We start from the raw sequence: 59177 nt of genomic DNA, 5'->3' as shown, positions 1-59177 counted from the left end.
TCTATATCATAAAAAAAAACAATAATAATTAAAGCATGAAAAAAATATGGGGTGATTGTATTGACAACCTCCCTATAAAAATATTAGTATATAAGATATGAAACCTTATTGTTATTTTCATTAAATATATGAAAGATTCAATAAATTAAACAATAAAAAAATAATTAAGAAATATCACTTAATTCCCCACACAAAATTTGCTGAGCGAACAAAGATTTCTTTCTTTATTCCATTCAAATCACTCTCATGTGGCGTTTCCACTGCACTTGATTCGCTCTCTATTCGTTGTTTGACCCTTAACTATGAAAAAACTACCTAATTCTTCACACAAAATTTCCTGAGCGAACACTCATATTTGTACGTTGTTCAAATCAAATCACTCTCAGAACAACGAAAAAATATGTCCCATCCCTAACAAATGAGAGCATTTATCGAAAAAATAAATTATGACACTTAAAAATTATAAATAGAAAAATTTAATGAAATTTTAAAAATTTTTGGGAAGACTGAAAATTATGTATGAAAACTACAATGTTGAATGGCGTATGTACATTCAAACGAAAGTAAATTTTGTTTTCTCTCTCATTCGAGGTACGCATTTGGTCCATTTTCAAAATGTTTCTATCGGCAGAAAAAATGTTTGACAAGTGTCTCTTCAGCAGAATTTAAAAATGGGAAAACACAAAAATATGTTCAAAATGTCAACATTTACACAAAAAGTTAGAGACGTGAATGAAAATTATAAAATTAATGTTATAATAAATCTTTGGGAGAAAAACAATAATTTCTTATATTCATATTAGTGAGAATTTCATGTATTTTCGTATACATTCCCTTTAAAATCAACAAACAATTTTTTTGAAAAAAGGAATTATTTTACTATGAATTACGAATCGTGCCGTATGAACGGGTTAATTCGTGTACCTAATTCTGAGAGCGAACAACGTTGTTCGGTTTCCAATGGAAACATGCTATCAGAACTACGATGAAATATGTGCCATCCCTAACAAATGAGAGCATTTATCGAAAAAATAAATTATGACATTTAAAAATTGAAAATAGAAAAATTTTATAAAATTTTAAAAATTTTTGGGATGACTGAAAATTATGAATGAAAACTACAATGTTGAATGGCGTATGTACATTCAAACGAAAGTAAATTTTGTTTTCTCTCTCATTCGAGGTACGCATTTAATCCACGAGTTAAAATTTCCACAAAAACTGCAAACAAAAGAGGCAATATTTTCAAAATATTTGTATCAGCAGAAAAAAAATTTGACAAGTGTCTCTCCAGCAGAATTTAAAAATAGAAAAATACAAAAATATGTTCAAAATTTCAGTATTTACACAAAAAGTTGAAAACATGAATGAAAATTGTAAAATTAATGATATCATTATTCTTTGGAAGAAAAACAATTATTTCTTCTATTCATATTAGTGAGAATTTTATGTATTTTTGTATAAATTCCCATTCAAATCAACAAACAAAATTTGTGAAAAATGGAATTATTTTACTATGAATTACGAATCGTGCCGTAAGAACGGATTAATTCGTGTGCCTAATTCTGATAGCGAACAACGTGATTGAAAGTGTAATACAAAAATTTTTGATTTTGTATGCAAATATCTTTAGATTGGTTATAGATACAGTCTTCTAACTTGGAATATGTCATGGAATTTGTTACAAAATTAAATTTACCTAATTATATTAAAATCGGTTCCGATTTTGATATAGTTCCCATATATTTTTCTGCCGATTTCATTTTTTGATGCCAAACACGATATGAATCTCTGATTTCAATGCAATTTGGAATTGGAATGTGAGACGGAATTTGGTCTACAAATAAATTTGTGAAATTATATTGATATCCATGGTAAAAGAACACAGGTAGAAGCATCATCGCTTGGGAACATAGATATGTCAGAATTTTTAAAATGTTTTTTCAAAAATAAGTAGAATTTTCTGTTTTCTTATACGACTCAAATAGGAGGTTGTAATGATATGCATTTTTCAACAATTTAAAAAAAAGAATATTTTTTCATTCAAAATTTTCAATTCCAAAATTGGTTTGATAGTTCATTGTCCTAGCAGCTTTGTCGATGCGACTACCTGTATTCTTCTACCATGTTGATATCGGTCCATATTTGGATATAGTTCCTATATACATTTTTCTGCCGATTTGGTGTACATGGATGCATATTAAATTTCAATGAAGTTTTGAATGTGTGACGGAAGTTGGTCTAAAATTGTAACAGGAAAAAAGTACAAGACAATTTAATTGGTACTACGATTATTACTGGGAAGGTTTATATGTATTGCTACCCCGAATCCCATTAATAGTAAAAAATGCGGTTCAACTTCAAAAGATTGGAGATTCCTGTACTTATGGCAATTAATAAATCCCGTGAACACGGACTAAATTAAGGACGTTAGTATTTTTATCTTACATTTTTCAGATTACAATAAATACGTTTTTTTTTAATTCTTGAATTAGTTTTTTAGAACCACTAAATATATATATATATATATATATATATATACATAGTTTCTTCCAATCATTGATTTTGAAAATATTTTGTTTTTATTTTTCAAAACAACAAATACATACACAAAATTGGCAGAAGTCGGGCACACTTAGAAAAAAATTTTAATCAGCTGGGAGTTCTACCTTACCTTTTTATTGGCCATATATCTGTTGACTATCAGAAATAGTGAAATAAATTGTCCGGTGAATATATAAGCATAGACTCATGAAACTATGGACGAAAAAATGCTCTGTGTTTATCTTCGAAAAAATTCGGATGAATTTTTAAAAATAAATGAAAATTAAGTAATGACATCGAAAAATACGGGAGTAATCAAGAGAAATTCTTGAAAAACGATGAAATGTGTTTTCGAAGTGGAGTGGGTCGACCGCGTTAATCAGCGTGTTGACTATGCAAAACATGATGAGAGTCACCTGGATAAAACGATAAAACTAACATTTTGTTGTCTATATTTTAACTAGTCTATGGGTAAACCATGGTAAAACTAAGAAGCTAAAGTCATTTCAAATAAGCATTCCCATCTCTGCATTTTCTGTAACTTACCTTGTCAAATTTAACTGCATAAAAACAGTTTCCCATCTCTGATTTGAATAATTTGGAAAAAATTTGTAATCATACGATCACTCTCAGAACAACGAAAAAATAAGTCCCATCCCTAACAAATGAGAGCATTTATCGAAAAAATAAATTATGACATTTAAAAATTAAAAATAGAAAAATTTGATGAAATTTTAAAAATTTTTGGGAAGGCTGAAAAGTATGAATGAAAACTACAATGTTGAATGGCGTATGTACATTCAAACGAAAGTAAATTTTGTTTTCTCTCTCATTCGAGGTACGCATTTGGTCCACGAGTTAAAATTTCTACAGAAAACTACAAACAAAAACGGCAATATTTTCAAAATATTTCTATCGGCAGAAAAAATGTTTGACAAGTGTCTCTCCAGCAGAATTTAAAAATGGAAAAAACACAAAAATATGTTCAAAATGTCCACATTTCCACAAACGTGAATGAAGATTGTAAAATTAATGATATAATAAATCTTTGGGAGAAAAACAATAATTTCTTCTATTCATATTAGTGAAAATTTCATGTATTTTCGTATAAATTCCTATTAAAATCAACAAACAAATTTTTGAAAAAAAAGAATTATTTTACTATGAATTACGAAACGTGCCGTATGAACGGGTTAATTCGTGTACCTAATTATGAGAGCGGACAACGTGATTGAAATTGCAATGAGAACATAGCGTAAGTCGAACAATCGACTATAAATAGTGGAGTACTCGGTTTTCACCCAAGTCCATAGTCGAGTTTGATAGCATTTGGAAAAACGATAGTAGCAGCTAGTTCCGCGCTCTTTAGTGAAGATGTTCAATTTTCTCATGTCTCATTCGTAAACAACAGAGTACCCCGAGTCTTTGCTTTCTGTTTATTTTTTTATCAGGTATTCCTTTGTGGCCTTCATATTCGCTTCGTTGGGACGTTTTTCATTTTTGTTTCCAACGCTCGCAACGAACTAGTTCCGGGCTCTTTTAGTGAAGATGTTCAATTTTCTCATGTCTCATTCATAAACAACAGAGTACCCCGAGTCTTTGCTTTCAGTTTATTTTTTTATCAAGTATTGCTTTTTGGTCTTTATATTCGCTTCGTTGGGACGTTTTTCATTTTTGTTTCCAACGCTCGCAACGAACTAGTTCCGGGCTATTTTAGTGAAGATGTTCAATTTTCTCATGTCTCATTCGTAAACGACAGAGTACCCGGGCGTTATGCATTACACTCATTCGTAAACAACAGAGTACCCCGAGTCTTTGCTTTCTGTTTATTTTTTATCAGTATTGCTTTTTGGCCTTTATATTCTTTATATTCTCTTCGTTGGGACGTGCTCCTTCAAACGACGTGCTCCAAGAAACGTATTGCTAAGCTAGAAAAAATTTCTTTTTTATAAATCCTTGAAGCTCTTAGGGTCACTCCTAATTTATAAAAAAGTTCTATATTTGTTTAAAGTTCTGTTGTGTTAATCCTTGATGAGATGGCACAGTCTATGTCAATGAAGCAAATTGGAGCGCGGCACATGAGTTGTGCCGTGGACATAATGGAATGGAGCAATAAAATGGATTTAATTGCTTACGGGACTGAAAAAGGTATATTCCATTCAAACAAAATTTCATATTTCATTGTCCACCCTTTGTAGGAGAAGTAATTATCCAGAGACTGAACTGGCAAAAGATAGTAACGTTTCCTTCACCTGGTGATGACATAAAAGTTAAGGGACTAAGTTGGCAACATGATGAAACAATAGTCGCAGTAGGTAGGTTCGCAACTTGGCTCATTCAGTTTAAATTGCAATATTCAGTTTTATTTTATTTTGAAAAGGGTACAGCAATGGCCAAGTTTCATTATTAGATGTTGAACGGGAAGAATGTGTTTCGAACCTGCGCTACGACGATGAAATAAAAAATATTTACTTTAGCAAACCTATTAATGCATCAGACTACCGTCAACCTTATCGAAACAGTACAGAAGTATGAACTGTGATGGCTTCCCTTTTTTAGGAAGTAATGAATGCACTTTAATGTTTACAGGTAACGCACGATTTCTTCCTACCGGCCTTACCACATCTAAACAGCCTGGGAGTGTCATCAAAAGTTCAAGAACACAAATCTTTTTCTAAAGGAACACCCAGTTTCTTGGTTGTACTTTTGAAAAATGGTCAAGTTCATCTGTTGCTTTTAGGCGCATTAAAGGCGGGTTGTATTGATTTATCGAAGCATGTCCTTTTTCCTGAAGAACTAGAAGTCTATGATGTTCGACTCAGTGGAAATTTCGATGCGATTTACGCTTTGGTGCGTCATGGACAGGAGTTAAATGTGTTACACTTCCAGAATCCTGTTTTTAAGGAATATATGTCACCAATGATGAAACTAGCCCAGTACTGTGCTAACATATTGGAAACGAAGAAGTAAGCATACGGAATAAAAATAGGTTAAATTTTTGACTAAGGTTGAAATTGGCTTGTCCATAGCTACCTAAATAATAGCCTGCAATGCATGCTTGAAGCATGGGAGACTGTTCTCTTGGAAATGGATAATAAACTTACAAATTATGCCAACAAACAAATGGAGGGATTTCTGTCTGCCGATTTTATGGAACTACTAGTGTTTGGTTATGCTACCAATGAAATAGAAGAATTCCTAACACAGTAAGCATTTCATGAGTTGCCAGAAGCTATAACAGTTATTATTCTTCATTCATTTTTAGAGACCTGACGGAGAAGGGGGTAAAAAAACTTCAAAATTCTGTGGAACTTAGTTACTCTACTATACAAAGTCTGGTCTCTAAACCATTACAAATGGCCTCGATAAATATGTTTTATTTTTTGAATACAATTAAAGGTTTAGCGAGGATATCTCATTTTTTTGAAGTATATTTTAAACATATTTGAAATACACTATAGAAGAATAATTCTTAAGTCTTAATTTTCTTTGGAACAGCCTCTGTTGGTTCAAACATCTACTGAATCTGCCGTTCGTCAGTGTGGTGCATTCATAATGAAAATTTTGGAAACACAACAAGTAATTGATCAATCTGTTAGTGACATGAAACTTTTCTTCTCCTGGCTCTGTGTGGTTATCGTGCGTCTGCATCAACAGGACGTTGCAGAAGATATGGCCCAGTTATCAATGGAGGATACAATATATTTAGCCGAGTACTTAAATAGTTTTGAAGATAGTGTTGTCGAAAACAGTAAGTCGATTTGAAATGTCAGCGTTGAAACAATTGCAATTAAGTTTTTTTTCAGGTGATGGTACCGTAACAAAGCGCAAATTTAACCTGGAAAAAGTGGGTCAATATTTAGAGGATAAACCTTTGCAACAGGTTTTAAAGACAGATATCCATCACATGTGGCAAAAACTACTCGATGAACATGAATGTCTGAGTGATTCCATTTTAGTCTATCCGCACGAAAAGAATTTATCATTAATCCAACAGAGAGACAAACTGTTCGCTTCTATTGATAAAGTCTTCGAAAAGCCAAACGAGAGCATAAGTTTAGGATTTAAACTGGACGGAACTTTTGTATGTCGACAATTGAGTGGCACTCCGGAAGATAACTACGAATTTGTAAAAATGTCATATATTGCATGTGAAACCAAAAAACTTGACCTCGTAGCAATTACCGTTGGCAGGCAAGAGTGTTTAATTTTGGGATTCGATAACAATTTTACACAAATGCAAATGTTCCGTTTACAAAGTCTACCCGGACCTTTTACAAAAGGATTGTCGAATGGTTTGGACAGTTTATCATTTGCTGATTTACAGTTTTACAACGATGATGTTATCTCCCTGTTGCTTGTTAGCCGAAGTGAAGAAAAGTCACAAAGTTATTTTGTACAATTCCCATTGGACCAAGTCAAATCAAACAGTTCATTACATACGTTGCCTCAAGAACATTTGAACATTAGTGACTTTTCGGCAGTACATAGTATTTTTGATACAATTGACAGTAGTTGTTTCAAGGGAATGGATAGCCTTTGCACGCATCTCTCAGTTTCCGGCTGTCGAAAGGTTCGTTAAGCATCCTAGTAAAAATGTTTAATCAAAAAAGTCTTAATTTTTTCCATAGGTGGCTTCACTTCTATCGGATAATCGAAAGAAAATGATAATATTCGAAATGGAGATTGAAGATGATGATGATGAAATTGAAATGTCACAAAACTCGATGCTGGATATTAGTAAAGAATCAGCTGTTTCGTAATAATTTGTCCAATATTTATTTTCCTTTTGATAAAAATAAAAACATTACGTTGAGCATGTAATCCAATGCAGCACCAAATCCGTACACCTGTTTTTTTTTATTATAAATGTTGTCGCAGTTGTATTATAGATTGAAATGGTCTATTCATCCGTCTCAGCAGTGAGAAATTAAGCTAGTGGAAATAACTGAAGTGTTATGGTGGCGACAGTTGCTTAAACTAGTACTTAAGTAAAACAAAGAAGTAACTTAATTTTGTTCATACATGTATGCGTCGTCCGAGTCTTCGTCGCTTGATAAATCTCGCCTTCTTCGTTCTTTACGTTTATTTCTCTTTTTGCCTTTCCCCGAAAACTCTTCAGCTAAATCCTCGGCAGTGACGGGTGATGATATTTCTTCGAGCCTTTCCTCAGCTTTCGGTTTAGTCTGTTCTTTTTCTCCGTCAGCTACATCATTTTCTATTCCTGTTTCAGACTCCTCGGATTTTTTCTGTGACTTAACCAACTCACACAGGTATTTGTAGCGAACCAAACATTCCTCCTTTGTTTTGCCGGGAACACTATTGGCAATTTTTTGCCATCTGTCACTACCCACAGTTTTTCTATATTTTACAATAGCTGCCTCCAAAGCTTTTTGCTGATCCTGTGTCCAATTTGTTTCTGGTATCACAATGCTTTTGTCTTGTTTGGTTTTTTCTTTTTTGACTATTTGTTGTGTTTCCTGGATAATGGTTTCAGCGACACTTTCAGTCTGGCCGGGCAATCGATACCCATTCTCTTTCATTTTCGCTGCCATAAATGTAACTTCCTGCACAGTTCTATTCATTGCTTCACTAATAACAACCCATCGATTGCTCATACCGGCTGGGTATTTTTTCACCAAACGTATGAGTTCCGTCAAATCTTCATCAGTCCAAAAGCCGCCACTCAGTGTTGTCTAAAAATAATGAATAGAGCACAAATTACAAGGACGAAATTACTAAACTAAATTATATGATATGTATGTCGTAGTTATGTTGTCCATAGTAACAATTATTCTAACAATAAAAAAACAGCGAAAAACTCCTCTCTTTTTTGTCTAACATATCCAATTCGGTTAGATTGTTTAAACTATCAGATTTTTGGTGGTTCTGGAATAGGGTAGATATTAAACATTTTTGACCCTTAATGTCAACAAATCCGCTTGGCTGTTATATAAAATTAATTCCTTACAACCGGTAGTATTCCTGGATTACAAAACATTAACAATTAATGCCGGTGTGAATACATATTGCAGAACAAGAAACCTTATCGTGTTTTACACAATATTTTATCAGTTTGTCGACTACCTAACATAAGGGCAACTCACGTACTTTTTGTGTGACTGGTTTCACTGCATCATTTTCTGTCAACTCTCTTGCCTGTATTTGCGAGTAACCCTTTAATTCTTCGTCAGTTTTCTCAGGAGCCTTCATATTTTGTTTGCGTTTTCGTAAATTTTCTTTTTGCTCCTTTCGCAGACGGACTAACTCTTCAGCTTCCCTTTCCTGATCCTCCAATCGCTTCGCCTCCTCTATTTCCCTTTAAGTGAAGAATGCTATTAAAATGTAAATGATTGAAGTATAATCCATTCATCTCACTGTCTTCTTTTCTCTAGCGCCATCTCCTTTAATTCATTAGCTTTATTAAAGGCTCCCTTTATTGTCTTGGGCAAATTCCATACAAACAAAGGTATTTGTACCGGTAATGTGTTCTGAAATGTAAAAGGATGAATGACAAACGCTTTTTACTACTAATGAAAGACTCACCTTTAAAGAAGGCGCTGGAATCTCGTTCAATATTGTATCCATATCAATGCTTTTGTTCTTTTTTTGCAGCTTTTTAAGTTTTGAACCTAGTACCTGTTCTGCCGTATATCTCTTTTCCAAGTAAGCAGCCCATGCAAAAAGATATTGGCCAATTGTAATGATGAGGAATAGAATTCCGGCTCCCTCGTAAAGACCAATTTTGCGCATACGACGGTAATAATATAGGGCGGACTTCCAGTTGGGTAATCCATCCTTTAACACCTTGTCATATTTTTCACGCTTTGTTGGCTCCTTTAAGACTTCGTATATCGAAACCAAATTTCGGAATTGAATATTCGCATCTTCAGAAGGGTTTTTGTCAGGATGTAGCTGTATTGAAAGACCACGGAAAGCCCTCTTGATTTCTTGGCTGGACGCATTCTAAAATTTAAAGAAATAAGCAAGTGTTCATATCTATGGACATTAAATTTACCTACTTGACCGATACCCATAAACTCGTAGAAGTTTGTTTTTATTTCCTCAACTAAATCAAATATTTCCAGCTCCTCGGTATCCCATCCAAGGACACCAGTTAGGCACAGGAGGCTCAGAAGAAAAACGGTAGAATGTGCCTTCATTGTGTCTCAAAGAACCGAAACCGAGTGCAACGTCATAGGGACAGGTAAGGCGACTTCCGATTAATAAAATAATCGACTTTTAGTACTCAAAGTTCTGAAACTCGTACTCGACTATGGACTTGGGTGAAAACCGAGTACTCGACTATTCACCGAGTACTCGACCAATACCAAAATTGAAAATTTTGAATGAAAAATTATTCAATTTTGTAAAAATTGTGAGTAACAACCTCCGATTGGTGTCGTATAAAAATAAACTTATATATTTTTTTATTTTTAAACAAAAATCAAATCGTTGCATCTATATGTATTCTTTTTCCATGGGTCCCGATTACTACCAAATTAAATGTCAAAATGCACTATTGTGATTGAAACCACATGACAAAAGACTACGAATGTTTTTATTGGTCAATTATCACGGTTAATTCGGCACCCATGGGGATACCCATGCTATAAGAATGGAGGTTTCGAATTGAAGTACTAACACTGTACTAAAATCAAAAGGTTTTTTAAAAGTTATTCGTGATGGATTTAAAGCGTGATAGTGTGATTTCTTTATATTTTGCTGGAAAACCACCATCGTGAATAAATCTTTTGTGTCTCCTACCATCGCTCGTTACCGTGATACTGGTAGCGTAGCCCGACGTCAAGGAAGTGAACGGAAGAAAACAGCAACATCAGCAGAAATGGTTCGAAAAGTAAAGAAACGACTTGATCAAAACTCGCGTCGCAGTGGCCGAAAAGCTGAATATTCCATTCGGCAAAGAAAGAAAACAGACTCAAAAGATCTATAGAGTTGCTTCGCTTGGCCGAAAGTGGTGAACTGGCTAATTTGGTTTTCTCTAATGAGAAAACATCAGTTGTCCAGCAGTTTGAAAGCAAACAAAATGATCGTGTTTACTTTCCAAAGAGGTCAGCTGAAAATGTGCACCTTCGGTTGGTCACCAGAACTCAAGCGCCGGTCATGGTGATGGTGTGGGCCACCGTAACAGTCTGGAGGGTGTATTAAAGCCTTGGGCACGCAAAAATTTTGGCCGCAGAACTTGGACATTCCAACAAGACTCAGTACCATGGCACTCAGCACGCACCACCCAAGAATGGTCACAAAATGAGGTTCTTCGCTTTATTTCCAGTGCACAATGGCCACCAAAATCTCCGGATACCAATCCGTTGTACTATTGTGTGAATTTTGGAAAGCAAGGTTGGCACTAAAAAGTACCAAAGTATCGATCACCTCAAGGAAATGCTTCGCCGGGAATGGGCCAAAATACCGCAGAGCAACTTTCGGGAAACGTGTGACGGTTTCATTGGCCGTTTAAAGGCCATAATTCGTGCCAAAGGTGACCAATTCGAACAAATTTAAACTTATTCTAAAATTTGATGCTTTTTCCGACATTTTTTGCAGATTTGTGTTGGTTACTATCGAAGGTGTTAAAGACTTGCATCAATAGACACATGCATATGTTAAAAACTAAGAATGTTTCCTTCAACCGATTTATTTTTAAATTATACAAAAAATATGCCACTCGTTTAGAGTCAATAGTTACAGAACTAATTTTAAATATTAATTAAAAATGATAGACGATTTCTTATTAAAAAAATGTTGCCATTACTAATTTGTTATATGAGACCAATTTTTTAATTCTTCCACGATTCTCACTAAACTTGTAATATGGACTTAACTTTTTTTAGTGCACGTTTGTGAGTTGATTAACGTTCATGTCCACAACACGATTATATTCCTTAGCGTTGTCAACACTGCGTAGCATTGTTTTTCTCTTCTTGCAGTGCTGTCTCTAGCCTTTGACATGGCAATGCCATCGCTGTAATTTCATCTCCTTTCTCTGAAAATGAAAAGAACAAAGAAAGAAAGGAGAGAAATCAAATATTGCTTTAGTCATTGTGTGTGAGACAACGAAGAAAAACTTTTTTACGATTATTCAATAAAAATATCCTAACTCAAAATTCGTGTTATTAGATTTGCGAACAATAACGACTGAAATAAAAAAATGTGAAAATAGCAAAATTGAAATTCGTTATTCACTATATCGACAATACAATTGCGTATGCTTGCAATTTTGCGACAAGGTGGTGGTTGTGCCTTCGATGGACATTAATATATCTATATATCAAAAAATGTTTGTTTTCAAAGATGATGACATCTCTTTGTTGAATGTGCAGAAAAAACTTAAAGAACGTCTCGGTATCTGATTAGAAGTTCAACAATAAATCCTGTTAAAAAGACGCATAAAATCTAATTTAATTCGTAAACATTTGCAACAAAGACAATTCGAAATAGTTTGCATACTTTTGGGCGTCGTTACTCAGCCACAAATACACGCAGGCGAGAGGAAAACAGCACATCATTGCCCTCTTAAGAGAATTTGCTCATACCTTTCCTATACAAAACATACACACACACCAGGCGTCTCTTGGACTGACAGCAGTTTTTTGCGCATTTAAATTCCTACAATTGTTACAAAGTGTAAGAGAAGGTCCTTTCTTGAGTTAAACAAACGGTTGCAGTAAATTACAATTAAAGAGCCAACCAAGCGACTGAGGGGCATTTATTAAAATTAAAACAAGAAAATAAGAACTCTCGGGTAACACAGCCGTATACATACGTACATACGTAGTGCATAAAATAATTAAAAACACAAACAAATTGTCCCACACTCTCGCCTCCACATATACACATACACGCGCGTTTGCACGTGGACAAGACCTGTACTACAGGCATACATACACACAAAATATAAATTGACTAAAAGCTGCGTTGTATGTGCTCGCTCGTTGTGCACATAAAGCACCATTCGAAAGCAAAGAAAACACAATAAAAATAAACAAATAAAAGTGAGAAATGTGAAAACACTAGATGTGTGTGTGCGTTTGATGTGTTTGTGTGCATAGGGATAAATGTTCGCAATTGCATTGTGTTTCAATTCCAAGGACAGCGAACGGACCATCGTCGTACTGCTATTGCTACGGCGAAGGCAGCATTGCTCTATGTCAGTGTCAGATATCTGAATGAAGTCGTTCCGCTGCTAATCATCATCCATCCAAGCAAACAACGTTGCATGCCTCAGAGCCGAGTGAGTGCAAATTCGTGAAAGGCGGACATTGGAACGCACATCAGCCATTATGGAAGACGTATGTATGTAGCCATAACAGTAGTAGTAGCAGCAGCAGCAGCAGCAGCCGTTGCAGCAATAACAACATCCACACATAAAGAAAACACCAGCTATCAAACAAAGCAATAAAAATACAAACGAATACAAACGACCAAAAACATAAAGGACATTATTTTTATTGTCACAGCATTGCTGCATTGAAAATGCTATTGTTTGTAGCTCTCATATTTGGCATTTCAATACAAATGTCTAAATTTGTAAGTATATAAGAGAAATGTACGCTATATGTGGGTATGTATGTATATGTAACAATATGTTGTTTACAAACAAATGCATTTATTGGGGTGTAACGTTTGGGAATGTCTTGCGTGAAATCGCCACCCAAATTGAATTGGCTGTGAATCGTCAGAGCAAAGCAGGCAGTGAGAGTTTTAGTTTTTGGATTTGATAATTGCGACTGCCAACTCAAAGATTTCACAACACAGTAGCGGCTTTTATTATGGTCTTTCCATAAGAGTGTTGGCAGCAAATTCAAACACTGTGCTCAGTAGGCACACTTATTGTGGTGGTATTGTGGTCGGTGAGTTATCAGGTTTAATCCAAAATTTAATTTAAGTCCTATTGATTTTCCATGGTGTTAAACACATCTGGCGATATATGTATATATATATATATATATATATATATATATATATATATATATATATATATATATATATATATATATATATATATATATATATATATATATATATATATATATATATATATATATTAAAATCAGTAGATATTTGGATATACTTTCCACATATATATTTCGTCTGATTCCATGCATTTATATATGTGTAGTGCAATTTTGTGTAAAACTTAATTTTCTAAATTATATTGAAATCGGTTCAGATAAATTGTATTGAACCAATTTCGTATATTTGATACACCAAATACACTATGTATCTCCAATTTCAATTAAATGTGGAAGGAGTGACGGAATTTGGTCCAAAAATATATTTAGCCAAATTATAGGTGATATGATTTGTCCCACAACGCGTTTTCATTGGTATTGGCTAACAGTACACAACACAACAATTTTATAACGGGGAAGTATGTTGCTACCCCGAATTCTCTAATAGCAATAGAAATGGCACTCAACTTCAAAAGATTGCAGTTTCTATAAAATTAATAAGTCGAAGGACAAACTCTTCCTGTATCTCTGATGGAGAAACTTTGCATGTATCTATCTAAACTAAATCTCTATCTTTATATACTAAAGCCCAAGAAAAGATAAATAAACTGTTTCTAAGATATGGAACATAAAACTGATTTTATGTTTCAAGGAACGCCAGAAAAAAAAAAATAAAAAACAAAAATATAAAATTATTTTTTATTTTTGTAAAATCTGTCACATGTCATACGTAGATATTTCAGCTATAAAAAAAAGGAAAAGGTCGAATTAGTCAGAAAAGGGATACCATATTGGTCATGGAAGGAGTAAAGATTGACTTAGGTCAATTTTGGCTTATTTATACCTATATATAACCCTAAAAGTATTGCGATGTGCAAATTTTAAAGAATATCAAAAATCTATTTCCAATTGTAGCGAATAATTGTTAATCAAAATGTTAACATTTGGGGGGAGGCACCAGAAAGAGTAGGCCGATAAATTCCATATTCACATCAGAAATATTTAAATAACCCAAGTTTATCAGAAGGAGTGGTTCGTTCTTCAAAATGATGACCCTTTGTGGGAGATGATTAAGTGGGCCGATATGGTCAATTTTTTTACATGACCTTGCATTGATAATAATTGCTTGCTACTAGTTTTGTAATTGTTTTGGATATCATAAAGCGAAAATCGGTTATCGTAGTATAAAGTTTTACATTCCTGCAGTTCTGGAACAAACCAAGTATTAGGATTTTTCAATGTTAGTACAAAATCGAATGATCCTTTTTTGTTCTATGAGGAAAATCATTTTTAATTTTGTTAGGTTCATAAAAACATATTACTATGTACCCAGTTCGGACTATATCGGAAACTCCCTTCGAGAGTTGTCGTGCGCACCAGCCAACGGAAGGTCTAAAACCGTTATTTCGATGAGACACATTTTGGCCGTAGCAAATTATATCTATCCCTTGTAGTCATATGGCTGAGGCTATAAAAATAGTTTGTTACAACAACTTTTTAACACTGCTGGAGAATTTTATTTCAAGTCTTTGCTTTGATTTTTTGTAGAAATTGTCAAAAAGAAATTGTTTTCTTTCAGAAAAAATAGAAATCACGTGAATTAAGGACAAATTTCCAGACCGAACTCTTAAGGTAATGATGAATTCATTAGGGAAATCGGTGATATGTATTATTTCAATAGCATTTCATTATCATTCATTATCATTAAAATGTAAGAATTCAACCGAAGTTCATCAACCTGAAGTATAATTTTCGATGAGGCGAAGCAGAAGCTCAAATAAGTGTAAAAGCGATTTGGTCTCAAGACAACAGGGGGCAGTGGCAGCCGGGAAGAATAAATGAAATAAAAGGGACAAAAATAGCAACTCTTTAGCTCTTTTTAATCTAAGTTAAGTTCTTGCACTTTTTGGAATTTCAATGGCTTTACGCTGAGCTTTCAATATTTGCCGAATGGAATATTACGTTATGTTCAGCTCTTTACTTTCAAACCATTTCTGCTGATTTTGCTCTTTTCTTCCGTCCACTTCCTGGCGCCGGGCTACGCTACCAGTATGGTGGTAACGAGCGATGGTACGAGACACAAAAGATTTATTCACATTTAAATGCTGAGTGCTTTAACGATAGTCACTTGTGGTTTTCCAGCCAAATATAAAGAAATCACACTATCACGCTTTAATTCCATCACGAATAACTTTTTTTCTGGAAAATTCTGTTGTACTCCTGTAAACAATATAATGAGCTGTCACTGGAATAATTTTAACAGCTTTCGAACGAGTGGCTTGGATATGACAGCAGTCTGAAGTTGGTTGCAGTTTCATCATCTCACCCGTTATGTTTTTTTACAAAGGAGGTCAACAAAATAACTTTTTAAAAATTTTAGTTATCGTTGGGAGGTGGCTTTCGGCCGGGCATTAAGAACTTTCACATGTAATCAGTAGTGGAATTCTCTAAGCCATTTTTTGAGTTACCGGTAAGTTAGCGGCGAAATCAAAGTAGTCTGTAAGACCACCTATAGATACCAATGATGTCAATTTTAACTTCTTTTTTATGTCAAAATTTTAAGTTTCAAAGTTACCGATTTTTGTAGGTCACTCAAAAAAAGAGTTAGAGAATCGCACTACAGGTCTGTAAGAGCTTCAAATTGATATCCATACTACCTTTAAGTAATGACATGAGTCATCGTTGGCATTTTCATAAAATAACAAAAGACTTTGAACTGAGTGAACTCAACTTCTTTGTTCTTTTATTCGTTATACGTAAACATTTATATAAGCTCTGTTCCAGAACTGCTTGAATGCAGAAGGTAAAAGTTTTTGCCACGATAATCGTTTTTTTCCTCTATGAGATCGAAGAAAATTTCAAAACTCGTAGATTTCTGCAGATCTAAAATTTTCTGTAACAGAGCAATAATTAACATGCATTACATTCACTTCCCCGGTGACGAAAATCATCCAACCCCTTCTATACAAAAATCCTCGTAGTTATAGTTATGTATGCGTATTTAGATTCCATTTTAAAGATGTAATATTTCTCATTTAAGGTTGCCGCTCGTTTCTGTGAAGGCGGACACATTTGTTCCTTACCTAGAGAATGCTGTACACAAGGTTGTTGCCCGCCGTATCAAAGTGGACCTCGTCAATTGCCACCACCATCGGAACATGTGCTTAACCTGTTTTTCATCAGCCACTGGTTCTTCTGGTGAGTTAACTTCTTTAATTTAAATTACAGTGCATCATTTTAATTTCTGCAAAGAAAAACCTATATCTCATATAAGGCATATTGAGCATCTGGTGAAGTCCAAAACTAGTGGATATCATTAATTAAAAGTTGTTAAATTTTAAGGGCCGCGGACTAGAAAAATATTGTAATTTCTTCATATTGTTGAAAACACTCATTTCCAAACATTGAACTTATTAAGTAAATTATGCCATTACTTATAAAACTGCCTACAAGCTCCTTATTTTAATATGAACATGTCGTAGGAAATAATAACTTACGAAATTGGCCCCAATTTCGAAAAATAATAATTCTATTTTTAAAACACTTGAGTTTGTGCGTTTGTGCTCAGTTTCATCACCTTTCAATTTCATATCCAACGCCATGACTAGCATAATATGTTATTTATCGATTTAACGGTCGACCTAACAGTATTCGTCTGTCGGTATGTCTGTCCGTTCGTCCGTCTGTCTGTCTGTCTGCCGAAGGGGTTATCTTATTTGGTTCAAACTTGGTATATCGTAATATTTTTGTCAAACGAGTTCGGAGATGGAATTATCGGTCCACTCTTTCTGGTACCTCCCCCACAAAAGGTCGAAATTTTCAAAAAATATATTTTTTGCACAGAAAGAGAAAGGATGATCCGAATTTACTCCAACTTTGCAAATCCTAATATTTGTGTCAGTGCTATGTCAGTCGAGAAAATGGACAATATCGGTCGACTCCATAAAGTACCTCCCCCACAAAGGGTTAACATTTTGAATAATTACAACTCCTATAAAATGAGATGTAAGAGTGCGATTGTCTTCAAATTTCACACATCCCAATATTTATGTTAACCCAAGGTCTGGTGTTAAGGTGGAACTAGTGTGACCAGATCTAAAATAGTGTTGCAGCTAAAACAGCATAAAAATAATGCTAAAAAATGCCAAACAAAAAAAATTAAAATGCCAAAAATAATGCAAAATATAAATACCTTTTTGTAAACCCTGCAACACTATGTGCTGGGGGTATTATAAGTTTGATTGAGCCAAAAATAATGTAACTCTTCGAAATTTTGGCTTCCCACATAGGAAAGTATATATTGATCTTCCACTCTCACTAAGCTGAGCCTATGTTAATTTGCAATCACGCTACAGGTCACAATTATAGACCAATCGACGCGGAATTTAGCATGGGGCTAGATCTTAGGACTGGGTAGAAGCTTTCCAATTTGGATGGTCATCGAATAATATCGGGTGAAATAGACCATAAGTATTGTGTTAAAAAAAAAAAAAAACAAATTTCTCAATCAACCGCAAATATTCTTAAACCCGGTGAAATTACAAATAGACGAAAAGGTCAATTCTGACCGTTTGGCAGATGCCGATAGTGAAGATATATATACGGATATATATAGCGACATATATTGGCTAGAATGCATACATCTCAAAAAAAGCTGGACTGATTTTGCCAAATCTTGTCAATTCAGAATGCCCTCTTGACAGGAAAGAAAAAAATCTAGACAAAAACGCATGAAAATATTCCAATAAAGATGATAATATTGATTTTGTGATACTTTCTTTTTTTCCATTTTGTCACATTTTTGTCGCATGCGATATTTTCATTATACCCTACACCACAAGGTGGTCAGGGTATTATGTCTTTGTGCATTTGTGCATTTGTTTGTAACAGGCAGAAGGAAACGAGATAGACCCATAGTTCCTTTTGATGATCTGCATAGAATCACATTCTGAGTCGATTTATGCATGTCCGCCAGTCCGTCTGTCTGTCCGTCCGTCTGTCCATGTATTTTTGTAAACAAAGTACAGGTCGCATTTATTGCCCGATCCAGATGACATTTTGCAAAGATCTTTTGTTTGGCATAAGGACGAACCCTATTGAAATTGGAGATAATCGGTCAAAATTTAGATAGCTCCCATATATATCTTCGTCCGATTTGCCTTTTATTGTGCACCAATCGTGTAATACCAGCCCGAATAGTATGGAATTTTGCATATACACCCAAATTAGGCCTGAAAATCTGTATGCCAAATTTGGTGAAGATCGGTTCAGATATAGCTATAGCTTCCATATAAATTATTCATCCGATTTGTTATATTTGTTGCCCACAGCCGTAATATGCACTCCGTAACAACGATATTCAGGGAAATATTGTGCACCAAATGGGCAATACAATTCCGAATTTAAAAGATACAAATGCTTCGGCATATTTAGTCCTTTGAACTTTAAATTGTAATTATAATCATAGCGTGTATTATTGAATTCTCCCATAAAAACTTTTAATTGTTATGTGGAGCTCTACTTAATTAGCAAAGTGGTGTAGGGTATCATAAAGTCGGCCCCGCCCGACTTTAAGGCTTTCTTTACTGGTTTTTACTTACAATATTGAATTTAACATTTTGTAATATTTTTCCTCCTTACAACACTATATAGTTAGGATATTACATACAGGGCACATTTATGTGCCGATCCTCACGAAATGTTGGATGGAGGTGGGGTAATGTCAGAATAGAAGTCTGATGTGTTTGGAGATGATCGCAAAATATTTGGGGTTCAAATGGACCAAAAACTGAAAGTTTTATGATACGTCATAATTATCGCCCGATCCTCAGGAAATTTTATGTGGGGGTTCGGTATTGGCCCTGCCAAGCATTTTGGATGGCATAACAGTTAGCGGAAAAGTGGGTCGCAATTTTTGTGGGAAAAATACCAAAATGTCTATTCCACCTAAATTTTGAAAGTGAATTCCAGGCTTCCACTTCTGATATTTTTAAAACAATTCATATAGAGAAAACTTAATTTATTGTTCTGAATAGCCATTGACATGACTCTCTTTTCCTTAGCTTTAAATTAGGGCAAATTCTATAAGAATATGCATTATTTCCTTCCAAACCATGAAATTTTATAGAGATGACAGGTTTTTGAAAAAAATGTTTAAAAACATCTGTTTTTAAATTTAATATGCTTTTATTAAAATGTTTTAAGTCCTGCTACTTGAAAATTAGAATTAACCGAATGATAATTAGAATTCATAGTGTATAATAACATTCTATTTCTAATTTCTTCTTTTATAAGGTTCATGCCACTGAAACCCCTTCCAACTTCTGCGTTACTAAAATGTAAAACTATACACTTCATAACAAAAGAAGACAATTCCTTGAACGGGTTCTCATTTAAAGCATTTTTAAATTCTTATATACATATTCAAAACTATATCGTTGAGTTTATGTTTGTCCATTCATATGTACTTAGATTTTGCCATTGCTTTCTAAAATAGTAATTTCGTTCAAAATGTTCATGTAATTTAATTTATTAAATTTAAAAAAAAATGGATTTATAAGAAAGTACTAAAATAGAAGAACACTAAACTAATAATTTCAAAAAGCTAAGAAAATGCTAAATTTAGCTGCAAAAATGCTAAAAAATGGCCACACTGGATGGGATATGTTCCACTCCTTCTGGTACCTCCCCCAAAACCAAACTACTTGTTGCACTGATTTTGAATAAATAATTAAAAACCGCAAAAACTGAATGAAAGGTCAAAATTTCAAAATCATGTTCTTTATATCTTTAAAGGTTTATTTCGCTACAAAAACAATAGATTTTGTCGATGCATACGTTGCAATAAGCATTTTGAAAACACCGGAATTTGAATATTTTCTGAAGACTTTTTTATGGTTGGAATGAATATACACATAAACAAATAAAGTTGACATATTAGGCCAAAAAGTAAAAAAAAAATAAAATTATATATTATATGTAGAAAACTTAATGTATACATGCAGTTTGGCTCCAGTTTTAAAGGGGTGTTGTATTTTACACTATTTTCTAGCGAATGCTTGAAATGTTGAGAGATTTGGACCTACGGCTAACGACTATACATTGAGAGGAATCAGTCTGGACGACATTGAGTTAACAACAGATGTTATAAGAAGGCTGTCCTTAAAATTCGTAACATTTTATGCGTAATATGTCCAAACTAAACATTTTTCGACATAGTCTTCTTTTACATCAAGGGCTAGTAACATACTATATCTAGATCTACACTGTATTTCGAAAAACAAACCAAATCTGGAAAAATATAATTTTTGCACAAATGCGATTCATACATGGTAGAAAAATATAGGTAGTCGCATCGCCACGGATGCTTGGACAATGAACTGTCAAACTAATTTTGGAATTGAAAATGTTGAATGGAACATTATATAAATTTGTAAAAATTGCTCAAAACGCGAATTACAATAACCTCCAAATGACGTGGTATAAGAAAACATATTAAAATGTTCTTATATTTGCAAAAAAAAACGTTTGAAATGTTTTGACATTTCAATGTTACCAAGCGTTGATGCATCTACCTGTATTCTTTTACCATTCGATTTAGCCTAAGAAAGTATAAGTGGTATGTAATTTCGAGTGTTATGAGAAGGAATATTAAAATTCAATTCACCGGTTAGAAACTGAGCTCTAAACATTAAACGTCTCTTTTCCAGTGTCGCTAGATCAATAAGTTTTAGGCGATCTTCGTGTACAAAATACTTTGTACATACTTTTGAGTGCGGTCGAGGCGTTGGGGAAATCTAGCTTCTGACCACTTGAATGAAATGACAAGCAGTCCTGCAATGTTCTCCATTCAATTTTAGAATAGACTAGCTGTCCCAGTCCTCGTTGCCGGCAGTATAGTTTTTAATGCATAGTTTTTAAATCATAACAATTCTCAGATCTGGCTTACATAAGTGGCACAATTTTTAGTATTAATGATGACTCGACTAAATAGATATAAATACGCATCGCGTATCAATACACGTTTATGTACCGGGCGATTTATATTGTTTCAAAAAACCTGATCCTATTTTTCAGCCCGAGGTTTTAATTTGAGAGTTGAAAATCCTAAATAATATAGCACATATATTAAAAAGTATACATCAAATGTTTACAATAGCTCCATGTAAGATGGTCTAGTGTGTTTAGGCACACATTTTAAGTCAAATCGATTCGAAAATATATTCAAAACCCTCGAAATAGGTAAAATCAGGAGGTACTTTTCTATGGACGCTCCGAGACATTGGCATTGAAAAAGCTAAGATGCCAAACAAGGGCAAAATCAATTGAAAAGTGTGACCAAGACCTTCATATAAGGGTTATACCAAAGCATGGTCCTATACAATATAAAATCTCTAATTACCAACATTTGAGGAATTTGAAAGGGGCTATCATAACACAATGTAGACCGACCTGATACATATTTTGTACAAATGATTCTTCATGTAATCCCTAGGACTGTTTCAAATTTAAAACTATCATAACTTTTGAGGAGCATAGAGCAAAATATTTAAGGCCCTTTTTGTATGGTTAAGCTAAATAAAATGGATCCTAAAAAGTTTGACCCGGAAATCCCCCTTTTGGGATTTTTATCTACTAACCGAAAAATTTCCCATCCCCAGTGTAATTACTGACGATAGCTCATAGTCCCCGTATAACGTTACCTGTAATTTAAGGTTACATTTAAGGGTTCTTAAGAAAATTCGAATCCTTTTCTTACCAAATTTTCAATTCGCTTCACCATTTAGTACAGTCCGCATATTACAGTGCCTCTTCATATTCGGTATTTCACTGATTTCAGTCCCAATGAATTTTGCATTTTGAGCTCTCATTGGATTGATTATTTCCATATCTAGTCAATTTGTTGGAGTTTTGGACTACAGAATCGATTGAAATCCTGGCAATATGACATTAATTTAACTATCATAACTAACGTTTCATCGTTTATAAAAGTTAAGTCTGTGAGCCTCTCCGTCACAATTTGCAATTACGATAGAGATCACCAAATTTAATATGCGTCTTTCAAACTTTGCACAGACTTTTATATTATCTTAGCATGATTGATGTTACAAAAGGTATACATTTACATATATCCCTCATATAGTATTATCTCCTAAAAATTCGCCGATCAAATGTGCTCTAATTTGGCCGATTTGAGGTATTTGACAAAATAAATAAAACAAAAGTGTTATGATGTATTTTCTATTCCCCAGTACCTCTTTATATTCGTTTTATCATCGTATTTAAAAAAATGCAAACCTCAGTTATCAGCATTATAAAGAAAAATATATCCGTTTCGTTTAGGTATAATAATACCACTGAAAATTCGTCCTTTTGCATGTTTTTGTTAAAATTTCTACCGAATGAACTGAAATTTGGCAATAAAATTTTTCAGTATTGTGAAATCAATATCGACTATAACTGTTTACTATTGGTTCTCCATTAGGCAAAGCCTTAATTTAAAAGTACGTTGAGATTTTAAGTGTTTTGATGCTTCGAGAAGTATTTTTTAAACAAAATTGAAAATTTTGGTATGGCAACCATATAACGGCAATGTGGAAAATATCCAAAAGGCATTCTGGAACAATTCTACACAATATTTCATATCAAAATAAAACAATCAAATTTTTAGTTCCGCGATTTTTTGGAGTCTTTTCTCAAAAATTTCTTTCATGAAAACGTTTCCACTGTAATTACAAAATCAACCGATTACATTAATTAACTTAACTTTTTAATTAACTTTTTCAATTTTTTTACACATAGATTTAAAGAAGTTGGTGTGGCCAGTTCCCCTGACCCCAAATAGATTACGTCGTATACTAACTGTAGAACATATATCTTCGAAAACAATTGGAATAATATTGGGCGGTGTCACTTTTTTTGCATAAAAACCTAACGGATATTAAAACAATATTATCCAAATTATTCCAGCAGTTCTCAACAGATTCAATCGCCAACGAACAACAATCGGTTTATATATATACAGATTAAAAAGTAGGCGTGGTCAGTTCCTCAGCCCCCAAATAAATAATTAGGGTTGGAGGAAAAGTCAACAGTATATCGTGTTACAATTTTCAAACTCATATCTTCATTTTTTAGCGATAAATGGAAATAGTTGGCGTAAAAGTAGGTGTGGTCAATATTTTTTTCTTTAAAAACCTAACTCGGGGTATGACGAACGTTTGTATAAAAAAAAAATGCAAATCGGTCCAACCGTTCTCAACTGATTCCATTACCAACGAACAATAATTGATTTTTAGATATATAGATAAGAATAATTGTGTGGTTGCGATTATGTTAAGTTAGATTAGTTTCAGTAGTACATACATTCAGTAGTATATTAAAAAACTAGAATTGAATCAACAGCCAAATTATTCGGTTGTATTTCTCTTCTCGTTTAAACATTTGGTGCTTTGAGCTGGATCGAGAACTGATTCAACAGCTAAACTATTCGGCCGTGTTTCTTTTCTCACTCTACATTGCTCCAGTCGAATCGAATAGAAAATAGAGTTGACAATCGAAGAGGGAGATTGGACTCTATTCACATCATTAACAAGTAAGCAAAGGCTACAGCCGAGCGGGGCCGACCGTTGAATACCCTACAACACTATAATAAACGATTAACATTTATTATTGGTGTTTGACTGAAACGCATCTATATGAGATACAGACATTTGACTATATTCTTCAACGAAATAAGCGTTACCGAAATAGTCAGAAGTGCGTCTTTCCTGTATTTGTGAATTCTCCAAAAAGTCACTGGAATGGACATTTTCGTATTTTGTCTACAAAAGTTGGTAAACTCCTTCACACATTGAATATTTTTGGATGGCCACCCAAAACTGCTTGGCTTTTGCAATGTCCGGTAACCCCCATTCAAATGTGCGTGAGGATCGAACTGCTGACAATTTTGCAGTTTTTTGGTCCATTTCAACCCCTAAATATATGGCGATCATCTCCAAAAAGAGTAGGCTTCTATTCTGACCCTCATCTTATCCCCATGCAAAATTTCGTAAGGATCGGGTCATAAATGCGATCTGTATATGATATGCTGATATCTTCACTACTTAGTTTTGTTAGCTGTAGAAATATTACGAAATATTTAATTCAAAATGAAAATATGCCAAAAATATGACAAAATTGAAAACATATGAGAAAATGTTACAAAACCAATATTTTCATCTTTAGAGAGACATTTTTATGCGATTTTTTTAGACGTTTTTTCTTTCCTGCCAAGAGGCCATTCTGAATTAATGAGAATCATCAGCCGTTCTCGACATATAAGAGATCTTTCAAGCATATCTTCTTCGATAGACGTATATATCGCACATATTTTGCTATATATCCGATTTGTTGGATGTTAACATCAATGTAAAGATCAGAAGTAACCTTGTCATGGCTTTGTGAGTTCGCCGGGATTTAAAATATTCGCGGTTTAATGAAAAATTGTTAATTTTATCAACAAAAAAGATATGGTCTATTTTATCCGCTAAATATTATCCGATGACCACCCAAATTGGTAGGCTTCCTCCCTAGGCCCTAAACTCTAACTACATGCGAAATTCCGTGTCGATTGGTCTATAATTGCGACCTGTATAGCTACTGCAAATTCCGACATTTTTTCAGTATTTGGTCCATTTCAAACCCTTAACATTTGGCAATCATCTCCAAAAGAAATAGGCTTCTATTCTGACCCTAACCCCACCTTCTTGCAAAATTTCGTTAGGATCGGGCCATAATTGCGACCTGTAGCGTGATTACAAATTAACATGGACAGACTGACGGACGGACGGACATACATAGCTAGATCGACTCAGCTCGGCGAGCTAGGAGGATCCATATATACTTTCCTATATGGGAAACCAATATTTCGAGGTGTTACATAAATTCTGGCCCAATCAAACTTATAATACCCCCAACACATAGAATTGACAATCCAAGAGGGAGATGGATTCTATTCTCATAAACACTTCGTATGGTGGAAGTGTTTCATTTACATCCCATCCTAATACTCTGAGATCGAATAAAAGGAATTGGGTTTGTACTGATTCCACTTTAGTAGAATATGTTTTATAAAAATATTCCACAATACACAACCGTATTCTAGAGGGAGCCGAACCAGACTAATAAATAAACGCTTAGTCATATAAGGATCGTCAAATTCTTTAGACTATAGTTTTATATAACCCAGCAGTGTCCTGGCTTTATTTACACATGAAGCAGTATGTAAACAAGAACGCAATTTGTTGTCTAAAATTACGCCAAGATCAACGAATGAATCTACATTGTCCAATTTGTAAGAGCCAATGAGGTAATAACTATTAAAAATTAACTAAACAAAGACAGTTTTTTACATTTCTTGAGATTAAGCGAAGCAATTTACAAGAGAGTAGAATGAGAAAGAAAACAATTTTCGATTCTCTGTTCCAGAACCTGCAAGAGTCCACTATTTTTGCATTTTTTTCGATATCAGAAAACTGAAATTGGTAATCATAGCAAAATCATATTATTCTTGAGAGGCAAGCGGATGACTACAAGTTCTGCAATAAAAATGTACACACCAATTCTGTTGTAGTCACACACAATTGACTTATACCCATTTTGACATTTGTCAAGATGTTGGAATGCAACTAATTGGAATTGGGTATAACAACACACATAGCATACTGACTTTTGCCCATGTATTCACCCTAATAAAAATATTTGTTTTCATTCTGTCTTCAGTGAACATCTCAAGGAGTTACAAACAAAATTACAAAATGAATATGTCCACAATTTCATAGAGGGGGCTTTAACGAACAACAATTGTATTTATAAATATGTGTATCAAGCCAAGTATGTGCATGTAAATATAGTGACACATACATCTGTGGACATTAAAATGGTTTCAATACTTATGACTCGTGGAAAAAACCCTAAAAACTTTTTGCATACAGTTACACATTTTTATACCCTCCACCAAAGTATCAAGGGTACATTAAGTTTGTTAATCCGTTTGTAGCACCTTCAAATATATATTTTAGATTGCATCGTTTCGTTAGTTTTCGTTCGCTGGTTGGCATATCATATCTAGGACCAAACATTAGGAAGATACCTCCCGATGTTCGAGAGATGGTAATACATTCTACATCCTGTGATAGAATATTGTCTATATAGATCCACGTTTTTATATAGCCTCCATATCACCGTACCTCATGGTGTTCAGTATTTCAAAGATATAAGCCACATGTTCAACGGCACTGTTTCAAATTTGATTGTTGATGTTCGCAATAGATATCAACCTATAGCCCCCATATAACAGCACCTCCCAATATGCGGTATTTTCAGGATTTTAAACAATTTTTGTAAGGGATTTGTTCAAAATACGGTACTTCCCGATATGGTAACGGTACTTCGCGATATCGGGAATATTCATGATTTTTGCCACATTTTCAATATAATTGTTTCAAATTCGCTTCTTGAAACTCACAATCTATACCAACCCCTGTTCTGCTACAAATTGTCTATATATCTTCATTTAACATTGCCCTTGAATTTGTAGCAAATTTTCCAACCGAGTTCGCTGGGATTTTCCGTTTAAAATGAAGCTTAATTTAAAGCTTTTCTTCATCCATTGGGATGGGTATTGAGTGTTCGCCCCGGTCGAACTTAACGTGTTTCTACTTGTTAACATTATCGATAATATAAGATAAAGTGTTGTTATGACTTCCCTGTATGAGGAAACATCCTTGCATATAACTGTCCATATAGGTCCAAGTTTTGATATAGTCCCCATATAACCGTACCTCCAGATATTCAGTATTTTGATCATTGGTGACATATTTTTCATCGCAATTTTTCAAATTTGGTATTTGGAGTCCATAATAGGTACTACCTCCTATGATAGACCATTTCCTGTACAGATCCACGCCTTCGTATAACTCTCATATGACGACGGTATTTTGATGATTTTAGATACATTCCGAAAAGACAATCCGAAATTTTTAACGGAAGAATTTTTATATTGTGCAAGTTTTTTTCCAAATGATGGATATTGAAAGTTTGGGCCGGACACACTTAGCCGCTTGTTGACGTGTTTTGGAATATCATCGATAAAAAAATCATTATAATTTATAAATTTTAATTACCCTCATCATATTAGCTGAACGTATTTCGGTAACATTCATATAAAAACTGTTGTTTAAATTGTGTGGTGTATCAGACCGAGGTCGAATTTTAGGTAATGCTTACTGCTTGAGTTCATATTTCTATGGCTTCTCGGACAACCTTAATTATGTTTTGCGATAATTTACTGCCATATTTTATAATTTAAAAGTGTACATAGACTTTAAAATACTAATAACATTTTGGATGTGCCAATGACAATGCTCAGTTCAGCAAGATCTTGTTGCCGCAAGATATGGACCATGGAAAAAATCGACCAATCACATGGCGAAACATCACTCATTAAAGACCCTATCTAGTAGCGCCGGTCAAAACTTTTCATGTCGCCAACAAATAATAACACAGAACAATGTGTACTCAAAATCATAATGGGTCAGTGGGTTCGGGGGGGCATTCGACAGAGCAGGGTTGCGACGAGGATTGTGTTTATACCTTCTCTTGATTCCATTTGACTAGTATTGGCAACTTGCGGTTGTTTCGACTGAATTCAGCTATAAATTAGATCCAGGCTGATTAGAAGGTTGAGGCACATTAAAGCAGGAACGGTGCATGGAACGGTCTGTACACCCTAGAGTTAAATAGTTTGACATTGTTTTTTTAAAATATTTGTCTTCCGATTCGCGAGCTTGAAAAGTTTGAAATTTAAAACTGTTCAATAGAATTGTCTAGCAATCGCTCTTATACACTGTATTGCTTACATTGAGTAAAATTTTAACTGGAGAGGAATTTCATAATCATAAACCGATGTAAAGCGATTTTTAACATTTTATATTTAACATATTTGTAGGAGACTTTTCAATGCGTCTAACAATTATTTAACCTTTTCCAAACGCTATATCATATGATGTACAATGCTGTGTACTAAGCATATATAAAATTTATACTATGACTTTTCTTACGGATAACAAATTGTGTGAAGCGCCTTAAAGTAGCTTTAAATTTGACTTGAACATTATGGCCGGTTATTACATCTTGCGGATAGATAAAAAAGCGATGTTGTCGGACACATAAATCGTTTTTCGTAATTACAAGTTTCATTTGAGCTTAAACTGTCCGATAAGCAAAAGGTCAGACCATCTTCCCTTTATCTTTTAACATAAAGTTTACTGAATTCATATTGCCATATTTTTATTGATAATATGACAACAACAGCAAAATTTATTTAATTCTTTTACAATCAAATCTATGACAGTTCTGGATTGCAGGAATGCTCTGGAAAAGGTTAAGACGTTTGTCAAACTCTCTTGGGTCCTTGGACACTGCAACATATCTGGCAATGAATCGGCTGATGAATTGGCCAGACGCGGATCTGCGTCAGAAGATCTAGAGATTGAGACCTCAGTGAAGCCACCTTTATGCCACTTCTTCCAAATACTGCATAAACATTACCTTGGGAGATTTTAACAGAACTGGCTAACATGTAAAGTCCTTCTCGTACTTTCTCCACAAAAATTTTCGACTTTCCTTAAATTTTGCACATTTCAATGGTTGGGAGATATAATTAGATATTCCAAGTTTGAACAGATTCACTGACATGTTTCGCTAGTTATGAGAGATATAAGTATTGAACATTGTGATCCTTTGTTGGGGGAGGTACCAGAAGGGGTAGGCCGATATCTATCATGTACACACCATATTTTCTGTTAAAAAAATATGTGTGGGATTGGAGGAGATTCGAATATTAATTTTGCATTTCATGAGCGTTTTGTTATTCAAAATTTCAACCTCTTTGCGGGGGAGGTACCAGAAGGAGTGGATCGATAAATACCATCTACACCCAGATCAGTTCATGACATAAATAAATATGCCGTTGAAATTTGTGCTTTGTGTAATAATAACAAGGTAACTGCAAGTGCTAACAGAAAGGTATTGACAGAAAAGTATCCAGGTCCATATCGTGGAAAAAAGCAACATCCCCTTCAAATTGCATATATATATATAAAGTATTCTACATTTTGCAATATACATAATGTAGTGTCGCTTTTCCTTTACCATGAAAATAGTTTCAGCGCCATTGGGGCTACTGCAATTATAAAAGTGTTTTTTTTTTTTCATTATTCAATAAAACATTCTCACGTTGTCCTGCAGTAATATTTTGTATTGAAAAATTCTATCAATATTATCAAGAAATTAAATCACAAAACGTCATATCGAATTTGACACTAGTATTACTATAGAGTCCAATCTGCTGGGGTTTGCTGCTACCTGTAATAATTATACCATGTTGTTTTTCTTTCAAATTGTTCTATAACAAGACTTGCTGATACCTTACATTTTAGGAAACCATAACCTGAATAATTTGAAAAAAAAAAAAAAAAAAACAGATAATAACGAATAATAATTTAAAAATTGATTTCTGTTTGCAAATTTCATTTTTGTGCAATAAAAATCCAATAAACAACCGAAAAGAATCCAATGAGTATTGGTTCGTCGTTGTCTCAGAATTGGCGCTTTCTCACTGTGGTTTTTGGCAATTCCAACTCTTGAACCCACGCCAATGTACGCCATCCTTTCGTTTGCCTTCACATTTGCAAACGCTCTAAGATATACTGTTACAATTCCATGGGTACTTGGCGCGAATGCTTTCTTGCCATGTATTTAGTTTAGGCTGAAATTCGGACGAGTGCAGACGACCATCAGGCTGGCTGGTCGTGCCGTGATGGGGTTTTTAATTGAGCATCAGAAATTCGAAGGAGAACAGTAAATAGATAACATTACATTGCAGATAGATGCGCGATTGATTTTTATTAGATTTTAATTACTTATGCATGACCGCACAGATACACAACCTCATATTCATATCTTGATGCATAAACACAAACATACACATACATTCCTACGTACAGACGAAAACAATGTTTCTAATTCATTGCATATATAATTGCAGGTGTGTTGTGGTAGCAATTATTTTAGCCATCCTCTGTGCCTACTCTCTGTGGAAAAAGCGTCGAACACTTTGCGGCTGGGGCTTCAATGAACACCATGCACAATCTGAAGGAGACTCGGCTGGCTCGTGTTACGCACCTCCGCAGTACAGCCGTTGTAATTCGTTCCATCATCCCCCGCCACCCTATACCGAGGTAAGTGCTCATAAATAGTCAAGGTGTTGCTGGAAGACAAACAAATGCTCGTTACTCGCATGCCCACCTGAATGCACTGCAGTTCAAAGGACCAGATCAAGTGTAGCCATTAGCAGGGAAATTATTCATTCGTAACAACAAAATAACTGAATAACATACATACCCTCATACATATGTACGTAGATGCATTTTCCAAAACGAATGTTGAAATATTGGAGGTGGTTGTGTTAACAACGCTTCAAAGCGTTGTCAAGTGGCGGTAGTTTGAAAAAATTTTGCATTTTTACCAAATCACAACAAATTGGATTCAGTTATTTATCGAATTCGAACGTCTTCGTATAATTACTTAAGTGTTTACAGCTATGTATACTTTATCAGGTCACTTATGACACAAATTGTGGCTGTCAAAAGTTTTGTTTGAGAGGAGCCCATCAAAAGTGAAATAAAAGAGAGGGCATATAAGCTTGGAAGGCCAGTCAGTCAATCTGACAACTAAGTTTGCTGTCAAATGACATATTGTGATTTGAAATTCAAATATTTAATTTGGCTCACAATTGTGCAAAAACTGCTAAGTTTATTATCAAATTGTTGTCAAATGTAGTCTTCTTTGCCGATCTCATGGTACAATAAAAAAGTACCAGCTGATTATAATTTTTTTCTAAGTGTGCCCGACTTTTGTGTAAAAAAAAAAAAAAACATTTTCAAAACCAATGATTGGAACACACGTACATTACGGCTCGCACATTAAAGCTTTTAACCAGTTTAGGCATAAAATTGAAATATTGAACAGTTTGGATCATATTTTTTAGAGAAAATCCGGGTATTTCATTCATTTTTCGCGCCATTTTAACTCATTTTAAAAATGAGGAAAATATGAAAAAAATGAAAACATCTTGTTGTATATAATTTTGAATGTGTCTGACAGGAAGCGGGCATTTCTGTAGTTGGCCGATCTTATATAGGCCTTGGTAGGACTGTTTATGTACGACAATACCGATCTGGGAAATAAATAGAGGTATCGAAAAAAATCATTCGAAATATGCATTTTAGCTTGATTAATTTAAAATTATCAAAACTAATGAAGGATACAGCAGCTTGGCATAGTTGCATGGAATACTAATGTCAAAATTATTCCATGCGATGAAACTAAGCAGCTTATGTATCCTCACCTTTAGATTTTGTGATTTAATATCCACAAAAATCCTCTATACCAAATTATACCCTCCAACATAGTGTGGAGCATGGTTCAATAAGAAAGGATGCTCAACTTCAAATAGACTTTTAAATATATAAAAGTTGGTTTTGTTTATTTTTTATTTTTTTTTTTTAACAAAATTCGTATATTGGGAGAGATCCTCGAACAAGAATGAAATGTTGGATTTAATCCACAACATTGAATCTAAAATAGTAGGAAAATACAATTTTATCCCAAAGTCGTACAATGAGTTGTATTTAGGGGGTAGCTTTGTTCTACCTTCTGTAATTGTGCAATTGTATATTAAGTTTGTCATTCCGTTTGTAACACCTCGAAATATACACTTTAGACCATATAAATTTTTATATATTGAAATCGGTTGACGTATGGATATAGCTCTTATATATATTTTGTTGGTTGATTTTACGTATTTGATGCACCAAACATAATTTGATGCGCCGAACATAAATTTTTGAATTTATATTGAAATCTGAAACAGATTTCGCCTATGTATTTGATGCATCAACACGCTATGTATGTCAAATTTCAAAGAAGTTTGGAATTTGTAATGGAGTTCTAACTAGACTAAAAGTAAAAAAACTACATAACAACATAATTGAGGCTACGAATATTATGGGGAAGTATGTAGTGCGAATCCCTCCAATAGCCACAAAAATGCAGTTTAACTTGTAAGATTGCAGTTTCCTATACAATTCACAATTGCTGTGACAATTTATAAATTCCAAGTCAAACTCTTCGTGTATGCGGACTAAATTTAGCATGTTCCTGCCGTTCTCATGGTCAGCTGTACGTGGAATGTTCACGTGACCCATCGATTTATATGTTTACACTCCTAAAGGAAAAAGTGTTGCGAGATTCGTACCTGCATCTGGTAACTAAAAGTATTTTTTTTTTTTTTTTGGAAATGAAAATAATTTATTTAAAATCTAATCTACAATCCGTCTCGACATAGCGGGGAATATGTTTTTTGACAATAAAAAAAAATATTTTTGTGCGAAATATAAACAAACAAAAAAAAAAAAAAAACTAGTCAGGTTAAAGGTCTCTTATGGATCGATTTCGATTTTGGTCTTGATTTCATCGTTATATTTGTGTCTTACAGAACCCCACAGATTAGAAACCCGTCTTCACCTTTTTGTATATAATAATTGGATTGGATTGGTGTTTGGATAGGAATTGAGTGACAATTAAGACAATGAGATGGTATAAAGCTCTTGCGCAACTGAGCGAGAAAAACCACAAAATAGAGTAAATCACAATTCCTTAATTTCGTTTTGAATTTGCAATTTTACAAATTTATATTTTTGAAATATTTAACAAATAATAAAGCAAATTCGAATTATGTTGACAGCAAATGTCGGTATCAGTTGGTCTTACTTGTCGACCTTATAATTGGGCCATGTTGTTACCCATGTAAGAACTAAAAATGTAAAGCCAAGCAATCATATGCTTACAATTTTTCCAAATTTATACATTTGACAACATCTCATTGTCAAAATCTATATTCATAAATCCTTTGTATAAACATAAAATTAGAGAGGGGAAATGTTTTTTTTATGCAATGAAATTTGGCAAGGTAAATTACAGAAAATGCAGATCTGGGAATGCTTATTTGAAAAGTGGTTACCTTTTTTTCATTGTACCATGCTCTTACCCAAGGTGTATTTACAAGAGGACACGGTAAGGCAAGCTGAAGTCAAAACACAAATTTTTCAAATTTAAAAAAAATGTAAAGTTTTTTTTTTGATCAAAATATACACGTACAATATTGAGATCTAAAATTGCTAAAATATTGTCTTGAGTTTTCTTCCATTTTGATGGATTCTACGCAGAACAATTTTTGACAGGAAAAGAATACTGAACTCGGAATTCGCCTCCTGTGTGACCATATTAACGTAACTGACAATATTACCCTATATTCTGCCATTAAAGGAGACATATGTTCTGTTCCAGATCCTACAAGAATGTAAAAAGTTTACAATGATAACCGTTATATCATTAATGAGGTTCTAGAACACTGCATATGATTGTTAAACATTCATTACATTTTTTTATGGGAATTGAAACATGTTTTAACCAAATGTCATAAAATTGTTTTGACACAACTACATTTTGCGAGTTCTCAGTATAAAAAAAGTAAAAAAAACTCTCTACATTAATTAAAAATGTATATTCCATAAATTTATACCATTAATCCATGCCTATGTATACAACATGTATACAGAGTATGCCCTGAAAAAGGAGACTAATTTGACTTCTACACAAAACAGTGGTAATCTTTTTTTTTTTTCTTATTCCCAGTTTTGATCACGACAATGTTCATATTAATAACGATAACTGAGCACATTTATTCAAAACAACTTTATGTCTTTCCAACAATGAACAACTCATAATTAAAAAAAAAAATAAAATAACATTCTTTATTATTTTTATTTCAGGTGACATCGAAACCAGATCTCTACCCGTTGGTGTTCACCTGCAATAGTGATAATGGTAAAAATGGTTCCAGCTATCTAATGGTACAATATTTTCGCAATTACATAGTGCGTCCGGCCGGATCCCTGTCGGCGGCCAGCACAGTAGATTCGCTTAGCTCTAGTTTTATATGCAACATTAACGAAGCAAATACGCTTGTACCGCCGCCGTATTCGAGGGCAGCCAGTCCTGAGATTGGTTTCAGTTCACACTTTCAGCAGCAGTATATGATGCCGCGCTCCGCATCCCAGCTGGTGTGCCAAAATGTCAATAATGGAAATTTTATAGGGGCCCCCGGCAATGCAACCGCAACTGCGGCCAGTGGGAATGGCCAATTTGAATTGAGCAATAGTTCTCAGATGTATAGTGGCCGTTCGACCAGCACACATTACGCCACCGTTACGGTCAATGCAACTGTGAACCGTATGGCCGCCAACAGTACGACTGGCGATCGCAGTCGGGAGAGAACTACCAATTTCAATGGAAATCAGCACGGTTTTGAGAGCAGCCTGTCCTACGATGATGCGACTGAGAACGACGAACGCACAAACGATAATATTAATGCCAATGTGATAAATTGTAGTAGTAGTAGCAACGACATACGCGTGTTGCCCAATAGCAGCGGATTCGCGCAATCGCAAAGTGATCAGCATTTCCGATACATAACGAACAGCAACAGCAGCATTAGTGATATTTTTGTAAACAACAGTTGTGCAGCGGGAATTGGAGGCGGAGGTTCGAGTAGAGTCAACAGGTCGGAGAATTCGTCTATAGTGGGCTCCGTGTCCGGCGCTGGTGCGGTCGTGCATCCCCAGACAGGCGGGACACCTGTGATCTACAGCAATGGATGTATAAAACCCATTCCACTGCATCGAGCCAGCACAAACCCTACCCAATTTCATGTGGACCCCTCATCGAACCGGGAGACAGTACTGTATCAGTCGAACAACTCAATAGGTGGTATTTCAATAACAGTTCCTACTGGAATCGAAGATTCGTCAGTTCTTTGCAATGACAACGAAATTAGAGACTTGCAACTCTTGAGAAGGAGCTTGGAAACTTGCTGTCAACTCCTGCAACAACAGCAAAAGCTTCCTTCGGGCAATTTCGCTTTGGGCGAATCTCCTCTCCGCATGAACGAGCTGGCCAAGAAGTACATAGACGAGGGTCTCCTACGTAGCTATGTGACCTCGGGAACATGTTCTGGCGTCAGTAGTCTAGCCAATATAGGCACGCCAAGTTCCCCGCCTCAAGCTACCAGCCCCACGGGCGAAGTAAAGGAGATTCTCGATCAAATTCGACAACTGCAAGAGGGCGTTACAAAATACGAGGAGGACTTAGCTTTCCGGGCTGTTGGTCGACCAATTCTACACCACACTTTGTCTTCACCGGCCCCGTCGGCAAATAGAAATGCGGCGCAAACTGCAAATGTTGGCGGAAAGCTTCAACGCATCTCCACCATGCCCGAACAACAATCATTAGCTGAAGCCGCCAAGGTAAACGTCTTAGTTAAGTCGTCGGTGGCAAATAACTCTCCCACTAACTCACTCACCTCAGTACCGTCAACCTCGTCAGTCCTGGTGGGGACGCAGCCATCCAGCAAACTCACGATTAGCAAAACATCGCTAAATGGCAGCGGTAGTTCAGCGGTCCCTAACAGTAGTTTTATCTTTTCTTCGTCATCGAAACGACCATCAACGCTCCAACATAGCAAAAAACGCTTCTATACATCGAAACCGCCCAACAAGGCCATGTACATTCCTATGATGGCCACGAATCAGGTACCATCGGGCAGCCGCTGTACCATCCTGAAGAGTCCCGTGACCAGCGTAGTAAATTCGAACTTCTTTACGAGCCGTGGCAACCGACAACGCAAAGGTTGGATCTCAAGATCTGCTCCAACAACTCCAGCAACACCGTTACCTCCCAGCTACATGGACGATGACAGTCCTCTGTTGAATGAACACGACGAGGATCAAGAGGCCGAGCAAAATGCGGAAATGGAAATTAATGCGTCTGTCAACCACGTCGAATAAGGCTCTTGAATAATAGCACACCATAAGGTCCAAAATGAATAATAATAGTCACACTTCTATGTTTTAAAATAAATTATTGTAGATGCATGGTTTTTAGATTCTCTTCACGTGCAGAATTATGAATATGAGCAAATTGGCTCTCCATTTGGCTACGTAGCTACATGAGCGACAAACTCAAAATACTCCAGATCACGGTCGACCAAAAAGAGAGAGAGAACAAATGAGTATCCAAAAAGTAACTTGATTACGAATGAACAAGTAAAAAAAGCAGTAAGTTCGGCCGGGCTGAACTTTGAATACCCTCCACATTTGGAAAGAATTTGGAAATTAAAAAAAAAAAAATCCCTTAAAAATTCCGATAAATCTTAAAAATACCTAATACATCCGTTATATTGGGGTCTATACCAAAGCGTGGACCTGCATAGAAAACTTTTGTCATAAGCCATTAAAATATTCAAATACGAAACTTGAAAAATAAGATCCGGTGAATAATGTAGCTAAAATCATCAAAATACAGAATGTAGGGAGGTACCGTTATATCAGGATATACGAAGACCTGAACCTGTATAGACAATTTTCTGTCACAAGCTGTAGTACCTATTAGGAACTTCAAATACGAAATTTCAAACAATTTCGGTCGTCGAAATGCCGAATATAGGAAGGTACTGACATATACGAAGACCTGGGCCTGCATAGACAATTTTCTGTCATAAGCTGTAGTTCCCATTACGAACTCTAAATACGAAGTTCTGCATATTGGGGGGGGGACCGTTATATGGAGGCTATACGGAAGCATAAGCAATTTTTTCTCATAGGCTGTAGTACACATAAAAATTCTAAATACGAAATTGTCAAAATATCGAATGTCGGGGATACCGTTGTATGTGGGCCATTGAAAAATATAGCTAAAATCATCAAAATACCGAATATAGGAAGGTACCGTTATATAGGGAATATACGATATCTTGGAACTATATATACAATGCTCTTCCATGGGGTAAACTACTCAGAAGGAAATCCTCTTGTGGATTTTCAGACAATTTAATTGAAAAGTTAGGCAACAATCATCAAAATACCGAAATAGGGGGGGGGGGGTGGTTGTACCCTTATATGTGGGCTTAACGATATCCTGGACCGATATAGCCCATCTCCGAGCTTGATCTGCCTGCAGATAAAATATTAATCTGTGCAACATTTTAGCACAGATCTGTACATGTTAATTTGCAATCACCTTACAGGTCGAAATTGTGGCCCGATCCTCAAGAAATAAATCGCTTCTTTACTTTTCGAACCATTTCTGCTGATGTTGCTGTTTTCTTCCGTCCACTTCTTTGAAGTCGGGCTACGCTACCAGTGTCACGGTAACGAGCGATAGTACGAGACACAAAAGATTTATTCACATTTAAATTCTGGTGCTTTAGCGATAGCCACTTGTGTTTTTCCAGACAAATATAAAGAAATCACACTATCACGCTTGAATTCCATCACGAATAACTTTTTTCTCGAAAATTCTCACCAAAATGCTTTTATACGCTTGTAAACAATAAGTGAGCTGTCACTGGAATAACAGATGTCGGACGAGTGGCTTAGAAATGACAGCAGTCTAAAGTTGGTTGCAGTTTTTTCATCTTACCCTGTATATGTAAAATAAATATATTAGTCATTCTGCTTAAAAGTCAAGAATCGCTGGACTGATTTTCACAATTCTCATAAATTCGGAATGGTATCTTGCCAGAAAAGGATAAGACCTAAGAAAATCGCGTAAAAATGTGCCAAAAAAAAGTGAATATTTTTCTTACACTTTTTCAATTTTTGTCATATTTTTACAATTTTAATTACACATCTTTTAAAGTTTTTCTACACTCCGCGACACTAGTTATTGAGGGTATTATACAGGTCGCAATTATCATCCGATCCTCAAGAGCCTATTGTATTTGAAGATGTACATTTAGGGGTTCAAATGGACCAAAAAAGGGCGCTTGCGACATATTGTAGTGTCGTAGGGTATTACATGGTCGGCCCCGTACGACAATAGCCTTTGCTTAATTGTTTATATTGTTTATACGTAATGCCCATCTGTGTTATTTTTACAGAAAATTAGATACTAAAATGGAGATACGACAAAGCTCACATAAAAATGCATGCAGGGGAGTGACTTGTAAAGTTATTCAAAACGATTCAACACAAAGTCCAAAACATTTGTTTTATGCTTGTCGTGTGCATTTGGGACGTATATGTGTGAACAGCCGAAGCACTTTGTCGACCGTGCTCTGGAATGAGCTCATCTGCTATAAGATTTCTTTTCAGGATGGAACGGTTTGATTGGTTTAGGATTAGGGGAAAGACTTACATAAAAAATTTTACTCGTGATCATATTTGGTGTGTTCCAGAACCTGCAATTTTCTTCGATATCATAAAGCAAAAATCGGTTATCTTGCAGTTCTGGAACAGACTTATGTGGCGTTTCCACTACACTTGATTCGCTCTCTATTCTTTGTTCGACCCTTAACTATGAAAAAAACTACCTAATTCTTCACACAAAATTTCCTGAGCGAACACTCATATTTGTACGTTGTTCAAATCAAATCACTCTCAGAACAACGAAAAAATATGTCCCATCCCTAACAAATGAGAGCATTTATCGAAAAAATAAATTATGACACTTAAAAATTATAAATAGAAAAATTTAATGAAATTTTAAAAATTTTTGGGAAGACTGAAAATTATGTATGAAAACTACAATGTTGAATGGCGTATGTACATTCAAACGAAAGTAAATTTTGTTTTCTCTCTCATTCGAGGTACGCATTTGGTCCACGAGTTAAAATTTCTACAGAAAACTGCAAACAAAATAGTCAATATTTTCAAAATGTTTCTATCGGCAGAAAAAATGTTTGACAAGTGTCTCTTCAGCAGAATTTAAAAATGGGAAAACACAAAAATATGTTCAAAATGTCAACATTTACACAAAAAGTTAGAGACGTGAATGAAAATTATAAAATTAATGTTATAATAAATCTTTGGGAGAAAAACAATAATTTCTTATATTCATATTAGTGAGAATTTCATGTATTTTCGTATACATTCCCTTTAAAATCAACAAACAATTTTTTTGAAAAAAGGAATTATTTTACTATGAATTACGAATCGTGCCGTATGAACGGGTTAATTCGTGTACCTAATTCTGAGAGCGAACAACGTTGTTCGGTTTCCAATGGAAACATGCTATCAGAACTACGATGAAATATGTGCCATCCCTAACAAATGAGAGCATTTATCGAAAAAATAAATTATGACATTTAAAAATTAAAACTAGAAAAATTTAATGAAATTTTAAAATTTTTTTGGGAAGACTGAAAATTATGAATGAAAACTACAATGTTGAATGGCGTATGTACATTCAAACGAAAGTACATTTTGTTTTCTCTTTCATTCGAGGTACACATTTTGTCCCCGAGTTGAAATTTCCACAGAAAACTGCAAACAAAGGAGCAATATTTTCAAAATGTTTGTATCGGCAGAAAAAAATTTTTGACAAGTGTCTCTCCAGCAGAATTTAAAATTAAAAAATACAAAAATATGTTCAAAATGTCAATATTTACACAAAAACTTGAAAACATGAATAAAAATTGTAAAATTAATGATATAATTATTATTTGGAAGAAAAACAATAATTTCTTCTATTCATATTAGTGAGAATTTCATGTATTTTTGTATAAATTCCCATTCAAATCAACAAACAAAATTTGTGAAAAAAGGAATTATTTTACTATGAATTACGAATCGTGCCGTATGAGCGGGTTAATTCGTGTACCTAATTCTGAGAGCGAACAACGTGATTGAAAGTGTAATGAGAACATAGCATTATTGTCTATAAAAATTTTATTTGATTAAATATAGTTTCTGGTTCAACGAAATTAGCTTTAATGTAATATTTGGAGCAGACAACGAAACGGAACGATTTTCGATGTTTTTTTCAATTTTTTGGTGGATTTATTGCGATATAGCTTTTGACAGCAAGATAACGTCTTGGTCTAAATTCGCCTCCTGGGTGAAATTATAGATAAGCTTTACATCGATGAGGGCAAGGTAAGGCAGAGCTACCATGGCATGGCAAATTTTATGCAATTTGTTTACAAAAAAAATATATATATTCAACCTCAGTGGCAACAATATTGATTCTTAAAAATTGAATCTACCTGTAGCGAGACAGAACTGTCACTATCGGCAGGACTTAGCGACTACTTTATTTTGGTTGCTAATTAGCCGAAAATTTTCGTTAGTTACCGAATTTTACCGATAACACAAAAAATTAGTTAAAGAATTACACTACTGGTGCGCCTTGTAACGACTGTATTATCCTCCCACCTCTGATTTGGAGTTTTCGTTCGTACAAGAATAGAATTGGTATACCATTTGAAAAACTCCTGCCCATTTTGAATTCACTTTAATTTAAAATTTGCTATTACGACGATCAACGTTTTTAAACGATATGAAGAGATGTATCGACTTTTTTTTAATCGAAGAAAGAAATCGTAATTGTTCAGACTAGTACTACATTGTTATAAACTGATTATTTATTCAAGAATTTGCCGAAATGTTTGCCAACTTATTGTGTTGGGAACCCCATAAGAGACTAAAACAAAAAAGAAACATTAAAAAAATTATATTATTAATGAAAAAAAGCCAAATATGTTGATACAGAATTTGCGAATGGCAGGTAGGATTTTAAAATTTGTAAGCAGATTTTTTGACCACGTAGTTGGTCAATAATAATTCCAATATTAACTTTTCCCAATGTCACTGCAATAAACAATGTATATTGTTATTTTAAAAATATGATAAACAAACTTAATTTTCATTTAACGTCCACATAAACCCCAAAATAGCAGGACGAAATTTTTGCCGCTCTTTATATTCTTTTTGGAGGTCATAAGTGCAGAAATAATGGATTTACTCATCCCGATTTCTAAAGCACGAATGTAAAGCAGTGCTGTAAACAAATCGGTTCAGTGGTTCATACCATGGCATAATTACAGAAAGTAGGACAAAGATATCTTCTAAGTACAATTTTATTCCTTTGGTCAAAATATTTACATAGATTGTGTGTGTATTCTTGGCTCAATAAGAAAGGTTGCTAAAATTCAAAGACTCTAGGAAAAATGCAAGTCTGTACCAGATAGGGGGACAATGTTGTTTTATCTCAGAATTAAACATTTTGTGGAGCATGGAAAATATGCATTTCTGTTGTATCTAAATTTGTATGCTATAAGGAACTAATCATGGTATAAGAATACAGACATCAACTCTTGGGAACATTCATATTTCTAAAATTTTGAATGATTTTAAAAAAATATGTAGGTTTATATATGTTTCTTATACAACGCCTATCAGAGGTTGTTAAGATATCCATTTTTAAACATTTTTTACAAATTTGAATAATTTTTCATTCAAAATGTTCTATTTCAAAATTGGTTTGACAGTTCATTGTCCCAGCAGCTGTGTGCATTCTTCTACCATGGAACTACTAAAAAATGCGTTGTTTACATTGCGACATAAATTTATAATTCATAATTCCGACCCCAACCATTTCTTCTTAATTGAATTAATTAAAAAATTAATTAATTAATTAAAACTAAATTGAAAAATTGGCAAATAATTATATTCCGCAGGTATATTTGCAATACTTTTTACTGTACCACACTACAATGAAAATTTATTTAAGCAATTGTGTAATTCTTTACCAGGACGTATACCAATTTCGGTCCAATAAAAAATCCAGCAATCCAGTAATTGTGTTGTGATTTAATTAAAAATTACCCAACAGATGATGGATAATGTATGGCATTCTAAGTAAATTAAAATTGGGTATCACATAACCTTTTATACTAAAATCTCCCACTGGAAAAGTCATCTTTATCTATAAATTAGACTATTGCCAATTCCCAGTATTAATGTAAAGTCATGTATATAGTTGCATGTATATTAGTTACATGTACTTATACGACATCCAGTGGATTCTGAATGTCAATCTATAAACGTATACGTCAAATGAAATCCATTTTAGGAATTGGCAGTTAAGATCCGTGTCGTAAGTACGGAAACACTTTTATGCTATGTGAATATGCCAAGTTTCAAATTTATTTTAGATTATTGCAAAACAAGATTTGTTTGAGCATAGCCTGATGAAATTAGGGTGGAAATAAATAAATCGCATATTTGGCCGGCTTAAGTAATCGGCTGGCTTCTTCGTAGATGAACAAATAAGTTTTAGGTTGACTTAGTTCAATTTTGGCCCTAGGCTTCTTCGTTCATTTCAGAAGAAGTCAGCCGATGACTTAAGCCAGCCAGATAAGCGCTTTATGTATTCCCACCTTTACCTGTGGCATAGTAGAACCAATCGATTCAATCTCATTTCGTATCTCACACAAGAGAATGCTTTAACTGTTAGTGTAAATAGTGATAGTTTTTTTTTTTTTTTTTTTTTTGTTTTGAAGCCACATCATTTATGTTTTCAAACATGATAGCATAATTCTTTGTATCATATACATACTTGTATGCATGTATGAATTTATACATTAGTGTAGCAGTTCTTTTCTTCATTACAGTATTAAACAAGTATTAAACGATATTCAATATTGAAAAAAAAACGATTTAAATGAAGACACACAAACACACGCAATACTTATAAACATTACCGACCATGGTAGAAGAATATAGGTAGATGCATCAACGCTTGGGAACATTGAAATATCAAAATTTTTAAAGTGTTTTGTCAAAAATTAGTAGATTTTTATATGTTTTCTAATACGATGCAAATCGGAGGTTGTAATGATATGTATTTTTCAACAATTTTTACAAATTTCAATAATTTTTCATTCAAGATTTTCAATTCCAAAATCAGTTTAACAGTTCATTTTCCCAGCAGCTGTGTCGATGCGACTACCTGTATTCTTCTACCATGTTATCGACACAATACAATACACGCTTCACTACTGAAATGGATTAACTCAGTTTGTATCATTTAATGTGATTTCAATTTCTATATTCAACTCTACAAAGTTCGCTTCAAAATGTGTGTTTTAGGAAACAAAACCGATTATTTTCACTGACGAGCTTGGAAATGAATTGAATTTGTTGGATTCAATGTTTTTGGAAAATATTGGTTCCTAATACCTCCAGATTTTTTGAATCTGTAAATTGATTAATTAAATTAGAATACAGATATGTTAGCAAAAGAAAAAAACACATTTACGGAACATTGTGGTGTAGGTCGACTACAGCCTTTGCCAACTGATTCCTTGTTAGAATTAGTCAATATTAAATGTCATATGATATAAATTGAGATAAACCAAGAAAACACATAAACAATGTAAAACAACAGTGCCTTCATCACAATAGAATGAAAAAATGACAACAAAACAAACACTTTCTATATAGTTTACACTAAAGTAAGAATAGATCCGACGGGTCAAAGAACGAATGGTTAATATGTACATGTTTGATAAACGACAAAAACAAATTGAGATGCAAATCGCTTGTGAATAATTAAGGAATTGTTAGAATACACAAATGTACACAGACATTCTGATAGATAGTACATATGCACATGATAATATTTTTCGAAGTAATACATTGACTATACACAGGTACATATGTATATGCCAACACCAAAATACAGAAGCCATTCAAGTTCACATTCTAGATTGTAATTGGAAAGATTTAATTGAGCCATAAATTAGCAAAATAAGGAAAGTTCATTTTATTGCTGTTAGAATTAAAATGTAAGCTACATCGATTACAATATAAATATTGCATATACAAACATATATTAAAGAGTAATATCAAGTGCAATCATCAAAATAGATCCCAGTTCAAAGCTTCAAAGCAAAAAGATGCCAATATTCTGCAGAAGGGCTTTTAAAAATATAGTCATTTTCAAAACACTGGGCTAAAAACCTTGTGACATGAGCCAGAAAAACAGACAGAAAGCACAGCAAGCTCTTCACAACACGATCTTCCCCATATTTAATTGGGCGCCATTTTCTTTTTATTGTGTTGTCGCTTATGCAAGGTAATTGAATCATATGTTGCCAAGCCCATTTGTCGATATTTAATTACCCAGCAAAAGATTTAAACGAAGTGGTTGAGTAGGAAGTGATAATTAAGTATTTTTCCGAGCAGTTAATTCAGAGACCCTCTGAAACAAAAACAAACACAACTCATTTTCAAAAGCTTCAATTCTTGAATTCTACTTTAAAGAATTTGCTAACAAAACCGTTAATTTTTATTAATATTATTTTGTTGTTACCCGATTTTATTTGTAACAGCGTAACCTAAAAAATGTTTTGTACGTCCCAAATACTCCAGGTCCATATCTTAAAACCTACCACCAATTAACGTTGTAAAAATTGATTCCAATACAAAAACAAAAAAAAAATCAATTGTCAGTGTTGAAAATGTTCAACTTTGAAATTTTGTACGCCCGTCGTATTTTGGAAGCACTTATATGAGTACATGTTTTTTACTTGTGTGGTGAAAAACATCAACTGGGTACGTCGAATTTTAGGTAACGCTTTAAATAATAACTTTAAATATATAAGCAAATCTGTAATCAAATCACATTTTTTTAATACAATAATACAAAAAAACTGAAACTTGCGCGTTTCAATAGTTGGTTGATCTATTACGATGCAAACCACTTACTGTAATCATGTGCCCGATTTCCTGTGAAGCAAATATTAAACAAAACAAAATAGAAATTATTTAAATGTTCATTGTGTGTATTAAGATTCTTTCGTCAAATTTCTCGAATTTTTAAATTAGAGTTATAATTTTATTGCGAAATTATAAATTATTCTAGCTAGATAATAAATAACCAAAATAATTTAATTCCATTAAGGTTTTAATTAAGAAATAAGAAATCAAACAATAAATAAATGCTAATATATGAAATAAAATGATCAAATGTGTGTTTTCTGTTGTTGTTGGAATCGAAACAATCTTATGGAACGTTTAAAGTTCATCAAATTTGGTAAAGCCAATGGATTTCAAATGCATATACGTCAAATAAATCTTTATAAATATTGTCAATCCAAAAAAAAAAAAACTCTAATGCAATGATACGATCTTAATTTTCTATTTAAATGAATAAAAAAAGCCGTAATAACTGACATATTTTATTTCTTTCGTTCAATAAAGATAAAAAAGACGTACAATTGCTAAACGTTTTTATGGTTCTAAAACAAGTATTTAAAATATACAGGGTGAGATGAAAAACTGCAACAAAGTCAAACGCCATAATTTGACTTTTTTTTTTTTTTAAATTTGATTGAATGAAAGCAAACATCTTCGGAAGTAGCATCGAATTTTAGAATAAGTTTAGATTTGTTCGAATTGGTCACCTTTGGCACGAATTATGGCCTTCAAACGGCCAATGAAACCGTCACATGCTGCCCGAATGTTGCTCTGTGGTATTTTGGCCCATTTCCGGCGAAGTGCTTGCTTGAGGTGATCGACATTTTGGTATTTTTTAGTGCCAACCTTGCTTTCCAAAATAATCCAGACACAATAGTCCAACGGATTGGTATCCGGAGACTTTGGTGGCCATTGTGCGCTGGAAATGAAGCGAGGATCCTCATTTTGTAAACACTCTTGGCTTCCGCGTGCTGAGTCGTATCGGAATGTCCAATGCATGTGTTATTCTGATGGTACGGTCTATTAGTACGAGCGGAGAGCGGCCATCGGCTGTTATGGCGGCCCACACCATCATCTTGGCCGGCGCTTGAGTTCTAGTGGCCAACCGAAGGTGCACATTTTCAGCTGACTTCTTTGTTTGTTTACAAACTGCTGGACAACGAATTTTTTCCATCGGAGAAAACCAAATTCAGCAGTTCACCACTTTCGGCCAAGCGAAGCAAATCTTTAGCTCTTTTGAGTCTATTTTCTTTCTGTTGCGGTGTAAATTCTTGATCTTTTTGGAATTTCAATTGCTTTAACCCAGCTCACGAGCTAGTTTTCGGCCACTGCAACATGGGTTTCCACCAAGTCGCTTCTTTACTTTTCGAACCATTTCTGCTTATGTTGCTGTTTTCTTCCGTCCACTTCCTTTACGAACTACGCTACCAGTATCGTGGTAACGAGCGATGGTACGAGACACAAAAGATTTATTCACGTTTAAATGCTGGATTGCTCTAACGATAGCCACTTGTGGTTTTCCAGACAAATATAAAGAAATCACACTATCACGCTTGAATTCCATCACGAATAACTTTTTTTCTGGACTATTCTCGCCAAAATGTTTTTGTACGCTTGTAAACAATATAATGAACTGTCACTGGAATAATTTTAACATCTGTCGGACGAGTCTGAAGTGTGGACAACAGTCTGAAGTGTGGTTGCAGTTTTTTCATCTCACCCTGTGTATTCAAATTCAATGCAACAAGTTGTTTTGTTTATTTGATAATAAAACCAAGTTGTTGCATTTGTTTTGATAGTAATTCTGACATTACGATCCATTCAGATAGGCGTTTTTAGTTACAAAATTTTACAACCTAGCCTACGTTTTCCATGCATGAAAGGGTTTTTCGACTGGCTTAAGTCATCGGCTAGCGTCTTCGTAAAAGAACAAAGGAGTTTTAGTTTGACTTACTTCGATTTTGACCATACGCTCCCTTGTTTTTTTTTACGAATAAGCAATGCTAAGTTTTATGTGTTCTCACCTTAACATTTTCTACTATGATTGATTTAAGGAGATATGGTAAGGTTAGATTAGGTCGAAAAAGAGGGGCGAACCAATTCGCCGCAAGCCCTGTTGGGCATACACTTAAGCCAGTATAGGCCTGTTGTGCACTCTAGTCAGAGGGGTTTTACCGAGGAAGACGTGCAGTTAAACAGTCTGTTATAATTGAAATTCTGTTGCCTTTATGAAATTCTTTAACTGTTTTATATCATTTACCATGATCCGACTTAGGTCTGGTATAGTGTCGCTCCCTAAGAATTGGGCCCTGATATTTGCAAACGCTGGGCATATACAGAGAAAATGTTCCAATGTTTCGTCATCTTCCCTGCACGCCCTGCATATGCTGTTATCTGTGCAACCTATCTTGTATAGATGAGTTTGTAGGCCCAGGTGCCCCGTAAGGATGCCTGTCACCTCACTGATCTCCTTCTTGCCTACCAATAAAAGATTCTTCGTTTTTATCTCATTTGAGTCAACCCACAGGATTTTGGTGGTTTTCCCTACGCCCTCTTCGTTCCATGAGGATATATGGGCGTTTTTTGCCCATGTCTTTAACATTAGACGTGACGCTTTTAGCTGTAGTGGATTGTCTAAGCTTACTGCTGCCAATTCCCTGCCTGTTCTAGCGAGAGAGTTTGCTATTTCGTTACCTCTAACTCCGTTATGACCTGGTACCCATATAATGCGAACTAAGCCGTGTTGAGAGTAGTTGTTGATTGAGTTTATACATTCCAATACAGTTCTTGAAGTTACTGTTTTGGATGTTATAGCGTTAATGGCTATCTTACTGTCCGTTAGGACGTTTACGATAGCCGGTCTCGTGTTTGCATTTAACCAGTTCAGACACTCTGTAATCGCCCGGACCTTCGCTTGTAGGATCGTATTGTGATCGGTCAGGCGGAAAGAGATTTTGGTATTCGTTTCTTCGATAAAAAGACCCAGTCCTACTCTCTCCCCCAACACTGAACCATCTGTGTAACAACAATTACCAGTCGGCATCTGTGATGGGAATCCATCGATCCACAAGTTTCTGTTTGGGATTAATGTTTCACAATAGGCAGATACAATAGATTCAGATATCCGGTTCGATACAAAGTTTTCTATTGATTCTCCCGTTGTTACCTGTAAGATTCTTTGATGGTATGTAGCGTGGCCTTTGCTTATTCACTCGTCCGTCGCCCTAAGCCTTAAGGCCGCGACGGTTGCTTCATACCGAATCTGAATGTCTATCGGGTGAAGAAATAGTAATGTCTCTTGTGCCCTAGTTGGTGTTGTCCTCATTGCCCCGCAGATGCTTAAGCAGCACATTCCTTGGACTTTCAGTAGTATTTTAGTATTACACTTTCTATCCATGGCTGTCCACCAGACTATTGAAGCGTAAGTTAGAATAGGTCTAATCACGCTTTTGAATAGTCAGTGTATCATGTTTGGATTGAAGCCCCGTTTAGAGCCTATAGCTCTTTTACACGTTGCCCAACATCTATGAGCTTTGTTTGCTCTTTCCTGGATGTGGTCCCTCCAATTAAGTTTTCTATCTAGAATCACACCCAGATATTTAACCTTATTGGAAATATTGATTGTCCTGTTCAGGAAAACCGGTTCCTCGAGAAGACCCAGAAAAAGGATCTGGTAAATAGATATATCTCAGTTTTTTTCGGGTAGACGTTGAGACCTCTCGGTCTAGCCCAGTTGTATGCAAGTTTCAGAGCCGACTCGGCCCTTCTGCACAGTAAGTTAGGGTTCTTTCCCCTCAGAAGTATTATAACATCGTCTGCATAGCAGACTGGTTCAAAACCTTCGTTGGTTAAAATCCTTAGGAGGGGTGATAATATCCCTCCCTGTGGAGTCCCTTGACCAACTTTGTCCCTTATGATAACGTGTAATAGCCCACAACTTATCCATCTATTCCTTAGCATATAGTTTATCTAGTCCCTTAGGCCCTTGTCGACCTGAAAACTATCTAAGGATTGGATTAGTGTCTCCGTGCTGACGTTGTTGAAAGCGCTTCGACGCAAACTTTAGGCACGCGTTGAAATAACGTCCACTTCCTTTTGGAGCAGAGCCGGGAAGACCATATCTGGTCCCGCTGTCTTAAACGGTTTGAAACTTTTGATGGCTTCTTTTACCATCGATTCGTCAATTTTTGGTGCTTCCTCCGTCACATTCCTTCTATCTTCCGATGTATCCACGTTTGTCGTGACGCTCGGTGGGAAGTGTGTTTTCATCAATAGCCCTAGGGTTTCTTCTATTGTTTCCATCTTGTTACCCATATCATCCACTATTGTCTCGGCTTGTGTATGGGTTTTTGAAAGAAACTTTTTTATTTTTGAGACATCATTCACGCTTTCAACCTGTTCACAGAAAAGCTTCCAGGAATTTCGTTTAGCTGTTCTGACTACTTTGTTGTATTCTTTAAGTTTATTATGGTAGCTGTCCCAGAATACTGCCAATTTTTTACGTCGACCTCTGTTGTAAAGCCTACGGACCTCCTTTCCTTTGTTACGAATATCCCCTGTCATCCAGGGGTTTTCATAGGCGGATTTCCTCTCTCGAAGTGGACAGAATTCCTCGAAAGACTTTACTAGGGTCTCAGTTAAGCTATTAACATCTCTGTCTATGTCATCTATGCTTAGGCATTCATTTTTACTCTGCCCTAGCCTTTATCTAACTAGTCTCCCATACTTCATCCAGTCAGTCTTGGATTTGTTCCGGAAACGTATTGGGTTCGGCGGCGGCCGTGTTAGTTCAAATCGTATATACCTGTGATCCGAGAAAGAGTGCTCTTCCGAGACTCTCCAATTCTGGATCTCGTTCATAAGATTCTCTGAACAAAAAGTGATGTCTAAAACCTCCTCCCTAATTTTGTTTACGAAGGTCGCTTTATTCCCAATGTTAAGAATTGTTAGGTCATTAGTATTTAGATAATTTAGTAGGGACTGGCCCCTTTTGTTAGTGTTAGTACTACCCCACGCAATGTGATGTGAGTTAGCATCGCTACCTACTAGTACTTCGTTACATGTTTGTTTTGTTTTACTCACCAGCCGCTGCAGTTCCGACGTGGGGGGTAATGTCGGCGCGTCGAACGGTAGGTTTACCGACGCCAGGTATATGTTGCCATTCCCCTGCCTCAGTACTGTTGCGTCCGATGATGACATCTCTGGGGAGAAAAGAAAGCATAAATTTTTGTGACATATTATACAAGTTCTCGGTCGAGACCCTGTGTTAGCATAAAACAGTTGATAGTTAATATGGTTTAGTCCAGAGACCTCGTTCTGAACTGTCCAGGGTTCCTGAATTAAACCAATGTGTATCTTACTTGTATTTAGTAATTTCATCAGAGCTATTGTTGCCGTCTCGCTCCGATGAAGATTGATCTAGATGACCTCAATCATTGGTCCTCCAGTAGGCGGGCTTCCTGAGAGTCGGTGATTTTATCGTCGGCTCCCTGTATTGTGTTGCTAGGGGGGTTTTCTTTCTCCTCCTCGCTGTCTCCCTTGGGTCCTTCGTCTCCGATGCTGACCTTGTTATTTTTGAAACGGACCGCGTTCGAGACGAAGAAAGCTATGCCCTTGGTCTTTGTCAGACTAGCCATGGAGAGATCGTCAATCCCTATCCTCCTTCTCTTCCCTGTGAAAGACTTCCCATCTCTTCACGTCCAAAGTCTTATTTTAGTTACCAAAGATCTCGAGCATGCGTTCCGTCCCGAGTCTGCTGCCGTATCCTCTGACGTACACCGTCGTTTTAGTTAGTTAGGCGAGGAATCTCGCTCCACCTCACCAACTTAAGGCTGCCGTTTTCCCAAGGGGGTTTTATCTTCTCGATAATCCCCTCTAAGGCGGCGGTGTTAGCAGGAGAAGCGAGATTAAAGAACATTTTATTATTCTTAATCTCACTGATCATGATAGGGATTGGATCTCCACCTTCCAAGATGAGATCCAGGATTTTGCTGTTGACCATTTCCTCTATCTCTTCTATATGGTCTTTTGATAGGTTGCCTGAACCTTTGTTGGTGTCGATTAATGCGTATTGCATTTCGTCCCTGTTGTGTTTCCTGGCGACTTTAGCATACGATGGCGGCTTCGTATCCGTTTCCCCGGCCCGTTTTCTCTTCTGATGAGCGAGGGATTTCTTTTCAGAAACCCCAGGCTTGACAGTCGATTTCACGGTCGGGCTCACCTTTACAGTGCTGGGGCTGGCCTTGTCACCCTCGGACAAAGGATTCCTGTTACAGTCTCCCTTGGGGGTTCCTTGCCTTGATTTACCCGAAGCATCCGTAGGTGGGAAGCTCTTTTTCGCCGGCTTCGCAGTATTCTGTTCCTCAGGGGACCTGATCCTCTTCCCTGTCTCCAACGGAGTGGGGGGAGTATTTTTGGTTCCCTTCGGAGCGTCCTGCTACTTTGCGTTTTTGCTGTTCCGTTGCCTCTTGAGCTTTCGCCGCTGAGCCCCAGACAGCATTTTAGCCTTAGTTGTGAGCTTCGCTAGGCTGTCGCTCACTTCTTCTTTCGTTCTGTGGCCTCCTCCTCATTTGGGATTCGCTGCTGTTGTCGGACTCAGAGTCTGTCGTTGAAGGTTGGGTTGAGGGTACGCTTCCCCTGAGTTCCTCAGCCTCTTCGTCTATCTTGTTGCCCGAGGGATGTGTGCTTGTAGCAGTACCTTCGACCGCAGATGCCAAGGCACCCACATCTACGGGAGAGTTTTGCTCACGATCGTTGGATGACGACAGGGTGTGACTCGTGGCTGGATCACAAACACCCGCCGGTACTGGGTTATTTAGGCCCAGCACCGTAACTTTTTCTTCTTCTAAAACTTCCTCCATGTTTGTTTTTTGTTTTAGGGGAACATCCCCGTAGTCAGTTTTTTGTCCGCGGGAAAAAATCCCTGGAACGGGTGATCGCACTGCTCCGCTCTATACCATTTCGCCACTAGGAGCCCTGTTACGAGCAAAACAGTGCGATCATCCACCCCCCTATCCGCCAGTGGGGACGCGCCTGGTAGGTGAACTGACAAACACCCTCAGGTAAGGAGATAGTCCTGACGTATTTAGGTAATATGGCCGTATAAATTGCTTGAATATGGTGGGAAGATGGGACTTTTGGACGCAATAGGTGTTTTCTGGTTATTTTTCCAACATGAATTGTCTAACAGCTTCTTTCTTGGAGACTAAGGCAGTTGTATTCTTTTTTGCAAGAAAAATCTAAAAGTAAAACGACGGAAAAAAACAAAAACTTGTTAGCAATCAACAGGTTTGTCAAAACAATTTGGCCGCCATAAAAAGAAATGGAACACATAAAAATTAAAATGAGCTGAAAACATATAATTAGGCTTGCGATTTCCATTGCTTGCGAAAATGAAAATCACCGGAAGGGGTAGAAGAAAAGAGGGAAGTGACTGCAAGAAATTTGTCCGGCTAGAATTTGAAATCCTGAGTGAAAGAATATCTCTCTCGAAGTGCTCTTCCAGTTACAATTTGCATCAATTGTAACAAATTTTTAGGGTAACCAGACACACCTAATACAATTATTATGGTACGAGGAGGCTTTTCGATATATTTCGGTAAGATTGGTAAAAATATACTTATTATCTATTGTTATCTATGTTCACCTTGATTACATTTTTTCTACAAAACTAACACCACAGTACCACGGGAGCAACCCATATTTGCCGTACGCCAATCGTGCCATTACTTTCATCTTTTGCATTAAACATCTCCAAGAAGAGTAATATTATGCTGTGTTTGTTAGTATACTTTTAGGCTGGATATATACGAAATTGCATATCCAAAAACATCGACAGATGGCGCTGTCATCTACTGATGATACGATCTCTGCTAGAAGTTCTCATATAAAAAAAATTAACTTGAAAAAACTTTGAAACGAACTTAAATAACGGAACATTTAATTGAAGTGGGGGTTTAGCACGGAATGTAGTCGAGTTGAGCTTTAATTTTTATTTGTTCAATATAACTTGTCAAGAATACCGTTGACAATTTTAAGCTACGACTTCTGACGACTTTTGGATTTATAACAATTTTTAGAAAATATATTAATTTGGCGTAGGATTCTTTGTTAGGGCTTAGCTGAAATAAAATGCAGTTGTTGGTGGAATTTTTATATAATAATGCCAGTCCTTGGTTCCTGTGAAATGGTCGAAAGTAGAATATTCATGCTTAGAGGGAAAAAGTGGACACTATTGTTGACAAGCCTAAATCGCGCCGAACTATAAACGATGGAGTTGCTAGGCGTTTTTTTATTGTTTTTGTTTAGCCAACTTCACTTAAACTGCATGAATGTGAAACTTTTTACTACGATAAACAATATTTCCTTTATGATATCGGAAAAAATGCAAAACTGGTCGATTCTTGAAAGTTCTGGACAGAGCAAGAATTAGTTCAGGGTGCTGTTAATTTTAGAATACATAAAACGCTGTTTTGACTGGCTTAAGTCATCGGCTGATCTGAGATCTGAGTCGTGAAGGAACAATGATCGATATTATCAACAGTATGCTATTTTCTTCTGGTTTGAAAATGTCTGAAGAAGTCCTTTTATTGCCAATTCAGATACAACTGGGATTCTGAAAGCGATTAATATTAAAGAAGTCATGTATACGTTGTATAAAATATATATAGTATACAGGGTGAGATAAAAAAACTGCAACAAAGTCAAAAGTAAAAGCCGATGGCCGCTCTCCGCTCGTATTAATAGACCGTGGCATCAGAATAAATGCCGAATATTTTCGCAAAAATATTCTGGAGGGCGATTTAAAGCCTTGGGCAGGCAAATATTTTGGCCGCAGACCTTTGACATCCCAACAGGACTCAGCATCATCGCACTCAGCACGCGCCAGCCAAGAATGGTTGCAAAATAAGGTTCCTCGCTTCATTTCCAAAGCACAATGGCCACCAAAGTCTCCGGATACCAATCCGTTGGACTGTTGCGTCTGGAGTATTAAAATAAATATAAAAAATACCAAAGTGTCGATCACCTCAAGCAAAATACCACAGAGCAACATTCGGGCAGCATGTGCCGGTTTCATTGGGTGTTTGAAGGCCATAATTCGTGCCAAGGGTGACAAATTTGAACAAATTATGGCGTTTGACTTTATTGCAGTTTTTTATCTCACCCTGGTTGTCATGCAAGCTTATTACTGGAGAATGACAATTCCAAACCACATAAAGATGCAAATGCCGGTATCATAAAGTGAATTTAATTCATTTTTACTTCCATTCTGAAAGTAGAAACTACCCAATACGTGTAGAATAGACAAATAATTTACTATTATGTTTACAACTATGTAACAGTTTCGATCGACTAAAAAGTGTTGCTACTAATAGGATTTCTTTTGGCAGTACTTTCGAGTGTATTATTTAAAGTTGGCAGCATTTATTTCGTAAAACGTCAAAACAATACCAATAAAGGTAAGCAAAAAATATTTATTTTTTCGCGCCGCATAAAGGATTTTTACATCGGTGTTCAAATAAAATGGATTCGGTTGCTCTTTGGTTGCAAAATGAAAATGAGCGATTGGAGCGTAAATCAATCGCGATGGTGTAGACTTAATTTAGATGCAACGTAAGTAACAATTATATAAATATGGTGTAAATTTCTACATATTGCAATGAGTTTCTTTTTTGGGATTAACAAGGAAGCATTTAATTACGTCATGGTAGAAGAATATAGGTAGACGCGTCGACACAGCTGCTGGGACAATGAACTGTCAAACCAATTTTGGAATTGAAAATGTTGTATGAAAAATTAACTAAATTTGTAAAAATTGTTGAAAAACGCGAATTATAATAGCCTCCGAATGACGTAGTATAAGGAAACATGTACAAATCTACTTTTATTTTAAAAAACATTTAATTGTTTTTTGACATATCAATGCTCCCAAGCGTTGATGCATCTACCTGTATTCTTCTGCCATGAATTACGTGCTGGACAACAGCAGCCGACATCGCTGAGGTCTATTAGTGTAACTTCAATAGTCAAATTGGGTGCTACACTTAAGTTTCTTGGGCAAGGTGTGTACCAACACCAAATCGGTCACGACAGCATTGCTGGATTGGCACAACAAACTTATGATATTGTGTCTTATGATCTACCCAAAACTTAAAAGGAGGCTGCATTTATTTTTTTACCCAGGAATCATTGGTGGCTTGTTTGGCGTCTAAAGCTTTTAAGTAACCATTATTTTAAATTGGCTTTTTGATATTTCTTGTATTATATTCCCTATAAGAATTACTTTAAGTCATATTTACCTAAAAATGCGTATGAATTAATGAAATATTCACATTTTTCAGAGCTTTTTATCCTTTTTTGAATTGTAGTAATTCTTTTTTGTTTTGTTTTTCTCTATCCGTTAGGTAAAAATCAAACGAATACAAATGTCTTCTTTCGAGCGACTTTGACATCTACATTCGAAATACATAGTAATGCAAATCCGAAAGGAGATTATCAATATCTGGCAACTCGAAACTAGGAAATGTAATTGCGAATTCGAGTTAGGTGGTAAAAAATTCGCATCCGTAATATTTAACTTTTGAATCGAATTACATAGTAACCCCCTTATTTTTTTATAGGGATATTGTTGATTATCGAAAATTGCTGAGGATTAGTTTTTTTAATCAATATCTATAATTTTTCTTTGGTTTTATTAAGCATACTCAGCCACACTCAATGCAGCTCTTTGAGTATGGATAAAAAGAAACAAATAATTATTATTAGATAGTCTTGTACCATGGTTCTACCTTCAAGTTCATTAACCATTGCAAAATGCCCAAGATTTACTATGGACACATAGATCTTCTTATAATTTATTCGGTTCTATTTACATATATATACACTAATATAAATATGTTAAACATTTCTTATTAATTAAGTACAACATTAATATCTAATTCGGCACCTTATATACGGGTGTAATGTGTGATATGTGGTTTTACATTCTATAAACTAAGATTTTAATTTGAGGGAAATCATATAACAAATCAAAGATAGAGGGCATATGCCCATTATAGATAAAATAATTATTGCTTCATCGAAATGACCTCGTTATGACCTTTCTCAGCCGTTCGTAATTTGCTTTCAAATTCTCCAGAAACATCCTTGTAGAATGGTCCCAATTCCTCTCGAACAGCATCGTACCATTTTGAGAGCTTGTTGCGTTTAATGAATGGATTATAACCAATATATTCTGAAAAAAATAAAAAATAGAATGTGAAACAAATTTTAATTTTGGTTTACAAATGAGTTAAAGTTTCGCCCCATGATAAAAAAGAAGGTAAATCAGGTTCGTAAAACTACTGAAATACAGTCCGGGAGAAAGGCCCGCCTACTGCCAGAGTTATTAAAAATAAGATGCCATGATACCCATGAAGTCAATGTTGTTTTTTTTTTTTTTTTTTTTTTTTTGTGTTTCAAATGAGAATAAATTGGAACAAACTAGTATCGAATGTAAAGAATTAAACATATTGCAAGACTGCCAAAGATTTTTGGGATGACACGTTAGCCTCCCAAATGTTTTATGTAAGTCAAATTTGAAACTTGCAACTTTGTATAATCATAAGTTTCAAGTTTTTTTTTTCCAAATTGACAAAATGTATATTCATAAGTCCATAGTATGTACCCAAATCAGATATGGCAACCTGTTTTAAATCAAGTTAAGTTTGACAAGGTAAATTACAGAAAATAAAGATCTGGATATGGGTTGGTATTTAAAATGATGTTACCTTGCTTTAACTGTACGATGGATATACCTCTTTAAATACGAAAGATTCGAGCGAGAGTATTTTTTTTTTGGATAAAATGAGGCTGTAAATATTTACTAAATGCCCTGTGTCCGTACGAAAGGATGTCATTCAAACAGCACAACATGTATGTATTTAATATAATATATAAAAATTAATAATCAAAACGTTTGCTTTATTAGCACTTACTTGGTTGGTCCACCTCACATATGGCCAATAAATCTGCATACGAAATAGTATCTCCAATTATGAATTTGTTCGACTGTAGAAAGAGATTTTCGAAATCGTTCAAATTGCGTTCAAGTTGTTTAGCAGCTCCGTTTACCTACAAACAAAAGCAAAAAATACGTGAAAAAAACAGTTAAAGACGAACCAAAACAAAGTGATAATCAAAAACTCGTTTTTAAAAAAAAAACTTGGAGGTTTGGCCAAAGTTGAAAACGATGTCACTGTCAAGGCACTTCCGTTATTAAATTTGCATGCATTAGTGGAGCACACTATTGCATTTGTTTTCAATTCTATAATGGCCTTTTTTGTTTTTGGCTGGATTTCATAACTTACTGAATTCTCGTTGGCTCGAGTTTTCTGTAAATACGGTACGAGCCATTTTTGCTGGAAGTAATCCGTACTGGCTACGCCCAGGTTACGCTGGCGCCATTCTAAATATTCATCTATGCGACTGCGACCCAGATTTTTACGTGGATACCAGTGCTCTGGAACAATTTTTTCCCTAACCAAGTGGCGGAATATGGCTACACTTTCAGATAATTGAAATCCATGGTCGTTAATGGCGGGAATCCGTTTGAAGCGGGTAACTTTATCTCTGTATTCGCCAGTCAGATGTTCACCTAAAATATAACAAATAAATTATGTTATGGCTTTTATCGACAGATTTGTAAAGCAAAAGGCACTTAGTAACATAGTAATTTAATATTATTTTAAATAATCACATTGTTTGTGTAATAATTTTCGAATTCAAATTTCAACATGCACCACTGCAAATGTAGGTTACGTTAAGCAATAACATAAGTCCAGTGCTAATGCAAATTTCTCCTTCGATTTTGTGGTTGGAAGTACAGTATTAAATTTCAACATTTTAATAATGCACGTTATTGAAATCACACTTTTTACATTTTTTTTATCGGCTCTTCATCGATATTGCTTGGGAAGTGTGAAGTTTAAAGAACATCGGAGAAACAATATTTTTTAATTTTTGCAGTTGATCTAAGTTTAAAGAAAAACAGTCAGTCGTTTATCATTTTGTTAGAAGGACTCTTTACGGAGTGTGTGCCAGAGGGAGTCAATTTTCACACTATATCTAATTTTGACAGAAACATTGATATCTGTGATGTTTGTTAAATGTCGCACTCTAATCTTACACTCATCCCAGTTATTATTTATAGTTGGTCAGTTCCAGAACTGAAAAAATGTTACTTTTTTCTAGCGAAAAAAAAACTGCAAAAATAGTAGATTCTTGCAGAGTCTGGAACAGCAACAAGTGTTGACCTCTGGCGGGGAGGTGCGAAAAGGGGTGTGCCGATATAATCACTATACTGAAAAGAAAGAACTTCGGATCAGAAACCATTATTTCAACTATGAACAATTCTGTCGTATCAAAGGATGTTCTATAAAAGCAGAATGCTGAGGGTATAAAAGAGTTGGCAAGCAACAAATTATTAATTATGTTATTGTTTATTTTGATATGATGAGTAAACTTGTCATGCGACGAAATGTTGTTGGTTTATTTGGTGGTCAGTTTAAACGGCTGACAGTGTACCACCTAAAAATCACGTTTACAAAATACATATTTTCTTAATGATCTCGCCCTACAATTCTAAAAGTAAATTAAAATAAATGGAAAGTATATAGTCGAATTAGAGTGACAATTTCATTTGTCAAACTGTCCTTTTTATACCCTCAGCCATATTACTACAGAGGGTATATATAAATAACGGTTTTAGACCTTAGGTCTCTTTGGACCAAATCCGTTTCAGAACATTTTGAGTCGTTCTAGCGATGTCCATCCGTCCTCCTGTCTGGCTGGCTGGTGCGCACGATAACTCCCGAAGGGAGTATCCGATTTGATCCAAACTTGATACATCGTAATATTTTTGTCAAACTTAGATCGAGTTCGAAAATGGACAATATCGGTCCACTCCTTCTGGTAT

The 59177-nt window shown here is 35.2% G+C and overlaps 4 protein-coding genes across 7 annotated transcripts in view; 2 read left to right on the top strand and 2 right to left on the bottom strand.

Moving 5' to 3' along the window:
* The first annotated feature begins 4415 nt into the window (after positions 1-4415).
* LOC131802606 (anaphase-promoting complex subunit 4-like) lies at positions 4416-7385 on the top strand. Its single transcript, XM_059122955.1, has 9 exons — positions 4416-4692; positions 4743-4859; positions 4925-5073; positions 5134-5510; positions 5574-5750; positions 5810-5972; positions 6043-6295; positions 6351-7117; positions 7176-7385. Exons 1-9 carry the CDS (start codon positions 4581-4583, stop codon positions 7305-7307), a joined length of 2247 nt encoding a protein of 748 aa, XP_058978938.1. The 5' UTR covers positions 4416-4580; the 3' UTR covers positions 7308-7385.
* Positions 7300-9774, bottom strand: LOC131802607 (uncharacterized protein F54F2.9-like). The gene is made up of 5 exons (XM_059122956.1): positions 9567-9774; positions 9091-9510; positions 8923-9035; positions 8656-8863; positions 7300-8240 (listed from the first exon to the last, which is right to left on the bottom strand). The coding sequence occupies exons 1-5, from the start codon at positions 9705-9707 to the stop codon at positions 7554-7556; spliced, it is 1569 nt and encodes a 522-aa protein (XP_058978939.1). The 5' UTR covers positions 9708-9774; the 3' UTR covers positions 7300-7553.
* A 1760-nt stretch (positions 9775-11534) lies between these two features.
* On the top strand, positions 11535-45541 carry LOC101897489 (uncharacterized). Of its 4 annotated transcripts, XM_020039621.2 has the most exons (5): positions 11536-13092; positions 16558-16715; positions 30607-30799; positions 34454-36553; positions 36609-45541. In XM_020039621.2, exons 1-4 carry the CDS (start codon positions 13039-13041, stop codon positions 36524-36526), a joined length of 2478 nt encoding a protein of 825 aa, XP_019895180.1. In that variant the 5' UTR covers positions 11536-13038; the 3' UTR covers positions 36527-36553; positions 36609-45541. The 4 variants fall into 4 exon arrangements, with proteins under 4 accessions (XP_019895181.1, XP_019895180.1, XP_005191553.1 ...); XM_020039622.2 differs by having other exon boundaries at positions 11535-12854; positions 34454-36633; XM_005191496.4 differs by having other exon boundaries at positions 34454-36633.
* A 10504-nt stretch (positions 45542-56045) lies between these two features.
* LOC101897781 (glutathione S-transferase theta-1) overlaps positions 56046-59177 on the bottom strand; it is a 13989-nt gene continuing 10857 nt past the window's right edge. Inside the window, exons 2-4 of the mRNA XM_005191498.4 lie at positions 57571-57857; positions 57199-57334; positions 56046-56456 (exon numbers count right to left, since the gene is read on the bottom strand). Coding sequence (XP_005191555.1) covers positions 56290-56456; positions 57199-57334; positions 57571-57857 — 590 coding nt within the window. The 3' untranslated portion in view covers positions 56046-56289. The remainder of the gene's footprint in view (positions 56457-57198; positions 57335-57570; positions 57858-59177) is intronic.

This window comes from Musca domestica, unplaced genomic scaffold (genome assembly GCF_030504385.1).
Source record: "Musca domestica strain aabys unplaced genomic scaffold, Musca_domestica.polishedcontigs.V.1.1 22, whole genome shotgun sequence".
NCBI classification, from domain to species: domain Eukaryota; kingdom Metazoa; phylum Arthropoda; class Insecta; order Diptera; family Muscidae; genus Musca; species Musca domestica.
The sequence above is the reverse complement of the archived record's forward strand: the minus strand, read 5'-3'. Positions and strand labels throughout refer to the sequence as shown.

What these genes read in the sequence shown, in the direction of transcription:
- LOC131802606 (XM_059122955.1), top strand. Translation starts at nt 4,581, where the DNA reads ATGGCACAGTCTATGTCAATGAAGCAAATTGGAGCGCGGCACATGAGT. An exon ending in GGATATCTCATTTTTTTGAA is followed by an intron (nt 5,973 to 6,042) that starts GTATATTTTAAA and finishes TCTTTGGAACAG; the next exon opens with CCTCTGTTGGTTCAAACATC. An exon ending in AGATAGTGTTGTCGAAAACA is followed by an intron (nt 6,296 to 6,350) that starts GTAAGTCGATTT and finishes GTTTTTTTTCAG; the next exon opens with GTGATGGTACCGTAACAAAG.
- LOC101897489 (XM_020039621.2), top strand. Translation starts at nt 13,039, where the DNA reads ATGCTATTGTTTGTAGCTCTCATATTTGGCATTTCAATACAAATGTCT. An exon ending in CAATACAAATGTCTAAATTT is followed by an intron (nt 13,093 to 16,557) that starts GTAAGTATATAA and finishes TTCTCATTTAAG; the next exon opens with GTTGCCGCTCGTTTCTGTGA. An exon ending in ATCAGCCACTGGTTCTTCTG is followed by an intron (nt 16,716 to 30,606) that starts GTGAGTTAACTT and finishes ATATAATTGCAG; the next exon opens with GTGTGTTGTGGTAGCAATTA.
- LOC131802607 (XM_059122956.1), bottom strand. Translation starts at nt 9,707, where the DNA reads ATGAAGGCACATTCTACCGTTTTTCTTCTGAGCCTCCTGTGCCTAACT. An exon ending in AGTTTATGGGTATCGGTCAA is followed by an intron (nt 9,511 to 9,566) that starts GTAGGTAAATTT and finishes TTTAAATTTTAG; the next exon opens with AATGCGTCCAGCCAAGAAAT. An exon ending in TTCCAGCGCCTTCTTTAAAG is followed by an intron (nt 9,036 to 9,090) that starts GTGAGTCTTTCA and finishes TTTACATTTCAG; the next exon opens with AACACATTACCGGTACAAAT.